Source organism: Corylus avellana, chromosome ca4 (genome assembly GCF_901000735.1).
Source record: "Corylus avellana chromosome ca4, CavTom2PMs-1.0".
Classification (NCBI taxonomy): domain Eukaryota; kingdom Viridiplantae; phylum Streptophyta; class Magnoliopsida; order Fagales; family Betulaceae; genus Corylus; species Corylus avellana.
This window is the reverse complement of record NC_081544.1, coordinates 20,862,247-20,932,390: the sequence shown is the minus strand read 5'-3', so window position 1 is coordinate 20,932,390 and position 70,144 is coordinate 20,862,247. Positions and strand designations below refer to the sequence as shown.

General features: G+C 38.1%; 9 protein-coding genes, 1 long non-coding RNA gene and 1 pseudogene across 10 annotated transcripts in view; 4 read left to right on the top strand and 7 right to left on the bottom strand.

The window, feature by feature from the left end:
* The window catches only part of LOC132179392 (probable ribose-5-phosphate isomerase 2), a 1,586-nt gene extending 616 nt beyond the window's left edge, over window positions 1–970 (bottom strand). The window contains exon 1 of the mRNA XM_059592116.1: window positions 1–970. This exon is cut by the window's left edge and continues 616 nt beyond it. Coding sequence (XP_059448099.1) covers window positions 1–509 — 509 coding nt within the window. The 5' untranslated portion in view covers window positions 510–970.
* Window positions 971–7,063: 6,093 nt separating this feature from the next.
* Window positions 7,064–9,350, bottom strand: LOC132177553 (protein PIN-LIKES 2). The gene is made up of 2 exons (XM_059589922.1): window positions 9,094–9,350; window positions 7,064–8,604 (listed from the first exon to the last, which is right to left on the bottom strand). Exon 2 carries the CDS (start codon window positions 8,567–8,569, stop codon window positions 7,193–7,195), a length of 1,377 nt encoding a protein of 458 aa, XP_059445905.1. The 5' UTR covers window positions 8,570–8,604; window positions 9,094–9,350; the 3' UTR covers window positions 7,064–7,192.
* Window positions 9,351–13,269: 3,919 nt separating this feature from the next.
* Window positions 13,270–14,166, bottom strand: LOC132178204 (uncharacterized). The gene is made up of 2 exons (XM_059590651.1): window positions 13,554–14,166; window positions 13,270–13,427 (listed from the first exon to the last, which is right to left on the bottom strand). Exons 1-2 carry the CDS (start codon window positions 14,164–14,166, stop codon window positions 13,270–13,272), a joined length of 771 nt encoding a protein of 256 aa, XP_059446634.1.
* A 9,673-nt stretch (window positions 14,167–23,839) lies between these two features.
* On the bottom strand, window positions 23,840–24,271 carry LOC132178202 (uncharacterized). The gene has a single exon (XM_059590650.1). It carries the CDS (start codon window positions 24,269–24,271, stop codon window positions 23,840–23,842), a length of 432 nt encoding a protein of 143 aa, XP_059446633.1.
* A 2,180-nt stretch (window positions 24,272–26,451) lies between these two features.
* LOC132178201 (uncharacterized) lies at window positions 26,452–26,892 on the bottom strand. Its single transcript, XM_059590649.1, has one exon. The coding sequence runs from the start codon at window positions 26,890–26,892 to the stop codon at window positions 26,452–26,454; it is 441 nt and encodes a 146-aa protein (XP_059446632.1).
* A 1,140-nt stretch (window positions 26,893–28,032) lies between these two features.
* Window positions 28,033–42,063, bottom strand: LOC132176978 (ABC transporter G family member 7). The gene is made up of 12 exons (XM_059589155.1): window positions 41,633–42,063; window positions 41,167–41,357; window positions 40,935–41,085; window positions 40,443–40,575; window positions 39,568–39,769; window positions 38,433–38,697; window positions 34,529–34,660; window positions 34,045–34,265; window positions 32,827–33,039; window positions 32,606–32,690; window positions 28,548–28,848; window positions 28,033–28,476 (listed from the first exon to the last, which is right to left on the bottom strand). The coding sequence occupies exons 1-12, from the start codon at window positions 41,915–41,917 to the stop codon at window positions 28,466–28,468; spliced, it is 2,190 nt and encodes a 729-aa protein (XP_059445138.1). The 5' UTR covers window positions 41,918–42,063; the 3' UTR covers window positions 28,033–28,465.
* A 1,779-nt stretch (window positions 42,064–43,842) lies between these two features.
* On the top strand, window positions 43,843–49,355 carry LOC132179047 (uncharacterized). The gene is made up of 4 exons (XM_059591668.1): window positions 43,843–44,167; window positions 44,288–44,664; window positions 46,044–46,086; window positions 48,598–49,355. The coding sequence occupies exons 1-4, from the start codon at window positions 44,050–44,052 to the stop codon at window positions 49,020–49,022; spliced, it is 963 nt and encodes a 320-aa protein (XP_059447651.1). The 5' UTR covers window positions 43,843–44,049; the 3' UTR covers window positions 49,023–49,355.
* A 2,101-nt stretch (window positions 49,356–51,456) lies between these two features.
* On the top strand, window positions 51,457–57,575 carry LOC132178949 (beta-glucuronosyltransferase GlcAT14A). The gene is made up of 4 exons (XM_059591535.1): window positions 51,457–52,360; window positions 56,219–56,294; window positions 56,390–56,505; window positions 56,591–57,575. Exons 1-4 carry the CDS (start codon window positions 51,874–51,876, stop codon window positions 57,103–57,105), a joined length of 1,194 nt encoding a protein of 397 aa, XP_059447518.1. The 5' UTR covers window positions 51,457–51,873; the 3' UTR covers window positions 57,106–57,575.
* On the top strand, window positions 52,369–53,159 carry LOC132178950 (uncharacterized). The gene is made up of 2 exons (XR_009439877.1): window positions 52,369–52,596; window positions 52,695–53,159. It is a non-coding gene; the product is annotated as an uncharacterized LOC132178950 (long non-coding RNA).
* A 1,121-nt stretch (window positions 57,576–58,696) lies between the features above and the next one.
* Window positions 58,697–60,531, top strand: LOC132179116 (pentatricopeptide repeat-containing protein At1g71060, mitochondrial). Its single transcript, XM_059591759.1, has one exon. The coding sequence runs from the start codon at window positions 58,865–58,867 to the stop codon at window positions 60,416–60,418; it is 1,554 nt and encodes a 517-aa protein (XP_059447742.1). The 5' UTR covers window positions 58,697–58,864; the 3' UTR covers window positions 60,419–60,531.
* An 84-nt stretch (window positions 60,532–60,615) lies between these two features.
* LOC132178200 (putative fasciclin-like arabinogalactan protein 20) lies at window positions 60,616–66,631 on the bottom strand (annotated as a pseudogene).
* Window positions 66,632–70,144: the final 3,513 nt, after the last annotated feature.

Here is a 70,144-nt window from a genome sequence, read left to right as displayed (position 1 = left end):
CCCAGATGCTTGACGAGCTTTGACTCGTCCACAATGACGACGAACTTCCGGCAAGAGCTCTCGACCATCTTCTCTCGCAGGAGCGACCCACCTCGGCCCTTGACGAGGTTGAGGAAGGGGTCGACCTCGTCCGCTCCATCGATGGCGAGGTCGACAACGGGGTGGGCGTCGAGATCGGTGAGAGGGATGCCGAGGGAGAGGGCCTGCTCGTGGGTCTTTGTGGAGGTGGGGATGCCGACAATGTTGTGGAGCTTGCCCTGGCGCAGAAGCTCGCCGATGCGGTCCACGGCGTGCTTTGCCGTGGAACCGGTACCGAGGCCGAGCACCATGCCGGACTCGACGTACTCGACTGCCTTGTAGGCGGCGATCTTCTTGAGCTCGTCCTGGGTCAGAATGACCGGAGACAGAGAGGCAGGAGATGACGAGGAAGGCACCAGAATCCCTGTCTCCATTGGAGATTTCTCTGACCCAACAAAATGGGGATAAGGAATAGCCATTCCCTTGAACATCTTTACCCAAAGAAAGAAAAAAAAAAAAAAACAAAACAAAACAAAATCTGGGATTGGGATTGGGATTTTAGGCTATTCAAGTCCAAAGAATGCTTTCATTGTTCTCTTCTATATAGGAAACCCAGAAACTTGAATGGGTTGGAAATGTTCGATAGGAAAAAAATACAAAAAAGTAAGGTATGGGTTATCCTTGGAACGTGTGGTGATGAGAATAACGACGAAGACGAATAAGAAGTGAGAGAAAGAGAGAGAGAGAGAGAGAGAGAGAGCGATAGGGTTAAGTGAGGAGGAGGCGCACACACCTAGGGCTTGTTTGGCTGCCTTTATAAATCAAAAGGAGAGGTGGGGAAGATGGTGAAGAAAATCGGGGGAAAAGGGTTTCAATATATATTGCACCCGAGTGACGAAGGGAGGCAGGAAAGCGCTGAAATCTGGCGTATTTGGCGCGGTGGGGGAAAGAGATGCCTCCAAGCTAGGAACAGATGCCGTGGCCCCTGGGGTTTATTTCATTGTTAAAATATTTTCTTATTTTTCTCTTATTTACTTTCTTCTTCTTCTTCTTCTTCTTCTTCTTCTTTTTTAAAAAAAAATATTTTCATGTGATTTAATAACTTTATCTGCATAATCTTTAAGAGAGGGAGGGGAGATTCAATCTAGTGACCTCTGCATCATAAAGCGTGGTCCCCAACCAATTAAGTTACCCCTTAAAGACAAAATGAGGATGTTTTGATCCTATATTTAAAAAATTAAAATTAAAAAAAAAAAAAATACTTCATATCGTGATACATTACCACTTTTATACGTAACCCATTTAATTTAAAATACCTCATTCTCACTTTTGTACCCTTTTAAACTAGAATAATACCGTGGTGATCTTATGCACGCACTGTGCCTCACGCACGCTGTGAACAATAACAAAAAGTTATTGTTCCACCATTATTTTAATATTATTTTAGTTACTGTTTATACCAGAATGAGACACTGTATACTCACGCTGGCGTACGTAATATGATCACGCGTACCCGTGAGATGCACAAGTTCAATAAAAAAAAAAAAAGTATTTTATTTAATATCATAAAAATAAAAAATAAAAAAAGTCAATAATAATAATATGCATTCTTTTTTATTTTGTTAGATTTTATCTATTTTTACAAGCTCCACTAGTTCAAGGAATCAAGAGTTCCCAAATCAATTCGAACACAAACCACAATTCTCTCTCAAACGTGACAAAGGTGGGACCACATTATCACGTGCAAAACAACTTTTATTTATTTATTTATTTTAATGTGTGCTGCGAAGCAATTATTATATTGTTTGTCCATATCTTTTCGTTCAACTTATTGATAGGCAATTTTGCGAAAGATAAAGAAAGAAATGATTTATGTCAATAATTGGCTCATATTTTTTTATATTTTTTTATAAATTTAATAGATTAACCATTAGATTTATGAGATCTATTATTGATTTATGTAAGGTTTACATAAGTCCACAATTTAATACTTAATTTGTAAGATGATATAAAAAAAAATTTAAAAAGAAAAAGAAAAGAATGTCTAGATGTTTTTATGGTGTTCTCTTAGTATTCTCTTAACTCTACGTGAATATATTTTTTAAAAACAAAGGGAGAGAAATAAGAAAAGTTTCTTTTTTAATTTAAAAAAAAATAATATCCACATCATATTAGAATAATACTAAGAAAATACCATAAGAACGCTTAGCAATTCCCAACAAAAATATGGGCAAAATATAATTACTAATCATGAAAATTCTGCTGAATCATGATATCTTTATTTCCAACCCTTCCTTTTTGTAGTGGGAGAAAAAAAAAATCCCAATGTTCTGATTTGGTATCATTTCCCCTTTTCACAAAAAGTAATCAAACTACTCAATGCAATAAAAAGGTCAAACAAAATGAAAATTTCTAAAAATAAAATAAACAACACACTAAAACATACAATTAGACTAATTAATTTCTGAGAGAGTGCTTCCTAGAGTTTCAGAGACAGGTTTCAAGGAAAAAAAAAAAAATTGGGTGCTGAGAATGAAAGAGAAGAGAGAAGAAGAGAAAGTGGGAGAGAAAGAGAAGAAAAGGAAAAAATATTTTGGATGCTGAGAATGGTGTTTCGATGGAGTCTCGGAGATGAACCAGAGAAAAGAAAAAATATGGCATAATAGCTAAATTTAATTAAAAAGTTAAATTACAATGACTGTTGGAGATGCTTTAATCTCTTTAGCACTCTTTACTCTAAAAAGCTAAAAGAGATTTAAGTAAAGAGTTAAAGGTTTGTTTGGTAATAGCCTAATAGGGAGTAGCTATAGTAAAAGTCTTTGTGATGTAAGACTTAACACCGAAAATAACTATTTCTATAGGGATAGGGAAGGAATAGCTAGAAGAATGACTATTCCTTTAAATTGAGGAATAGTTTTCCTTAAGAAACAAAATGGGTCTTCCAAAAATATCTTTTTTAAAAAAATAAAAATTCTTCAAACTTAAAATTTATATAAAAAAAATCAAAATATTCTAGGAGTGGCCAGCCACCTTAGCAGATATCAAAGGTGGTGTGGTTGCCCCTTGTGCCACTATGGGTGGTCGTGCTAGCACAGTCCATGGCTAATGGATAGTTGCAGCCGCCCCTAAGCGTCATCAATGGTGGTATCATCCATTCACGGTATTCTGTTAGGTTGACTAGTTACCAAAGAATGTTCTGAAATATATATATAAAAGTATTTTAGAAATTTTGATTTAATTTCATTTAGAAAATTACTTTTTGTCACCAAATTAAAAAAATATGAATGGTCACTTCATTTCAACTCATTGTATTCCCAATAATAACCCTTCCTATTCCTAAAGAAATAGCCATATTTATGTACCAAACCCGCCCTTCAATTTATATTTATTTATTTATTGACTTAAAATGAGGGGAAAAATACAAAATTAGTCATTGTGGTTTACTTAATTTACAATTTGCTTCATGTAATATCAAAATGAAATCAAAAGTTCGTGAGGTATGCCAATTGCCAATAAAACAATTTAGTTTCTACAGTCAAATTTTGTTTACTAACTTAACAAATTGTGTTAGTGTGAAACTGACCTAAAGGGGATAAATATCATAATTTTATTGGCTCTAACGTTTTATACTATCAAAATCTGTTAAGTCAATTGACGGAATTAGACTGTACAAACTATTTTTTTTTTTTTGACATACCTCATAGGCCTTTAAGTTCATTTTGATACCATATAGAGTTAATTGTAAATCAAGTAAACCACATAAATCAATTATATATATATATTTTTTATTTTAAAAAAAAAATAAATAATTTACAATTTTTCCTAAAATGAATGACTAGGGAGCGATGTCGGGGAATATACGCAAAATTTAAATTAAATGCGTGTATCTTATATGCTTTTTGGGCAAATGATATAAATATAACATAATTGAAAATTTGACTAAAACTAAATAGGTTCAAGGCATGCTTTAAAGGGTGGGGGCGGCTAATATCGTCCATCCATCATACTCATGGTCCTCAGTGGTCTATCACTTTTGGTCGTCTTTAGGAAGGCGGTGGGAAACAAGGCGTGGAGCTTGCTTTTTATCACGATTCTCCGCATATTCCTAACCACTGGATTACATTGCCTTAGAATTTTAGCGTGGAATCTCGTTGACTTTATATAATATTAAAATATTTTAAGACTTTTTTCAGTACTTTATTTATTTATATATATATTGAATTTATTTATTGGAAGGCACAATAGAATAGAGGTACAGGATCATGCCGTTTTGACAACGACTATGGACTCGCACACCAATTTTCTTTTAGTTTTGTGTGAGATGTTCGGTTGGAGTAATCAAATCAATCTATCGTCGACTTTTGTCCTCTTGAGCTTCTCAATATTTTTCCAGCACATCTTCTTGGGAACCTTCAATTCTTAGATGTTGTCTCTATTAGCAGCATGCTGTCTGTATTTTGTTTGTATTTTAAAAACTGAATTTATATTAGCACACAAGTTACGGGTGGCAATTACAGTGGATTTAGGCTGTAGATTATATAAGCCAATCTTAATTAATTTTTTTATTTAATCAGATCAAAGCCCTTAATTTTAAGTCATTAATTTTATGTTGAATTCGCGAGTCATGTCAAATATTATCAACCCCTAATGTCATGTGTCGAGTTTGAGTTGTATCAAAATATAAGTATAAAGTTATATAAGTGAACTCTAAACCGACCCTTATAATTAGACGTGTCAAACCCTTTAATCTTTACTCGTTAATTTCGTGTTGAATTCTTATCTCTTGTCGAAAATTGAGAATCCTAGTTTACATTAAAAATTCAAGAATATTCATATTCAAATCCAAATCCAGGATAAGCTACAGGAAATAAGGACTTTCAATTTGACCGCCTAATTCTAACACGATTTCCATGTTCTCTGATCCAAACAAGAGTTCTGATCAATCTTCTGCTTAGGAGCAAGGAATTAGGTCCAATGTTTGACCAGGAATTGGCCCCTTGGACCAACAACTTTTGACCATATATAAACCTTGTAGTTTCAAAGTAATAAACATGGATCCTTCTTTGAATCCACACATGAAAACCAAATTGAAGAGCTCATTTTCCATAAAGAAGATCCGCTCTATTTGATTGGCCAATGAATATCTATGTAGAAACTGGATCCTCTTGTATATCTTAACTTTTCATACAAAATACAGTAAATTAATCTCATTTCATGCTTACATGTTGGTTGACAGCAAATACGCCTCTTCACCTGCAACACCTGCTATGAAACGGAAAACACAGAAACTGAACAACTCCATGGTACATGTTACAAGCAAGAAGATGGCAGTAATCCAATGGAACATGGCCACTTCTCTTTTGCAAAAGATTTTCAAACAAACCTCAAGCATTTAAGAGCCGTTACAGCAGGCAATAGTATGCAGGAAGAGGGTAGATAAATGATGTTAGAATAAGATCACACTTCCTGCTGTGCACAAAAACAAAGGTGTGAAGGTGTAGTTTTAAATTTCTATGAACAAAGGTGCTCAGGAAAAGAAAAAATTGCTACTGAAAAGTAAATTCAGTTTAATGCCAAAGCCACAATCTCAATCACTAGCAAAAGAAGCACCAAATAACCTTTCCATGAATACATAAATCACAGTTTGGGTGTGGGAATCATTTCTAACCTCAGCAAGTATACCTCATAAAATAAGCATAACATTAGGCATGTGACAATCAACATGAAATTCTAATAACATATCCATGATACCAGCAATGGATCTACAACAAAATTATTAATTAATTAACAAATGCTAACAAATAAACGTGAGGTGGCTCTTTTAGCACCCTCAAATATATTGCCCTCGCATACCCTTCCTGAATTCCCTAGGTAAGACAAACATAGAAGTTTTCCAAGGTCAAATGCAGGGCCGGCTCAAAGAAAAAGGTTCTTTATATTTAATTTGCCCAAAAAAGAAAAAAAGGTGAAAGGTACTGAAAATCGAAGAAGGCAACATGTGTGAATGAAAGGGTGAAAGGCCGTTAGGAAAAATAAAATGAGAGGAGACAAGGTGATAAGGTGACATATCATGAGGACTTGGAAAAAAAAAAAAAAAGAGAGAGAAGGTGACATGATAGGTTTGAAAACCTAAAACATTCTCAACCAAAGCATATGCCAAGGTGCTTTCTTTTTATATTTCTTTTTTTCCTCTTCTTTGCATTCATCATTCTTAGAGGTACTGGCGAAAGCCAACAGTAAATCTGAATTCCAAGCCAACCCAAGATTTCTGATTGATCGATATTCGGTGTCATTCGGCTTGGCTCGGAATCTATTTTCCGACTCCAACCAAAAGAAGTCAGTAACCAACCCTACTTAGAAAAGCGGTCCCATCACCTCATTTTTCTAATTTTTTGTCAAGCTTATTTTTGCCTACCAGCTAAATTATCAAGTCTTAACCACAGAAAACAGTTTATAGAAATAGAATCAATCAACTAACTCATTTCCGTAACTTTGATCTCACTCTATCGAATGAGTCACAGTCTCGAAGAATTGTGCATTTAGTAACTTTGGTTGCAGCATTCAGTGTCCATATAACTAAAAGCCATATTTTACTGCTTTTGGAAAGATTAATTGTCTAGGACTTCTCTATCATATTTCCAAAAGACTAAATATTTATATCAAGCATAGTAGCTTTAGATTACTTTGATTGAACTTTTCTGTACTTCCCTTTTCCAGTATTTTAACAGGATTCATTTAGGCAATGTCAACTAATTGGGAATGATTGCTTAATGATATTCCCTTTTCTGAATGAGTCACTTTTACAGGGGGAAAAAAATAATATAAATGATCTATTACTATAGTCAATGGCTTTACCCGAGAAAGCTTTCAGAGCTATACACAATGCCTAATAAAAAATAAAATGACTAACTTGGGTGCTAACAAAGCTTTTACAGAACAAGAACCATATTTAATCATTCAACAAAATCAACTTTCATAAAAGAACCATCCTTGAATGGCGAGAAGCATCACTTACCTCCATCACCAGCACCAAGTAGAGCACATAGAGCAAATAAACATGTAAATCTTATTTAAGTAATATACCGTAATTGACAGAGTGAGCAGTAATCTGATGATATTTAAACACTAACCACTAATTGAAGGGCCTTTGAGGTAGTAAAATATTAGCCAAACCTCAAACATATGGGATTATTTTGAAGTAGATAACAATATACACAGAAAGGGAGAAGAGGGCGAACACATGCTGCCAAAAAAGAAGTGCTGAAGCCTCGCTAACTGCATATCCCCTCAAGCTGGCAATTGCGCCCAATAAAATGGCACTTGGTGTTGTGTATTGCATCAAAAGCACAAATCTGTACATTGCATCACCGTGGACCAGAAAATTCAGTTTATCAGACAATGCTACTACACCAATTCCAAGCACAGGAAGCACCAAGAGCCTCGCTATGCTTATACCAACTGTAGTTCGAAGCCCAAGTTTAGAGTCATTTGGCCCCTCAGCAAGCATACCCCCAAGAATAAGCATCACAGAAGGGACCGTTGCACCACCTAAAATCTCTAAACTGTCTGTAACAAAAGATAGTGGAGCATCATATCCAAAGAGGAAAGCTTTTAATTGAGGCACCGTCCCAATGATGATAGCTAACAAAGAAGCAATAGTTGGAGGTTGAAGAATGTGCTGTATTGGAGTTTGTTCAGCCACAATTCTCATCCTCCTGACGACTTTAGGCTCAGCCAAACATCTAATGGACCTAGGACTGTTTGCACCGCCTTCTCCTGTAGTCTCAACGTCAGGAAAAGAAGTCTGAGAAACATTTGATATGTTTTGGAAAATTCTAGCAATAAAGGGTGTTTTGGAATGCTCAGTTTCTTTATCTTCAATACCAGGCCATTCAGCTTCTACAAGGAGAGGCCTACTGGCATCATTAACTGTTTGCTCTTCTTCAATCTCACCCCCTTCTTCAACAATCTCACCCTCATCTTCAACAATCTCATAATATTCCAATGGAGGCTCCATCATGTGATACACGAGGGTATAAACAAGAATCACAGAAACCCATGAAGAAAAAGAGACATAAGCCACCCCTCTTGAATGACAATGGGATCCAAATGGGTTATCCGCAGTATGACAGACTGATCCAACAATGGCAAGAGGGAGATTTCCAGTATTACCAAATGCAGTCATGATAATGGTGAATCTTCTAAACTGAGGAGGTGGGCGGCAAATAACCACGACTAAGAACCCAAGGACACAACCAATAGCTGTACTGACTAACACATTAACCGGTATAAACCACCAATCAGCAAAGTTCTCAAGTGTAATGCTTTCACCGAGTTCGGTAAAGATTAGGCAGGGTAAGAACAGAGCAAAAACAAGCTTGCTGAGGAGCCTAAATGTCGCTCTAGGAATTATTTGAGTTTTTGGGTGTGCAAGAACCAGACCTATAACCGTGAGGGAAAGGAGTTTCATCAAAGGGATTATTGCACTAAGCAAATCTTCACCACTAGACTTCATTTTGTCGTGATAGAGCTCATTTAAGTAACGCATCATTTTGCCTTTTTGTGCTAAAAAGCCAGCAATTCTTTCTGCAAAAATCAAACAAATTCACAAAAACTTGAATGAAATCAGTAGTTTCGGTTCGTATGGCACCAACAACAGCATAACGTAAACGCCACAAAATTTTGGAGTGCCCCAAAATGAAATTAACATATTAGTAAGAAATGTAAACAAAATCAGTGACAATACCACGTGGGTCACATAGATTATCACAAACCAAAACCCACAAATTCGAATTTGACAAATTATCAAAAATTGCAGATTAATCGATAAACACATTATTGACAAGATCATCACAAAGAACCCATATCAAAGAAATACACCATGGGTTTTCATAAACCCTAGTCAAATTTAGTGAAAGCCGAGATGGGATTCTCCAGATCAGAAAAAGAAAAGGGTATCTCAGATTTATCCTATACTCTAAGAAAATCAACGAGAATAATGGGTTCTTGAAGTTTTCCACAGTAACATCATACCCAATTTGCAGAAGTGAAAGGAGAGAAAGAAACAGAACTTACAGATCATAAAAGAGTGAATCTTCGAGAGGCCTAAAGATTCTGGCCGAGGCTTTGAGTTGCAGAGAAAAGATGAACGGGGTTTGGATAACCACCTCTATTCAGGGGGGCCAGGGACACGGTAAAGCTCAATGCCTAATTGCCACGTTAATACGACGGCATGACACTCGAGTCTACATGAGGTCATCTCAATTTCAAGCCACACGAAGACTCGTTACATATACCAAATTACCAATTTTGTAAATTACATAGTTTAGATAAACTAAACTAATTCAATTATTTTAAATTGGCTCAAAATTAGAGTGAATTTGTTCTATAACTTGTCAAAAACTTCTTGGATGTATAGTTTTTAAATAAAAACTTCTACGAGGGGATGATCATCGTCCATGGTATTTCTGAGCAAACGGCACAAAATTTGGCTTCTTCTTCATAAATGCTTCATTTGCAAATGCAATGGCCCAATCCCTTCGTAAGGATTTGAGTTGTCTTTTATATATATATAAATTGGCAGAATTGAGTTTTGTCTTATATAAATAAATTAGTATTAATCACTAGAAATTGTAAATTTGGTTTTTCAATTGCCAAAGTCAGGGTATTTTTAGAAGATTTTGGTCAAATTTTATTTTTTATCGGCTCTAATGGTACAGGCTAACGGATAAGCATTTTTGTTACAAAATGGTAATTTGATGTATCTAAGTGTTACACCTGTCTATTGGGCTTTTTTGAAAATGGTTGGCAGTTCAAGAGGCTTTTTTGTATTTATCCCTTAGAAATTAGTTTTTAGTTTTTTATATATAATTTGAAGAATTTTTTAAATTTTATGAAGGATATTTTTGCTATTGGGGAGGCATTTACATATCCGGATCCCCTCGAATTCTTAGAGAATTTGAATTTCTCAAATTTCTAAATTTAGCCGTCCATTATATCTAAGGGTTAAAAAAATGCCACTTTTTTTGATCTTATTAATAAACAAAATAACTCGTTTTCTTTCCAAAATAATAATAAATAAAAAAAGGCACAAAAACAACTCACAGCTCTTCTTCCCTTACCTTCTTCCTGATGTCAAAGTGAAAAACAAAAAAAAATAATGATAATAACATATGTTCGGAAATTATTCAACATAAGAAATTCGGGAAGAAAAAAAATATGGAAAAGAGTAGTACACAATCCTATTATTGGAAAGAGTATTACATACGTACGTTTGGAGAGCATTCTCACGAACGTCAAACCCTTTATGTAGAGGAAAATCTGGAAATGAGTATTACACAATCCATTTCTTGAAAAAGCTAAATATACGTACTTTTTTCTTTTTCCAGAATTTCTTTTGAAAAAAATGGTTGGGTGTTCTGCGTTGCGCGTGAGGAAGAAGAAGGTAGAGGAATAAGAACATTTGTGCGTTGTTTTGTATTATTATTTTTTTTTTTGATAAACGTGTGACTTTCATTACTAATCAAATAGCAAAAGCAGGTTCCTCAAGAACCAGAAGGTTCTGAATACATAAGGGAGGGTCAACAACCCACATAGCATCCATTACATTTGTCGTTGCCATTTTCGCTAGCTCGTGAGCTGGTCAGTTTGCCTCCCTACTGCTATAAGCAATTTTCCATCGAGAGAACTCTTGTAGGTGAAGACTAAGGTCTTGGATAAGAGGATGTCACAGACTCCAGCTCCTCTCCCCATTCTGTATCGCATCAACAACCACCTTTGCATCACCCACAAACAACACCCTGTCAAAACCCCAAGTGCGGCAAATTTGAGTGGCTGTAATTGCTACCATAGCTTCCGCATCTGCAGCACTCAGATATCCTCTCCGTGTGAGACATTTCGCCATGATCATCTTCCATGTATGGTCCCACAGCAGCACACCCAAACCAACCCTTCCTCTTTCCTAGTCAAGAGAAGCATCCCAATTCACAAGAATCCAGCCATTTAGAGGTGTCAACATCGAATCCGGCATGGGCAAGACCCTAGTCGGAATCAGTTTCACATGGGCTTATTGGTAATCTAGGAGTGCCCCCTTTGTACATATAAGCAGCTCTTTTGGAGAGGAAAAAGACCCACCATGTACAACCTCATTCCTTTGTAGCCATATCCTTCTTGCCATACCAACAAACATTCTCATCTCTTCACTATGACACAGGCTGAACATTCCTTCCACAACCTATACAAAATGAGGGCCACTGAGAGAACTTTTTTGGAATTTACGATCCCCTTCACACCACACATCCATGGTTGATGGGCAATGCCATAGAATATGGAAAGCCATCTCAACCTCTAGTCCACAGATGGGACACGTCGGATCATCGATAACCTTCCTCCTGTGCAGATTTTCTCTTGTAGGTAGTATATCATGGCAAGCCTTCCAGAGAAAGTTTTTCTCTACATTTGGCACCTGCATTTTCCATATCTTCTTCCACACATCACCACTTGAATTCAAGGTTGAACATTCGGCTCGACCCTCTTCCTTCTTCTCCTTTTGCAAGTGATAAGCGGTGCGAACCAAAAATTCACCCTTTACCGTACCCCTCCACAACAGACCATCCGTCTGATTTGTGCTACTAAGAGGTATGGATAGAATTATTTTCACTTCAGCTAGTGAAAAAATCTGTTTTATGAGATTGACATTCCATCACCTTGTATTGCTATCCACAAGTTCATTCACCTTAGCCGATGGTGCAAGCACCGCCAGTTGTGATTGAATCTTGTAGGTGTTCGGGTCAGGCAACCACTTATCATGCCAAATATGTCTTTTCTCACCATTCCCCACCCTCCACACAAGGCCCTCCCGAACAATATCACAAGCACTTTGGATGCTTCTCCAAGCAAAAGATGGCATTTTTCCCTTTGAAGCTTCAAGAATGGAACAATCTGGGAAGTACTTTGCTTTCATAATTTTTGCAATGAGGCTGTCTGGCATTTTCCACATTCTCCACACCTGTTTCGCCAAGAGGGCCTTGTTGAAACAATTGAAATCTCTAAACCCCATGCCTCCACGCCCTTTCAAGACCCCCATTCTACTCCAACTCATCCAAGCAATTTTTTTCTCCTTCTCCTTATGGCCCCACCAAAACTTTTGCACGAGAGAATTTATTTCCAACCATAAGGCCTTTGGAAATAGGAACACGCTCATGCAATAAGTAGGTATCGCTTGAATGACCGCCTTCAATAGAACTTCTTTTCCAGCTTGAGATAGGAACTGTAGTTTCCAGTCTTGGAGTCGCTTCCATATCCATTCAATGATACTTCGAAAAGCCGTTGTTCTCGACTTCCCCACAAGTGCCGAGAGCCCCAGATATGTGTCATATTGTTGAGTGGTTGGTATTCTAGATATCTCCAAAATCTGTCGTTGATCCTCCATTGGAGTATTTTTACTGAAAAAAATGGAAGTCTTGCTTGTATTCATTTTTTGTCCGGATGCCCCTTCATACATCTTCAATATATCCGTCATGGCACTCCAGTGTGATTGATTATCCCTACAAAACAATAAACTATCATCTGCGAAAAACAGGTGGCTAATATGGGGGCCTCTTTTGGAAGTAGGAACGCTCGACAACCTCCCCTTACAATTGGCATTAGTCAGCATGGAACTTAAAGCCTCAGCATAGATCAGGAAAAGATACGGTAAGATAGGATCTCCCTATCTGAGACCCCTGGATGGAGTGATTTTGCCCCATGGAGTTCCATTTACTAAGACCGCATATTGAGTCAATGTTACGCACATCATAATCAGGCAAATCCACCGATCATCAAAACCCATGCCTTCATGATTGCTTTCAAAAATCTCTATTCTACCCGGTCATATGCCTTGCTCATATCAAGCTTTACCGCCATGAACCCCTTTTTCCCCCTCATACCGGAATGCATAGTGTGGAGAGTCTCATAAGCCGCTAAAATGTTATCTAAAATTAACCTCCCCGGGATAAAAACGCTTTGTGTTGGGGAAATAATAAATGGTAAAACCTTCTTCAATCTATTGGCAAGGACCTTGGAGAATACTTTATACAACACATTACATAAGCTTATCGGACGGAATTCAATGACACGTGAAAGGGTTTTAGTCTTAGGAATAAGGACTAAATGCGTCAAATTCAAAGTAGTAGGCATCACTCCCAAATTTAAAATCTCAATTACAGTTTTACATACCTCTTCCCCAATAGTTGCCCAATTTTTTTGAAAAAATTATGTCGTGAATCCATTCGGGCCCGGAGCTTTAAGAGGAGCCATTTGTAAAATTGCCGCACTTACTTCTTCGTTGGTAAACCCCTTCAATAATTCAGCATTCATCTCCCCCGAGACTCCCAAGGTGTCTAAGGCATGGTTCCATGTCCTTCTCTGGCCTGCTTTAAACAAGTCAGAGAAATAGTTAACAAAAGTCATGGCCACTGTTTCTGATGTCTACCATTTCTGCCCCTCCACATCCATAATCGTGTATATGAAATTTTTCTGTCGCTTAGTGTTTGCACATGCGTGATAGTATTTAGTATTCCGGTCCCCATTTTTTAGCCACACCTTCTTTGCCCGCTTCCTCCATCTAACGTCATCTTTGTCCAAAAGTAGTTGTAACTCCTTTTGAACATGTTTTTCCTCTTCACACAAAGCCAACCCTTCCCTCCCTTGCAACTCCAAGAGCTTGGATTTAAGCTTCGAGAATTTTGGGTCCTTTTTATTTTTTTGCCATTGAACTAATGGTCTCCTGCAACCCATTAATTTCACGCCCAACTTGTCCCAGTGGCTGCCACCCGAACTTGGTTGTTCCCATATTTGCTTAATCACAACTGGGTATTCCTCTTCAAGAGTCCAACTTGCCTCATGCCGGAATTTTTGTCCATACCTCCTATCTCTCGCCGTACTTGTAGGATGTAAAATAATAGAGGAATGGTCAAACCCTATAGCAATTTCCACTTGCACCTCGGCTGTTGGAAACATATCCCTCCATGCTTGGTTTGCCACACCCCTATCAAGCCTTTCCTTTATAAAATTCTCCCATTCCCTACAGTTTCTCCAAGTAAACTTTGGGCCATAAAATCCCAAATCAGTAAGCTTGCAATCCTCCAAGGCTTGTTGGAAGTTCTGCATTTGATGTTTATGTCTCACATTGCCTCCCCACTTCTCCGAAGATGTCTATATCTCATTGAAGTCACCTATGCAAGCCCATAGCAATGGCTTAAATTGCGCTAAGATTTTTAGTAGACTCCATGTTGTGTGACGTTTAGTCAGTACCAGATGTCCATAAAAGCCTATAAGCTTCCATGGTGGGGTATCCATGGGAACTTTGATTATAGTGTTTATATGATGTTGATTGATGTGTCAATTTATATTAACTCGTAAGTGCAGGAATCAATTGTAGTTAATGGATTACAAGTGCGAGGCCGATCTCACAGAGAATTGTATTATTGAAATAGCAATTTATATTTAAACTAATTAAATCCTAACATAGTTCCAAAAGAGTTTTAAATTTTGATTTTTGAAAATTAGAAGACTAAACATAAACTACATAAACTAAGTAAATCAATAGATAAAGTCACTAAGGATGCGGAATCTACACTCACAAAATCATAACAACATATTATATATTTATCAATATTAATCCAAAGTTTTCACAATTTAAATCTTATGTATGTTTTACTATGCTTCAAAGAATTAATCAAAAACATCGTATGTATCCATTTATTGACCAAATCACAAAATGAATCCAAATTTAATTGAAACACCAAATGTATCCGTAGAACAAATCACAAAGGATATCCAATTTTTATGAGTTAAAAACCAAGTAATCAATTATGTGAAATTATCCTAAATCATCAAGTGTATCCTTGAATCACAACAAGATATCCAAGAATCATGCTACATATTAAAAAGAAGTAAAACAATTGAAATAATAAACCAATAAAATCGGAATAATAAAAACTTACAATAAAGCGATGTTGTTCTTCATCGGTGAGGCTTCATCCCCAACCTTAGTTGAGCATTTAGCTCCACATGACTATGAAACTAAAATCTAAACCTAAAAAAAAAAAACTAAACTAACAGAAAAGCTGTGGATTATATTTTGTCTCCAAAATTGTATCCCAAAACTAGTCTCTAGAATTGTATATATTTTCTTGAATGCAAAGAAGTCTATTTATAGGCTTAGGAAAATCCTAGAAGCCCTATTAAACCTAGATAATTTGGAGGTCTGTCTCCCAGTCAAAATAGAAGTCTGAAATCGGAATAGGATTCGTCCAGATTTGCGTCCTTTTAGTGCGGGGTGATTTTGGCATAGTAACCGTCCGAATTAGGAAAATCCTATTTCAAATAGAATTGTATTATTTTGAGTTAGCTTTCCAATGCTTCTTGAATCACTTCAATCCAATATTTGAGAGGGAAATTTATGGTCAAAATACTGAGACATGTGCAGAATCTGAATTTGAATCCAATCCGAAATCTTATCCAATATGAAATTTAATCCAATCTGATCTTTAATCCGATTTAACCTTTTTCTTGGATTTGTTAAACTTAATCACATCATTTAGGTTTTCTCAAAGTATGCTTTCTTCCAAACTTTGCATTTTTTCCTTTAAAACTGTAGTTTTTCTTCAACGACCTACAAAATACTAAAAACATAAAACTAACACAAAATATTAAATAATGACACATCTAAAGGATTAACTAATGTAAATAAAGGGGTCCAAATATGCAATATTTGGCACTTATCAGACTAAAATTCTGGATCTCCACTTTCGTCTCCGAATCCCATAACAACTTCAACCCTCCGCTTCTTCCAATACAGTCAACCACAAATAAACCATGGTATCCCAATTTGCATCTAATTACTTCCATTTTATTCTGACAAAGCTTGGTTTCCATAAGGAAAACTAAGTTGGGTTTCTTTTCCCTCACAAAACGACTCAGGTCTCTAACTGTCAATGGGGTGCCAAGCCCTTGGCAGTTCCAATTGAGGGTCGTCATTGCGGTCAGCGGGGCTGTTTCCTAGCCTCCGCCACTCCCAATCCATTGGAATGTCTCAATTTGCCACTTAACTTTTTCTCCTTTATCCATACCTGATCCTCACTGCTGAAACCACGTTGTTTCTTGTTTTCCTACATAGGCGCTTGTGATTCAACATCCTCAACAAATTTTCTTTTCCACGATATCAGTGCTTTTTCTGGCCCTTTGTATCTTGGGCCACCTTCATCGTTCTGGCTATGTCAGCTAGGCTTGGGCCTGGGTATCCAGCTCCCCTCGGGCTTGAAGTATGACCCGTGTTTCCACTAACTTCTTGAAGGTTCCCTACCAAAGAGCCGTTACCCGCACCTTCTGTTTCTTTCCTTTTTCATAACATTTGACTCCCATCTGTTTCTCCAGCATTAATACCCAGATATCGCTCTTGTTGGGAACTCTTACAATCACGCCTAATAGCTGGAGTATCCTGGTGGGATTCATCCGTTGCACTCTTGCCCTTTACGCCTCATTGAATTTCTCCTTAATACTCGCCCTCTTTCCTTCTAGGTGATCGGGATTGATTGGCCGGAAATGATTCTCCTGGAAAATCCCCCTCTTTCCTTCTAGGTGATTGGGATTGACTGGTTAGAAAGGTTTCTCTGGTAGCATCATATGCTGTTTCGTCCCTTTTCCGGTCATATTCTCGAGTGTAACTCCTCCCATACCTCCTTTCCCGCTCACCTGTTGGAGATTGGTCTGAATTGGCCTATCCTCACCTCTGCATCGTTTTGTTACGTTTAGACATTTGTGTTGGAGAAGGCACCCACAGTCCAGGCCCATACTGAGGTTTGGTCTCTGGGTGTCGTAGATCACTTTTCTTAGTACAGCCAGTTCTACCATGGCTTATAATTCCACAGTGAAAACAAAATTTCGGTAAGCGTTCATACTGAAACGGGATCCACTTCACTTTTCCTTCAATATTGAGTTTCCATCCCCTCGGAAGAGGCTTTGTTATATCTAAATGAATCTTGACTCGGAGAAATTCTCCCCAGTCCATCCCGTCGCCATCTATATCAACAGCCTTCACCACTCCAACCGTCTCTCCAATCTTTCTGCCAATTTCACGCCCCATGCAAGCCAGAGGTAGGTTGATCATCCGAACCCAGAAGGCGGCTCTGTCAAACAAGAACTTGGTTGGCTGAGCAATTCCTATTTAATCCTCTGTCAGGAACAAGCACCCTTCAAACACCCACGGTCTCCCCTCCAACACCATCTGCTTATCCCTTGGATTTTCAATTGCAATTAGAAACATGTTTTCTCCAAAGACCTTGAGGGTTGTTTGCTAGTTTCTACCATTGAGTCAACGTGGACTTTTGGGTCTCCTTGCTCTTCATTCTTTTCGCAATCAATTTTCCACAATACATGCTCGTCCCCGTTTTTCCCCTTCTTCTAGTTCAAAACTTTTGATTCCCACTTCCACCTCCTCATCCTCATTGAGGTTGAGGTTTTCCCACATCTTTGGTATTTCCTCCTCCATAGAATTGAGATTTCAAATTACAAAAAACAGCACTGTTGCCTTTCACAGACTCACCGCTACCTGGAAAGCATTGGTCCTTCTCCACTAGGGTTTTGCTAGAGAGAAAACATCATTGTTTTGTATTTTTATTTTGGGGAGAAAATGAGTTATTACATTTCCTTAATAAGACAAAAAAATGGCATTTTTTTTAATCCTTAGATAGAATAGACGACCAGATTTAGAAATTTGAGAAACTCGAATTCTCTAAGAATTCAAGGAGATCGGGATTCCATAATGGGATGGATCAATTTTTGTGAACATATGAAGAAGCTATTTACTCTCACCTTATAGATAAATAAAGTTTGGCAATTAGGCTTCATTAGGTCATTATGTGAAAATAGTGTTGAATGTAATAGTTTCTTTCTACACACAAAACACAATTTTTTTTCTATATGTTTGGGCATCTACATGAGATTCGTCAGACATATATTAAAAGCTTGTACTGAGAATAATAGAGGTATGTCATTCTTATATTTTATTTATACATGTTAAGGAGAAATAACACATCTTTATTGAAATATTCCAACACTTGGGCTAATAAAAACTTGTTCGAGAGCTTGTTAATAAATGCAAATGGAAAAGATATTTGGTATGATCATCACAACATTTTGTTACCACATACCAGCAAAAGAAGAAAGTTTGCTCCAAAAAGTCACCGTCGAAATTAGGCTGGATGTTAAAGAAGCTAGTAGCTTCATTCCAACACATGTGTTGAAGGTATTGTTTTGTTTAGGAAATGGTTTTGTAGTGAATTTTAGGAGTAAGTGATATGCAGAAACTACTTGATTTGGATGCCAATCCATGAAATCTTAGAGCCATTATAAAAGATTCTCTAACAAAGTCATAAACCCTAAGAGATGTGATGATCCATCATCTTTCCAGTGGCGGATCTAGAAGTTTGTCTTAGTTGGGGTGGTTCCCAAACTAATAAAATAAAATGATAATAATTTTTTTTTCTCTTTATATATTCTTTTTATTATAATATATAAAAATATGGTAAACACAATTCAAAATAAAAATTATAATACAATATATGTGTGACAAAAAGTATATATATCGGACTTCATAAATATATGTCATAATTTATACATTAATAATTTAACATTAAAGCACTAGTACAAAAGTATACAATACAAAGCGTCTAAAATTGCAACACTTTTTAGTGTGCACTACTAAGAGCCTATTTGTGATTATGTTTAAAAATATAATTTTTGTTTATAGAAAAAGCCTGAAAGAACTTTTTAGAAAATATACCATTTTCAAACTTTTCCTAAAATGCAATTTTGAAAGCTTTTAAACAAAAAAGTGTTTTTTAAATTTTGTTAGCAAACCAATACTTTGTTGTCCCCAAGAGGTAACTCAATCGGTTGGGATCACGCCTAATAAAGCGAAGGTCACTAGTTCGAATCCCCCTCCTCCTTCTTGTGTGGACATGTCAAAAAAAAAAAAAAAAAAAAACTTTGTTGTCTAAATAACTATTTAAGTATTAAAAATACTTTTAAAACTCTTTTAACGCAATCTTAAACAAATCTGACTATAAAGTAAAAGCAAAAAATTAAAACTATAATGCAGCTAAACATGCGTGGGATTGTTACTATTGTATATGCCTGAGGAAGTATAATTTTAACAAGAGTAAATATATTATAAGTCTTTGAGTCAACTAGCCAAAACTAAAACCTCACTATGTCTTTTTTTTTTTTTTTTTTTTTTTTTCTTTTCAAAAATTTACTCCCTAGGTCAATCGAAATGCCAATAAATTCCCTACCGTCAAAATTTTCTAACCGCCATTAGTCCTAATTAAAACACATCGTTTTGCCACGTCAACATATTAATTTTTTTTATTAATTTAATTTAAAAATTAAATCTAAAATACAAAAAAAATAAAAAAATCTAGAGAGAGAGAGAGAGAGCGTCGACGGGGGGTAAGGTGTGAAAAATTTCCAGAGAGAGGCCAAATCTGGATTTGGGGTCTCTATAGAACAAATTAATATTTTTTCCATCTTCTTAATTGGGTTTTCCATTTGGGGGTCTCTGGATTTGGTCTCATATGTTTGATTGATTTCTTCGGTCAAAGCGTACGTTTAGAACAATATTGACATTTCAAGAGAGAGAGGGTCGACGGTGGGTGGCAGTGGCCCGTGGGTGGGAATAGGATTCTCTCCATTTCAAAATCCCTCAATTTCCTCTATTTAGTGCATTTTGAAGGGTATTGCATTTAATGCACCACCATCATTAAAACTTTTGGACAACACAACCCTTCAAAATGCACTAAATGAAAAAAAATTGAAAAATTTTAAAATGGAGAAGATCCTTTTCCCCGTCGGTGGGGGAGATTTGGAGGGAGAGATTTGAGGATTTCTCTCTCCTTTTGTGGAGGAGAAACAAAAAGCAATCTCCTTATTTTGCTCATATATGATTTGGATTTCTTTGAAAGTTATCGAAAACCAAAAAAAAAAAAGGGACAGCAAAAATTATGATCTTGAGTTCTCAGGGAGATCACTAAATAAAAAGTTTTTGTACTTTTCCAACTCACTTAGTAACATATAAAAATATAAAATAAAAAGATTCAATTAAATATTATTAAAATTAAGTATATTTTTCAATGATGATAAAAGTGGTGTGACTAGTCACGTCGGTGTGTCACCTACAAATATGAAAGTGAAAATGAGAGTGTGGGTCCATTTATAATTAAACTTCCTTATTTTTATTATTATTTATATAAAAAAATTATTATAAAATAAATTTTTTTTTAAAAAAAAAGGGTTTAAACCCTAAATATATGGAAGATGTTGAAGAGACTGACACTCGTGCTGAGAAGTGTACAAAAATTGGAAAAAGTAGAAAATGCAAAAGTGAGTGAAATGACAAGACGGAGTGGTACTTGGGGGTTAGATAGTAAGATTCCCTGGTTCTTAGGAGACAGTAAGTGAGTGTGGCAGCTCAGGTACACCATTTTAACTCATCTTCAACACGAATCAATCAATACCTCCAAAACACACCTGAGCTTCTGCCAAAGAGTACACAATCATCTTTGTCAAGGGCTTCCAAATGAACTGATTTGGTTGGGATTGAAATTCAACAACCATTTACAGCAGGCGGAAATCCAACCAAAGCTGGAGGGAAATAAAAAATAGTTGGGAAGAAACTAGTCTACCTGCTTTCTAGTCAGCTTGTGAACAAAGATTCATAAATCTACATGACCTGAATATCAGACATCATATATGATTTCTTTTGGGATCAAGGCAAAGCAGCAAAATAGTAATATAGGAAAAAGATTTAAAAGGAAAAAGCCTCCTCTTGGGACCTGCAACTGCAATGCTAGCTCCATATTATAATTGGAAGTTTTTGTAAACCCTTTTTCAGACTTCTATGAATGACTATAAAAGAAACCCACTTGGAATGGAAGAACACTTGCGTCTACTGCAAATTTAAACTTTGCTTTTTTGCTCTATGACATATAATAAGGCATTTGGGAAAAATCATATTTATTACTTAAAAACATTCTTAATCATATTCAGAAAAAACTTCACTTTAAACCTCTTAACTACTGCGTGTTTTGAGAAGACTCTCTCAAAATTCAAAATCTCTCAATTTGAACCTTCAACTTTCAATTACAGTTAAGGATGGAGGAAGGGGGGGACTGGCAGGGGCCAGGGCCCCCCCCAAATGAAAATTTTTTTTTTTTTAAGGTAAAAATAATTTTTTTATGGTTAATTTTTTTTTTTTGCTAATGGGCTCCTGCCCATTAAATTTTTTCAGCCATGGCCCCTGTCCAGTCTCAAGGCTGATTCCGTCCCTGATTACAGTCAATTTAAACATTTTTGTTAGTTTTTAAACGTTAAAAATTATACGATAACTATTATATCCTTGACTTATTTTTATAAAATTTTAACTTTACCTTTAATTTCACAACAATTTCCGCGTGATTCAATTCCTTGTTTGTTTGTTAGTGCAACAGCTTGCACATTTCTTCCCGGTAGCGTCGCCATCTAATGCGTCCTTTGTGGAGGATATTTTGCCCGAATTTCAAATAAAATGTTTGATTTTTTTTTTTTTAAAAAAAATATAAAAATAAAAAATAAAAGATCATGTCCCTGGTCTGCTGAATCCTTGTTTGCTTCAGCCCCCTTCCTTTTCAAAAAAAAAAAAAAAAAAAAAAAAAAAAAAAGGTCCTCTCCATTTCACTTTTTCAATGTAATTAGAGCATTCACGTTCGGCTCGACAAAAGTTTAACTAAATTTAATCAAAATATCACCTTTTTTATTTTTTATTTATTTTAACTATCAACTTTTTTAAAGTACTTACATCTGACTCAACATTTTAAGATTTTATTTAAAATTTATTATTTTTTATTTTTTATGTAGTTCTACAAGAGAATAGAGAGAAGTTTAAATAATTTTTAATTAGAGCTAGAGATGATGAAATGATTTTTTTATTTTTTATTAATAAAATTATACATTGTACTGCTCAACAAAGTTGTTGAGCATTGTAGCATCTCAGCAAACTCTTGACTAGTTTGTTAAGCTGAATGAAAGAGTTATTTTAACCCAATTACTTAACTAAAAAAAAAAAAAAGAAAACTATTATGTTGAATCGAATGTAGATGCTTTTAAGAGAAAAACTTGGCCGAAAAATCCTCGAACAAATAATCCCTCGTAATTGCACTAAATAATCCTCTCAATTTCCACATTCTTCATTAGACCATAACACATTAAATTAAGATGATTGTTAAATTGCTCTATCAAATTTGATGAGCCGTCCAGCTGTATGACAAGATATTAGCAGAGTACGAAGCATAGGGAGTTGTCTGCTTCGAGTTGAAAGAGCTTTATACATATATTAATTTTGAAACAACGTAGAAATGATTAATAAGACGCCTGCCCCAAATCTCTCTCTCAGGCTGCATTTAGATTTGCATGTCGTGTTTCGCTCCTCCTCTACATATAAAAGCCCCCCATTGCCTCCCACTCATTCCTCGTACCTTCCCCCATCTTCTCCTTTCTCATGCCATGCAATAATATTTGTGAGAGATCGAGTTGAGGGTTTATGGAAGAAGGAGCTCTCTTTAGTCCAGTCCGAGGCAGTTTTAAGGGGCTGAAACTCAGCTGCTGACTCGTTGGCTCGACAACTCACCGATACGTGGAAGGTGTGTTTTTGATCCAACGATGCAGGAGCTGTGATCACTTGAAGCTCTCACGTCTTGGACTGAAGGGAGCTCCCTGCTCTCCAAAACCTTAAATCTTTTTTATTTTTATTTTTTTTGTTTATGTTAGAGATGTTATGACTGTTGATAATAGATTTATTTACTTTTAGGGATATTTTTCCAACTACTTTTTTTTTTTTTTTTTTTTTTATTTTTAATATTGTAGGTGATATAAATATATATCGTGTTTATCTTTTGGAAGCCAGACAAAATTAAATTATCATTTTGAAACGCAGGAATAAATAGAGTGTATTTCTACTAACCTTTTGTTTTGTCTTCCAGGTATTAATCGGTCTGCAGCAATTGAAGGAGTTGCATTGGTTTGGGAAAGAAGCAATTATGTTTGGACGGAAGAAAATTTTCTTCGATCTACTTTAATAAGTGTCAAGTGTTATTTCTTATTATTTTTTTTAATATGTTAGTAAGTGTTATTTCACTAATTTAGGAACTAATACATTAACTTTTTAAAAATTTATAAATGTTGAATGACGCTTGTCACTTATTAGAGTAGGTCGAAAAAAATTTATTCTAAACTAATTTGAAGGGAAGTCGTATTCTTTATGATTGCGCATAAAATGTGATCAAGCTTCAACTGGATCATTGAGATTGATGCTGCTGCAATAATTATTTCTACTTAATTTCTTGTTGGGAAAGGAAGCAATAATTCAAGAATTGTTATCACTAATGAGGTGAATTGATAGGAAGGTCTCCTTATGTATATGGAAGATAATATGTTAATATGTTTGTATTGTTAAAGTAATGATTAAGTGATTAAATTTATATTTTTTTATCAGTTTAATCGAAAATAATAATTAATGGTGTGATGTAATGGAATTGCATGGTGTGATGTAACCGCTATTATATCAACTTTCACACCATATTTTTGCATAATTACTCTTGCAAGTTCCTGTATATATAGATGAACTCAATCATTCAAGATGTGCCAAGAAATTAGAAATTATCCAATTTTATTGGCAGTGCAAGCACTAATTTTGGCTAAATAACTTAAAAAAAAAAAAAAAAAACATGGTTTATCCAATTAGGTGAATCTAAGCCAAGACAACCTTAGTAATCTGCATCAAATAAAACAAAACCAGAGCGGTCGATGTTGGCACACTCGAAATTAGCATAGCCAAAATTCCTAGAGCCAAGCTTGGCCTGGTGTTCATCAGCTGGATTTGCAACAAACCCATCATCTCGCATATAAACGAATCGTAGCTTGTGTAAATCTGCTTCTCCCAATCCATCCAATCGGACGGTGGCTCATAGTTCCTCTCCATCATCTTCATCTCATGCATTCGTTTCCGGAGAACAATCATGCTTCCGTCCACTAACCGGCTGCCGCCGCCGCAATGATTTTGGTCGCGAGCTTCTTTTCTCGACGCAAAAACTCTGGCGGATGCTCTCTTTGGATGACAGAGGCGGCCATTTTTTGGTCTGCGAGAAAGAAGGGGGGAAGAGAGAATTGAAGTGGATTCCATTAACGCTATAGATGTGAGAAATATGAGTGATATTATTTATAGACTTATACAATATGGTTATAGATATTAGAAAAGTGATGTCTGGCATGTGATTAACCAATGTCTTAAGAACACGTGTCTCAACTGGTCAAATGATGATTAAGAACAAATAATGGAGGAGCATGATCGGATGGTTTGCATGGTACATCTCAGCTCGAGAAAAAGTAATTAATACATCTAATAATCATTAAGGATTTTCTTTTTCTCAAGTCCATCTCTTACTTAATAAGTTATGGGAAAAAAAAGCTATTACTGTTGACTTTTTTTGAATTATTGCCTGCTTAATGGGTTTCAAGCAGGCCGATAAATATATATATTTATTTGTTCTTCAAAATAATTAACTATTGTTGAATTTTGTGTACATTATAAAAATAAAAAAAGGCTTTAAAAAATATACATTTTGATGCCGTGGACAGGTGGTTCATGGTTGTAGTCAACTATAATTATTTTATTTTATTTTATTTTTCAATTGTCAAACCATAACGAGGAAGCTAACTGCGAGATGTAAAGTTTTATTTAAAGCCCAAACTTGTTATCAAAGAGTTTTTGAGAATTCAATATACAATCAAGACGATCTGGCTTACATACTATTATTAAAATAACAACATGCATATTATAGTTTAAGTAACGGTCAAGATTGAATCTTTAAATATATTTCTTCATTTTCTCTTATATTAAAAGTTTTTCAAAGTAAGTCAACTTTTAGATTTTATCTTAACCGTTGCTTACACTACAGCATACATGATAACATATAAGCCAAATTCTCGCCGACATGGGGGATTTGCCACTTTTTAAATATATGAGGCAATATCCAAAAAATTGATTGGACTTTGCACTGCGGGCGGGGCCGCGGGGTAGTGTATTTTCACCCAGCAAGGAACAGTCCTAGCCCAATCCAACTCTTGTTTTGGGTCTTCCGAGCCCATTGCACGTAATCCAATCCAAAGAAAATGTTCCTAGAAGTTCTACAACTCCTAGAAACGTTTAAGAATGTTTGTAGGTGTCAAGGTTATAATCTTGATACAAAATCATCAATGTTTAATATTCCTCTCATAAAATCATAAATACTTTCATTTGAAATCATCACATAATTTTACATGTGAGAACAATATTCTTTTGAACAACAAACTAACATGTATGGGAAGATTCATGTAATTAAGAGAAAAAGGTTGAGAAGGGACAATCTTTGAGGCTCTTCTTTCTCCGGATTTAATCTTGATCGTTGTTTAAACTACAGCATACGTGCTGGCTGGATCCCCCATGGGAGTTTCAACTTGGTGAAAAAGACCCTCCGTCAATTTTTTTTTTTTTTGACCATTCTTTATTTTTTGTTTTTATTTTTTTATATTTTAAAAAATATTTTTTATTTTGTATTAACCGTTTTAAAAAGTTTGAAAAAACTTCACTTTAAACCCCTGAACTACCGCGTATTTTGAGAAGACTCCCAAAAATTCAAAAAACTCTCAATTTACATTCCTGAATTTTCAATTTGAATCAATTTACTCATCGTTGTTAGATTTTAAACGTTAAAAGTGATAAAATGACGTTTATACCCCTAACTTTCTTTTTTTAATAAAATTTCAAATTATTATTTTTTAAAAAAAAAAGAAAAAAGTTAACGACTTTAAATAAACCTAAAGGAAAATTAAAAAATAAAATAAACGAAAATCGAAGGGTAATTCAGTCTTTTTAGGCATTTCCGTTAGAAGATAACGGCTAAAACTAATGGAGGATGGCAAATTGATTGAAATTGAAAGTTTAAGGGTATAAATTGAGAGTTTTTAAATTTTTGGAAGTCTTTTCAAAACGCACAGTAGTTTAGAGGTTTAAAGTAAAGTTTTCCCAAAAAGTTTTTTTTACACTTTACCCTAGGGGCAATCTGGGGACATCATCCCCTAAAAATCCAAGTGTCACATGCATGTGGATGATTTTCCGTAAAGAAAGACAAAAAACACTAAATGATAGGCAAATTTGTTAACTGTCGAAACTTGAGTAATTGTTTGTTACTTTTTAAACATTAGAGACAATATCAAAAAAATGATCAACTTCGAAAGGTAAAATATATTTTTCCCTAAATAAATGAATTACCGTTAAAAGAGTGAAATATATGTGTACAAATGTCACAAAATTTGGCAAATTAGCTAAGGAGTAATCCCAGCTAACTCCACCAAATGAAACACAATGAGCACCATTGAAGTTGGTACGCTGAGCATAATAAGAGCCACCATTCCCAAAGCCAAGCTAGGCCTTGTATTCATCACCTGGGATTGCAACAACTGCATTGCTTCACAAACATGCGAACCATAATTAGCGTAATATTGCTTCTCCCATTCCATCCAATGAGAAGGCGGCTCGTGGCTCATCTTCTCCATCCTCATCTCGTGAATTCTTTGTCGGAGAACGACCATGTTTTCGTCGACGACCTTCCCGTCGTAATCGTGGCCGTATGCATCCTTGTTCGATGCATAAACCATGGCGGTTCTGTTAGGCCTATGGAGTTGCTTGAACCCAAACCCGATTATCTTCGGCCGGTGCAATGAGTTGCAAAGCACAAGGGAATGTAGAGAAGTAATTACTTGCATTTTCTTGGGCGTTGGAGCTTTGAGGTGGCTGATTTGGTGGAAGGAAATTGGGTGTGGTTTGTATTTTATATAGGAAGCGAATTGCACGTGAGAGGGTGAGACTGGGCCGTACCGCGTGGGAAAATGGCAATGATATGTCTGCGCGTGATTCTAGAAAGGTAAGAGTTGGTCGATCTGGAAGGGTGGCGTGTGCGGTGTGGCCTTCTCCTTCTCTAGATAAGAAGTTTCTCTTGACAAAGAAAGGGCGGCGGCTTACCGCACAGAAAAGAAGAAAAAAAAAAGAGAGAAAAAGAAATGCTTATTCATATTTTAGAGGGAGAGATCGAATAGTGATTTTCAAATTAATAGAAATGGTTTGAATTGGTTTTTGTGGGGGAGTTCGTGGGATGCGACTGCATATGAAGGTCAACTAAATTTCAATGTGTTTTTATTTTTTTGTAAGAGAAATTACAATGTGGTTGATGGGTCTTTTGATACCTATTCAGAGTGGTATAGCATTCCATTGCACTGCAATGGTCTTCTCCTATTGCACTGCAACAGGGTAGGGTATGCAAGTGCATGCGCAGGCTCCACTTGCTTGGACAAGTGTCCGGCCCTACCTGCTCGGGCTGCCATGGTACTTGCTCGAGCAAATAGGGCCCGCCATGCATGATGCATCCAAGCATGTGATGAATAGTTTTAATTCAATTAAGTTGTGTGATTCTCGTTTTTCAAATCAAGTGTACAGTTCACAGCCAAATCTACCAAAGATGAGGGAAAAAGCAACTTTACATACCTTCATAGCTTTGCTAGTCATAGGTGATGATGCGGGATGAAAAATAAAGAATTAGGTATTTTAGTTTTATTTAAATTATTAGTTATATTTGTAATTCAATAATGGGCTTGGGATGGTTGTGTTGTAGAAGAGAAGATTCTGCAATGATGGGATTTTTTTTGCATTTATGTGTGGTATGGGTTTTGTGTTGCTGTGTAGCATATTGTCGATTGCTTGAGAAAACAATCGATCCTTGAGCTGACCCAACACAAAAGGAAAACAACAGTAAAATAAATAACAAAATAAAATAAAGATAGATTTCATGTTGGACAGAGTGTCACCAGCCAACAATGGAGTTTGACAGTCTTACCGCCAAAGACAAGAGGAGTCACACCTCAAACAGAGAAATCTCATCTCTTACAAAAGTATCTCACTCGAAAATTATCCTTCTTTCTTGAATTAAAAAACTGTTACAAAAGAACATTTAAATAGACTAACAAAAAGCTTAACCCTAATCCTACTGACTTTGGGCCAAGCCCATTATTGAATTACGAATAAAACTAATACTCTAAATAAAACTTGTATTTTTCATCCTGCATCAATAGCTCTCAGCAAAAGAGGCTCCAACCAACAGATCCAGTTACAATGTCCAAAAATGAAAATTCTCTCAACCGTATCGCTACAAGCAGTAAGAAATTTCTAAGCTAATGAGTTATGCATATACATAATCATGACATGAATGTTGACAAAAGTCCTATAAAACAACTCATTAGCTCAGAAAAATGCAAGATGCTCTCCTTTATTGCAAAGACATCTTCCTTATTTAGCACCTGTATGAGATATATCAGTGAATAGTGGTAAATCTGATAACAACATTATTAATGCCCAAGTAGTTACAAACCTTCTAGGATAAATGGTCGGACTTGGTCAATTGGAGGTGATTCAAGCTGCAGGTTTGACTCAACTTGGTTGAGCAGAGGAGGTTCAAGTGGGCTGTCTTTTTCAAATAGGTCAGAATTAAAAGGCTCAAGCTGCTGCTCTGGTTGGATTTGCTTAGGAGGTGGTGGTTCAAGCCGCTGGTATTTGGGCTTGTTTTTCACAAGGAGAAGGTAAGTGGTATAATACCAAAACAACAGTATCCTACTCTGAGCAATTATTGTCTCCCTAATGTGACTACCTCCAAAGGAGAGCCGCTCAAGTGCCTGCAAAAAATGCAAAGAAAAAGATTCTGATACATGCTTTGTATGACAAATTTATCAAGAAAAAACCCTAGTATATTAAGACGTGTCTTTATTAGCCAATTCATTATCTTCTGCCAGCATAGCTATGTCATTTATTAAATGCAATCGAGTGATTAAATGGATATTTCCAAATTGGTCTTTGAATCAAAATTAAGTGCCGACTATATGAGGATGAAGTGGTGGCCATTAAATCAATTCCGCTCAGTAGTACTAATCAAGCGGATATGATGATTTGAAGGGGTACGTCAAATGGGCTCTTTTCAGTCAAGAGTGCCTATCACTTGGCCAAAGAAATGGAGGATAGACAAAAGCCAGAATGTTCTACGGGCATGCATAAGAGTGAGGTGTGGAAACTAATTTGGAAACTGCAAATTCCAAATGTGGAGAAGAATTTCATTTGGCGAGCTTGTCACGACATTCTACCCACTCGGGATAATCTGTTGCGACGTAAAGTTGTGCAGGATCCATTATGCCCGGTCTGTGGATTAGAGGCAGAGACACCCATCCATATATTGTGGACTTGCCCATCCGCAATGGATGTATGGGGAGCTAGCTGTAAAAAATTCCAAAAGAGTTCCTTGAAGGGGCCAGGTTTTATTAATGTGGTGGAGAAGGTGCTGCAAACTGGGAATGAGGAAGAAATTAAAGTTTTCGTTGGCATATGACTGCCAACTGTGGCTTAGAAGGAATGAGGTGCTCCACAGGGGGCAGTTTAGTCACCCAAATACGTTGATACAAGGGTGAATACAGCAGTCTTGGAGTATGGTCAGGCCTTACGCAGTGAGACTAATGAGCAGCAACAACAGGGAAGTCGGGATGAGGAAAAATGGAAAGCAACTCCAGTGGGTAGGTTGAAGGCCAATTGGGATGCAGCTTTGAATCTTAAAAGTGGAAGAATGGGCATGGAGTGGTTGTCCGTGACCATGAAGGGCGTGTAACGACTGCCCAGAGTTGTTTTCGCCAAGGAGTTGTCGATCCTACAGTTGCAGAGGCTATGGCTGTTGGCAATGCATTGTGTTTTTGTCTGGAGTTGGGCGTGCAGACCATAAGCATTGAAGGCGACGCAAAAAACGCGGTGGAGGTAGTGCCTTCACAGGAAGAAAACTGGAGCAGATTTGGTCATTTAGTGGCAGATGCTAAAACTATGTTCAACAGGTTGGCTAACTGGGAGATTAATTTTGTGGGATGACAAGCCAATTATGCAGCTCATCATCTCGCAAAATTGGCGGCACGAATGGGAATTGCAAGGCAGTGGTTGGGAGAAATCCTTGATTATATCTCGGAGATTATCCGGGGTGAGCAATCTGTAATACCTTTTTGATTGATTAATGGAGAAGTGAATGTTTCTTTCACAAAGAAAAAAAAAAATGGTGCTGACTATATGGGCCCCCCATAAAAGCACAGAATTTAAACGAGAAAATACTAATTATAAAATGAAACAAAAAAGACTTCAACAAAATTCAAGCCAATATAGATTTTACTGGAATAATTCTACCTGCATGTCGAAAACCTGTGTAGAGAGACCAAAAGGCGCAGTTTATTAAAAATCACAAAAAGCCCAATCCAAATAGACAGAAAGTATGCAAGATGTACACCTAACTAGGAATTCAGCTTAGGCATTTGAAAAAAACTATAGGAGATCTCTTGTAGTTTTTTCAATGGTCCATATTTAATTTCACTCTCTTTTTCTCATGGAAAGCTTAGAATTAAAACTAAGCCGTTGAAAAAAATACATGAGATCTCCTGTAATTTTTATTTTTATATTTTTTTATATTTTTTTTACAGCACCAAAGCTAAATCCGATAAAGAGTCATGAAGAAAAAAATCCTTAAATTCTTCTATCGCCTGTTAGTGGGCTTCAATACTCCGATCATTTCTCTCCCGCCAAAGACAACACATGAGGGAAGATGGAATTATCTTCCACATTTCAGTATTTGGAAGCCTGCCAAATTGCCTTTTCAAGTAGGAAAAAAGTTCTACTACTTGACTAGGCATAGCCCAAGCCAACCCAATAAGGCTAAAGATGTTCCAAAGAGAACAACTAGCCATCTCACAATAGAGTAAAAAGTGGTCCATTGACTCCTGCTCTTCTTATCCATACAATACCAATCAACCACCATGATATGCTGCTTTCTCAGATTATCCATAGAATCTTCTCTAAGGCAGCCGACCACGCAAAGAACACTACTCTCAAAGGAGCTTTACTCCACCAAATATTCCATCAAGGGAAAGGTGAACTATCATGGGGAGCAAGGATACCGTAGTAGGATCTAACATCGAACAATCCTTTCTTGGAAGGTCTCCAAAACACTTGTCTTTAGCACCCCATCTCAATCTAAAGGAATACAGGAAATCGAAGAACGAGGTAAATACATCTACCTCCCAATCGTGAGCTGGTCTGAGAAAGTTTACATTCCATTGATGAGAGTCGCTAGAGAACTCCAAATGATCTACCATAGAAGCATCATTACTACAGGCCAAACTGAACAATTCTGAATAAGCTGCCTTGACAACTAAATCCTCGTACCGCACGGCATGCTAGAATCTAATTTTGGAATCATGAACAACCGCACTTCTAGTGTGACTAAAAAACTCCCCTCCCCCTACTAATATTCTTCCATAGCCCCACCACATACGACCTATGAACCTCATTAGAACACCACCCTCCCTATGAGTTGCCATATTTAGGATCCACTACCACCCTCCCCAAACGAGCTTGGTTGAACAAAAGTAAATAATGAACTCATGGCCAATGCCACTCCACAAAAAGCCCTGCTGCAACTTTTCTATGCGATTGGCAACATCAACGGGAGGGAAAAAAAAAGACATGAAGTTAAGTAGGCAAATTGGATAATGTACTTTTAATCAAGGTAACCCTCCCAGATTTTGACAAATTAGTCCTCTTCCGACGACACTCTATCTTTTCAATTATGCCATCACAAATAGACTTGGCCTTGAACAAAGCTCCCAACGGAAGGCCTAAATATTTCATAGGTAAAGAAGAAACCTTGCAAGCCAGACCTTCAACATTATTGACATTGCCAATGGGAACCAACTTTGATTTAGCCCGATTAATCCTCAAATCTGAAACCGCTTCGAAGCATGAGAACAGCACAAGTTACGAAGATGATTTGAATTTGCTCTACTAAAAATGAAAGAATCGTCCAGGAACAAAACGTAGGAAATGTTGAAGACACCAACATTCCTCGACCTTACCAAAAAGCTTAATAAAAGACCCCCGTTCGCTAAAGCAGAAATCATTCTATTTAGGACCTCCCTAACAATAACAATCAGGAAGGGAAAACATATCTATAAAATACTTGTATCAAAAAGAGTGACTAAATAAGCATCATTGTCTTATACAACTTCAGGTTAAGTTTAAATAGAAAAAAAAAAAAAAAAAACATAATTAAACCTATTATTTCAACACCCATGCTTGAATGTCCTAAGATTCAGCACCAAGATCTTGATCTACAGCTATCCATGACATCTGTGTCCATTCCCAGGTGACACTTTCTTTTTTTTTTCTTAAAAAAAAAAATTATCTGATCTCGCATATGTGCTATGGTTATTCAATAATAAATTTAGTTGTACACTAAAGAGCACCACTCTTTTAAATATATGGCATGCATTGTTAGATGGTGTTCTGTTCTCTTATGGACAGGACATCCCATTTCATTACGAGTTACAACTGAAAACAATTCATTTGCTCCCTTACCTGTTCCCCAGTTTGAATATCGAAAGAATTCTGATGATCGAATTGAAGACCACTAAATTCATTGATGCAAAGCCCTTGAAAGGCCCTGAAAGTTCACAATGAGTGTAATAGTCCTCAGTAAGAAAATATTAACAAAATCAACCTAATCACTTAGTATAAATGTAGAAACTTGGTAAACAGCATTTTCCTTTTTCCTTATTGGCAAATAATGATATCTTTACCATCTTATAAGAGAAACACGAGGGATCCAACGGAAGATGATTGGTGTGTTGTCAGCATTGACGTAATAGCCTCCAAATACAAGAAAAACTGTCATAAGAGAAGGCCCCACAGCCATTGCTGCTTCAGTGGTGGGAACCATTGCCCCAACGGTAAGCCCCATGGCAGATGCGGTAAAGGATTCCACAGTCACGATTCCACAGAATTTTCCAAACCTATATTGTCAGAGTTCCAAGCCAGTAACTTAGTAGTTGTGATGAATTATTCTCCGACCAACTCAAATTATTAAATATCCTTTCTCACAGAGTTCATAGCTCAAAGTGATGAAAAAATAATAATAAAAGTAAGCACAACCATAGAATGATCTATGTAAAGCAGTCTTAATAAGAAACACAGATACTTCCAGCAATTCAGCAAACACTTCAATGGATAATTTCAAGGATTTATAAACTATAATTCTAATAAGTTTCCACTGACACTGTTGATTTCATGAATGCATTGCAACATTGGATTTCAGGCAGATATGCAGGTTTCTGAAGAGCAAATGAATAATGATGATCCACCTGGAAGGGCCATTAATATGCACCTTTCTTGGTTTTTTTTGGTGGTGGGGCTGGGGGTGGGGGTGGATTTGTAAGCAAATTTAGTCTTTCCAGAGGTTTTTCAATCTTTTCCACCTAGTAGTTGCGTAAGGATTTTGCAAGGAAGAGCCACTAGCTTATTAACACAATCTAATTTTCAATCTATTCCATTATAATGTTGGAGGAACTATTCTTATACTATTTTCCACAATCTAATCAATCTAGCCTATTATAATGTTGGAGGGACTCTTCTTTATACTACTTTCAACATTCTCTCAGAGAAATCATTGGTTCTTCTTTGGGAGCTGTTATAGCTTCCATGAAAGCAGGAAATGTTTCTGTCTCCAGTTATTCTGATAATTTGACAGAACCATTTCACAATTTATTTCATTAAAAAAAAAAAAAACGTTTACACATATTATTCTATAAAGTAATATGGACATTGTAGAATTGCACCATGTATCAGAAAAGTAAAAATGTAGACTTTTTTTTTTTTGAGAAGTAAATGAATACCTTTTTGATAAGTAAAAAGGTAGACTTATAATTCTCCAATTGATATGCACCCTCTAAGTTCATAAATAATAGGGAGATTGCAGAGCTGCATCTTATTTCAGTTGGCAGACTTATTATCATACTCACCTGGACAGTGTTGGATGAAGATGAGCCATGGGATACAAAACAGCACCAAACATTAATGGAAATGCTGCCCCAACAGGAATCTCGGCCAACAATTTAGAAAGCAGATAGGGTCCTAACTTATAAGACCCCTTTGCACGCTCTCTGCCTACAATTGCACGTTCCTTTGGAAACACACCCACAGTCTTTGTAAGAGCAGCCATTGCAGTGTTTATTGCAGTAACCTGAGTATAGCATGTCACATAAACAGACCAGAAGTAGGTAAGATTCCTACAAAATATGAAGCAATAAGGAGCACTACAATTGAAAAAAAAAAAAAATCCAAGACTATGCCAAATCCACTCATCAGTGCAGCTACTAAAAAACACGGTGACCACCTATGGCATGAATCACTAAATCATTGAATAGTTTCCACAATGTAAGCTTGCAGCAAAATCACTTATAAAAGCGAGCCAGGGATTCCAAGGGAATCAAGAACATTCCACACCTGAAGCAATCCCATTCTGTCTTGTATCGATGTCTGAGATCTTCCCATTCTCCAGAAAACTGACCCAAATATTATAGCCGATGCAATCGACATCCTTGCCCGAACTTTATTTGTTGGTCCATCACGAGAAGCCTAGTCAGCCATGGAAAAGCATCAATCAATTAGAACAGGGAGATCAAGTTTCATTCACATAGCAACCTAATTCCTTATATGAACCAACTATAATATCCATATGCATCTCTTTAATTGTTGCTCCAATGCCAAAATCTTATTAATTGAGGATAGAAACAATGAATTCAACTTGTCAGGGACTTTTCACAGATTGGTAAAAGGTAGAGGTCTATACAATGCCATTATTGTAATTCATGCTCTCCTGAATCTTTTTAAATAGCTGCATGAACATGTCTCCTCAATTCACTACTCATGGGCAGAAGTAAAATGTTATCCAAGATCCTTATTGTATGCCACTTTTGTTAGAGCAATACATAGATAACCATACACAATACATTGTTGACGTTGAGTGCCTTAAAAGGCACCCCGTATGTGGGTCCCATTCCTATTACTTTTCTGGTTTTGGTTTTGGTTTTTGGAACTTCTTTGACCAGCTAGCATTAACGGACTTTCATGACTTTAAAAGAAGAGTTTCGGCTTCCCTTGCTTTAAGTGCCATATGAATGAAAAAAGTGAGAGCCCTTCTTCTTTTCACCTTGGTTTTGAGGCGCCACATAGAGGTTTTGTGGCGCCACATAGAGGGACACAAAGAGAGCCTCTTTTTTGTTTGACGCCTAGCTGCATAGTAAGGGAGAAAGTGAGAGAAAAAGAGAGAAACATGCCAGTTGTTCGTCCCGGCAAACAAGAAGTTTGTAGTTTTGTTTTCTCCTTCGTGGAATAATCTCTTTTGTGTAATAGTGATATTTGAATATATTGGTGATTTGGGTTTTGAGTGTTTTTTCTCTTCACTATTTTTGTACTCTATCTTTGGTTAGTGAATTTCTTCATGGCTGCCTCCTCTTGTAAATGTACCTCACATCGAGAGAACCCCGCAAATTTTGGTGTGATTGTTTTGTCTTATTTATCGTAATTGATCTTTTGCACAACAAGTGATATCAAAGCAAAGATTTGGTATTCAGATTGACAATTACAGTAAATATGGCGCGCACTAAGTATGAAGTGGAGAAGTTTGATGGCAAGAAAAACTTCTCTCTTTGGCAGAGAAGGATGAAAGATCTTTTGATTCAACAATGAGTTTACAAGGCGTTATTGAGAAATGCAAAGAATTGAAAGAAGATGGACGATGATGAGTGAGAAGGGATGGACGCCAAGGCTATGCACTTGATCTATCTTAATTTGTTAGATGAAGCTATTCATAATATGATTGATGAATAAAGAAGGTCGAGACAATTTGGCATAAATTAGAGAATTTGTATTATGGCAAAAAATTTGATGAATAAGTTGTATGTGAAGATGCAGTTATATGGTTTACAAATGGAGGCAAATACAAATTGCTTGAGCGCCTCAACAAGTTTAACATGTTGAATACACAGTTGTTGAACTTCAGAGTGAATTGAAGAAGATAAAGTGATACTTTTGTTCGCATTGTTTCCCCTTCGTATGATCACCTAATTACAATATTATTGTATGGGAAAAGAAATTTACAAATTGGAAGAGGTGACTAGAGCTCTTTTGTCACATGAAACGAGAAGAAATGTGTCAACGATAAGATTGATGGGCTTGTGGCGAGGTCTGAGCCAAAGCACGGAAGAAATGAATATAAGGGGAATAATGGCAAAAGTAGGCAGTCTCGGTCTATAAGTCATGGTCGGCAAAAGATGAAGAATCTCGGTCAAATGCAAAAGATGTAGAGTGTTATTATTGTCACAAAACGGCCACTACATAAAACTTTTTACAGGGTATTGAAATGGAATTTGGAGGATAAAAAGAATTAGAAAGACTTCGTAGATTTAGTTGGTGTTGCCAATGATGAGTTCGATGACCGTTAGTTTAGCTTTCTTCAAGTACAATTCTCTTATTGATTCTTGGATTTTGGATTCCGCTTGCTCATATCTTATATGTTCAAATAGATTCTCTTATAGTTTCGGGAACATAGCTACAAATGGAGTTGCAACATCCATTTTGACATAATCAAAGTTTGATGATATGATTTAGTGGCAATATCTTCAAATTGTGCATACTATTTTGTCAGCTTCATTGATGATTTTAAAGAAAGGCCTGGGTTTATTTTAAAAAGCATAAGTCAGAGGTTTTCACCATCTTCAAGCAATGGAAAGCATAGACGAAAAATCAAACTGAAAGAAAAGTGAAGTATTTTAGATCCAATAATTGATTGGAGTATAAGGATACTGAATTTTGGAATTCTGCAAAATAGGAGGCATTACTCATCAATTCACAATTAAAGGGTCTTCATAATAGAACAAAGTTGTTGAAAGGGTGAATTAAACATTGCTGAAAAATGCGAAATACATGAGGTTAAATGCATAATTGCCAAAACAAATTTTAGCTGATGCAGTTAATTATGCATGCTTTATCACAAGCTGGTCTCCTTTTGCAATGATTGATTTTAAGGTTCTAGATGAAGTATGGACAAATAAACTGGTTGATTATTTACTTTTGAAAATATTTGATTGTCTTGCATATGTTCACGTGCAAAGTGGAGAATGGTTGAAACTAGATCCAAAATCAAGAAAGTGTATATTTCTTAGATTGGAGACTGGTGTTAAAAGCTATAGGCTATGAGATCCGGTTTGAAAAAAGAAAATTGTTAGCAGAGATGTGGTGTTTAATGAGGCCTATCTACTAAGAAAAGGCGAAGATGAAGCATCAACTGACACCGAGAAAGGAAAACAAGTCGTGGAAGTGAAGTTTGATCATCAGAGTTGACCTATGGATAAAAGTGATGATGAATAGTTTTTTTAGAGACAGATAGCACCAAGAAGAGCCTTAGTCTTTAGCAAAATACAGAGACAAATGTGATCGAAAAAAACTGAGAGGTATGGATTTGAGGATGTTGTTTCTTTTGCTCTAGTAGCTGGTAGTAGTGATCCATCATGTGTTGAGAATGCTATGCCGAACGAGGTACAATCACTCCAGAAAAGTAAAACTTGGGAGTTTGTAGAATTGCCCGAAGGTAAAAAGGTTATATGGTGCAAATAGGTCTACAAGAAGACAAAGTTAGCTTAGACAGCTTTGTGGCCAACAGAATTGCTAGAGAAGCGTGGTGTTATGAATAAACCATGTCCTATGCTCAAGTTCAAGAAATGCTTGAACTAGAGTGGTACTTGTAGATTGTGATTGACCTTAGGGCTTTGGCGAAAACATCTTGAGGAAATTTGTATTATTAGACTTGATAGGTTCCAAGTCAATGTGGAAATTTGTTGACGTTGAGTGACTTAAAAGCCATCAAGTACATGGGTCCCATTCCTATTACTTTAAGGTTTTGTTTTCGGAGCTTCTTTAACTGACTTGCAGTAACCCTTGTTTTAAGCACTGCGCGAAAGAAAAGCATGAGAGCCATTTATTCTTTCCACCTTGATTTTGAGGCGCCGCATAGAGGGAACCTCTTTTTTATTTGGCGCCTAGCCACACAATGTGAAAAGATAAAAAGGAGGCGCACAATGAGAGAAATAGAGTCATTGTTTGTCTTAGCAAAAAAGAAGTTTGTAGATTTGTTCTCTTGTGGGGAAAAAACTTTTTGTGCGATAGTGATATTTTAGCGTATTAGGGCTTTGGTTTTGAGTGTTCTTTTCTATTCACTATTTTTCTACTCCATCTTTGGCTAGTGAATTCCTTTGTGATTACCTCCACGAGTGGATATATCCCACTTTAAGAGAACCACATAAATTCTGGTGTTCTTGTGTGTGACATAGATATTAGTGACAAGACTAACCTGCATCCATGCACGTTTAAGAAGCAACCAGAATTGCCTCCACCAACCACCCTTCTTCTTGATTATAGTTTTCTTGCTGTTTTTGGAGATCTCCCTTTTGGTAATTGGAGTTGCATAAAGAATTGTTGATGATTGTTGTGAGAATGACTCAACAAGACCATCTATCCTTTTTTGAGAAGAAGAGACAATTTCAGCAGAACTGTAGTCAATGGATATGAGATCAGCAAGGAATTCAGCGGGATTAACGTGATCTGGGCAATGGTACCTGTTGAATCAACTATCAAATGGTCATACTTTCAGAAGTAAACAGTCATTAATTTACAGATACACAAACTTTAAGTTGACCAAATGCCATTGGGATGCACCATTTGAAACAAAATCTCTTCTTTCCCTTTTTTCTTTTCCCCTCTTTTTCTTTTTTGACTGTAAAAACTGGAGTTGCAAAGGAAAACATGTATAGTGCATATAGTTTTTGAAAATATAATTGAACCTTATGGTCAATTAATATTGATCAAAAGACAAAAGTCTTTAGAATGTGAAACCAAAATCTCGAAAGGCTATGTGATGACCTCTATATTAAACCAACCAAAAAATGAATGGACTAACAGTGCATAACCAGAAAACAGAAGATTAGTCATCAGTCATGCACAGTTAAGTCACTCCAAAAGACATTTGAAACTACCATTCAATGACTAATTTTAACTTTAATAGTAGAGTACCAAAATGATAAACTGAACAGTGGAAAGGAAGGGACATTTAAAGACACAGATACACTATAACCTAAAGCTAAAGTAGACATGAAATGTGCCACAGGTTAGTAATTTTTCCAAGGTAAAAAGTGGAGAGTTTATGCGTGTCATGCCAGAGATGGGTCCATGACATCTAACAATGATATGAACTTATGGACTAGGAGATAGCTTACATGTCTATCATTTTTATTTATGGACAATACTTATGCAACATCATTGCAAAATTGGGGTTAAAACTTCATGTGGACAAGGAATAACTAAGTGAATCTCAACTCAAAATCCAAATGGACCACATGAAAAAGTAAAAAACAACAAAAAAATAAGTGGTAAGCAGGTAGAGGTAGCATTGGAACAATGTATAAAGTAAACAAGGTTCAGCTAACAACCCAAATTTGGAGAAGTACGCCAGTGGTTCTTCGCGTGCAGGACCAGCATAGACAAGTGCACCCTCTGTTAGCAACACAATGTCGTCGAATTTAACATACACAGACCCCCTAGGCTGATGTATGGAACAGATTACAGTATGTCCATCCTGTGCGAGTTGTCGGAGCGTTTCCATTACTTTCTCGGCCTGGAAGGCATCCAGTCCTGAAGAGACCACAAGTTATTTTGAGAATAAGAACAGCAGATTTTTTTTCTTCTTAATTTTAACAGGAACTAATAAGCTAGCTTTTAATTTATGACAGACATAAAAGTAAAATTGCTTGAACATCGTGATAATTTGGACCTTTTCGATGTAATGTGTGTAAACCAAAGACCATTAACATTTATCTAAGAGATCATGAATAAGGCTGTTAATATTGGTCAGCATAATGAATAAAACTCAGATTGCATAACTCTCTAATTTGCATTATACTATTCATGAGTGACACGTCTATTATTCTTCTAGATAGAGAAGAAAAAAACCAGGTTTGTTATGCAGAGATATTTTTATTTATCTTCATGTCTTGGAGTCGGAAAATTTTGTGAATTACTAAACGAACCATTGTTCAAAGACAAATACAAATATGATTATTAGTTTGATATTTTGTAAATTATAAAATTACTATGTCATCTAACATGAATCATATGCAAGGTAATATCTTAGAACAAAAACAAAGAGCCATTGAGGCATATTGCATGAGCAGAATTAAACAGTTCTTCTTTTTCTTCCTAGTTGAGTGTCTCTCATGTATACTCCATTTGTACTTAGGTTGCACCCCTTTGCGCTTTCTAATAAGATTGAATTACTTATCAAAAAAGAATTAAACATTATTCTTACCAGTTGTTGGCTCATCAGCAAATATGACTGATGGGCTTGCAATCAGTTCACAAGCCAGAGATAAGCGTTTCTTTTCACCCCCACTGATTCCACGGATTTTTGCATCACCAACGCGGGAATCAGCACAACTAACCTTTTGAAGAAAGGGAATAAAGCAGTCATTAAAAAGTAATTATAATTATGTAGTCTCACAAATTTCAGATTCATATTTAATAGAAGTAGATGCTTTCACTTCCAATTACTTTCAATGGAAAGCAGAAACTGCTTAGAAAAAAATGCACTAAACCCTTTATAGCATGATTTTCTAATCCAAAACATGACTATTTATCATTCAATTAGCACATCCACCCCAACACCCGATTTACTTCTGCAATGCAAAGCTTCCTAGTAGACTTGAGGTATGCACATAAAGTCATAAACCGTCCAATCAGTTCACTTCTCAGACCAACTATTACTTAAAAATAATTCATCAGTTAAGCCAGAGAATCTTACCAAGCCTAGTTTGAATAGAAGATTGTTCACATATTCATCTCTCTCTTCCACGGAAGGTATCTCAGGAAGCTGAAGCTCGGCAGCAAGGGACAGCGTTTCCCGCACGGTTAGCTGCGAGAAAAAAAGATCCTCCTGCCTTACATAAGCAAACCTGCAATCACAAATATCAATGAAAAGCATTTCCAAGCAACTTTACGAGTCCAAAAACCACAATTGCCCAAATATGCATTACTTATAAGCTTTGTTTGAACTAGACTTTCCATTGATCTCCAGAAGGCCTGACAAATGCACCCGAGGCGACGCCGTCAGCTGACCCCCCAGAACGTTGAGCAAAGTCGTTTTTCCTGACCCTGACGGCCCCATTATCGCTAGCAGTCTTCCCGGTTTCGCCTCTCCACTCACGTTATTAAGCAGAAATCGCACCTAAGCATCGAAATCTCCGTCACATGATTGGTTAATTGTTCAAGTAATTGATTATGCTGTAGCTCAAACTTTAGCTGGTGCAATTATAAATCCGCTATGACCAATAACGAAGCATAAATTGGAAACCATAACATTGAGTTATACTTAGGCTAAACGGAGCAACACTAGGCTAAGCTAAGCTTCAATGTGCTTTTTTCAGTCACATTTTCTCAGCAACCAAATAGTGTTCCAACAAAATTAAAAGAGAACTATAATAAAAAGAAAAAGGAGGTTACTGATTTGGAGGATTTGTCGGAGAGGGAGCAGGTGATGTTGCGCCAACGAATTGTCACCGGGAAAACTTTCCCGGCGAACGGGGATTCACCGGCGTCTTCATCTCCGGAGAAATCTTCCGTGTCGTCGTGGTCATCGGGCTCGACTTCCGGAAAGAGAGCTGGGCCGGGGCCGGAGAAGAGGCGGACCAGGAGGGCCGCGGCCACGGCCATCAGAACCTGGCCCACACCGTTCCCGCCTAGCCCAGCCACCGCCTGGCCCACCCTCTTCCCGCCAAAAGCCACCATTACCTCCTCCTTCTTCTTCTTCCTGAGCTAAAATCGGCTGGAGCTGAGGCCTTGAGCTAGCTCGCTCGCTCTTAGCTTCGTTGCTCAACAGTAACTAATCTAAAATTTTCAGGAAATTGTATGCCGACGGTGTCGTTTAATGGCGTAATCGCTTTCCAGCCTCCAAAATTCCAACTCCCAACGGCTGTGAAGTGAGGTAAAACGGATTAGCTACGCACGAGAGACGCGTGTCCCTCGCTTTGAGGATAAGATGGGCTTAGCCTGAACAACAAGCCCATTTTATTAGTATGCCACGTATACATGAAATAAAAATATCTAAAGAGAACAGACCACAGGGTCAATATTGGATTTTGCCCACAAATTAATTTGTACAGAAATTTCCTCCGATTCCGAGGAAATATTCTCCAAATGAAACGGAACGAAATATTTTTGAAGGTACGTAAAATAGTGTCTACTGTTTATAAATATTTAAAGTATATATTAAATTTTTAATTTTATTAATAACTGTTTATTAATTTATATTAAATTTAATATGCCTTTTAAATATTTACAGATACTTGACATTATTTTACATGAGTCAGAAGATATTTCCTTTCGACCAGCTTAGAGGAAATTTTTCTCCAGTTAATTTTTACCTTCAATTTTTTTTTAATTAATTTTAAAATTTGAACCTCTTCAAAACTATCTTTCTAGTTCCACCGGGTCAAAAAATTCTTTGTGATAGCATCATAGCAAGAAGGACAAAACGTAGAACCATTCTTACGAATCTTACCCACCCATACCAACTTAAAGAAGATATGATTGCAATTGCACTCCAAGCCAACAAAAATCACGATGTTTATCCAGTGAATTAGGAATTTCTTCGTTTTAAATAAACTAAAAAATATCCAATTCGCTATATATTAAAGGGATATTAGAACCCTCCCCATGTAGCCTTTTTCTTTATTCAATTTTATATATATATAAAAAAAAAAGCAATATTAGAAAACTTTATTGTGATTTTCTCATTTTTGCTTTGGTTCTGGTTCATTTGGATAGAAGCTGAAGTGAATGATTAAAATTATAGATGGATGAGATAGACACATAACCAAAAACAATTGAAAGACGTCTATAGAAAATGAAATTTGTTGATGAATTTAAACGTTCATATCGAATAATATTTAGCGGATATTAATGTCATAAATAGATCTTAAATATTTGATTTTTATGTAAGCATCTTTGACTTGTATCCTCTAGCTTTAGCTATGATTTTTTCAGAGCTTTTTACTTTGTGATGTAAGAACGTTTTTGCTCGTGATCATTTTTTAATGAAACTGGAATGATTTTTCCTTTAAAAAAAAAAAAAAAAATTACGACATGAATCCCTTAATGTTAAAGCACAGTAAGACTCTTTTATTGCCCATCTTGTCAATTTTCTATAACCCAAATGCAATATTTTATTATTATTGGAGGACCGTTATTGTACACCAATGTAATAATGTTTGGCAAATAACATCATTCACTTTTTATATTACATAATTTACTTTTTACTACTATTTAAATAAATAAAAATCACTATAAAACAAAATTTTTCATTTTTCAATATCCCTTTTTTACTTTTCTTATTATTATTTTTTAATTTTTTAAAAAAGCTAACAAACAAGGCCTAAGTCTTCCGCTCAGCTGGTAAGTTTCATTGACCGTGGTCCGTGGGCTTAGAGTTGTGTAGAAGATGGGCCGATTTAGCCGCTGAGGAGCCCTGCCGCCAAGATATTTATTGTGGGCGATGCTCCTTTTTTTTAAAAATAGCATTGTTGAAGAAAGCAAAAACAGAGGTGGAACAAACCACGTGCGGGTGAGTTTCTGGTTTCGTGGTCCCCACACTCAACAAATTTACAAAATAAAAAACAACGTGGCGCAAAAGACAGGGTCCAAGTATGGTAAACACATGGTCTTTCACACACACAATAATCCTCCACGTCTCTATGTTTTGGAATCCCCTTCGTCTTCGTTCCGCCCTCTGCTCCTCCTTTCTACTTAAACCCTACGCGGATCTTGCCATGTAATCGCAGGAGTGGGTCCCATCCGGGCTTTCTTCTTCTCTCTTCTTCTCTATTCCCTTGCCTCTCTCGGGCTCCCGAGCTTTCTCGACAATGGCGAACAACTCCAAAGACGAGCCCAAGACCGCTCCTCAGGCCGATCGCTGGTACAACCTAACCTTAGGCCCCTCCTTCAAAAGCGATTCCTCCAACAAATTCTGCACCCTCCGATGTAAGATTTTCAATCTCTAACTTTCTGTTCGGTTCCCGAGAAAGTAAATAAGAAAAAAAAAGTGATTTATTTTTCTTTTAATCTTTTTTGTTTTGTTTTTTTTTCTTTTTCTTTTTGCAGATGAATTTAAACCGGCTTCGATCGACAAGACGAAAGCGGGATCGCTACACAAGACCAAGGAAAATAGGGTTTCTGTGGAGTTCCACAACAATCAATTGGGCAAACCAAAAGTGACATTTGAGGGAAGCAGCGAGGAGTACAAGGAAAGCGACGCAGTTCTGTTCTTCGATGGAGAGACTTTCCGGCTGGAGCGGCTTCATCGGGCGGTTAAGCAGCTCCGGCACCTTCGCAAGCCCGGTGAGTCCACTGCTGCCACCTCTGTGGTCTCCGCCGCGCAATCGGTGCCTGCCCCCGAGCTGCGGTTGTCCCCGGTTGGGAAGGGTGCAAAGCCGGCAAATTTAGGTAGAAGCACGTTTCCAGCCATGCCGCCGGTGCCGGTGAGTGTGTGTACTTGAAAGATGATTGGAGCATACGCATTTTGCATTACATAAATCATCATCTGGTAATCTGCGTTTGAATTGACGTCCACAATGTGAGTGAATCCAAATCTATAATTGCAAAAAAAACATGCTATGTTTTTGAATTCCTTCCGAATTTATTATGTTCATTTGGAGTTTATTGTCGTTTTCGGTTGTGTATTACAAAATGTTACATGTGATTTGGAAGCTCATGTAGGAAGCAGATAGTCGTGTTTTTTATTTTGCAATTTGTACCTACTGGTATATATCCTGCACCGCATCTTTGTTGCGCTTAGTTGATGGGCACACCTATTCAAGAACTTTAATTTTGTGAGTTGTTAGTATGAAAATGAAAAAGAAGTCAAGAAATTTTGTGGATTGATCTGCTGCATGTTGTAATTGATGAATCGTGTTGAATTGGTGGTTGTGAAATTTCTCTATGGAGCAATTATGTTTATTGAGAGTTTGAATGATTTAGGATTAAGGCCTTGTTGGGTAGAATTGTATATCCAGAACACATGCATTTTGTATAATCTGAGGGAAACAGTACGTGTTATCTATTACAACTCTCTGAATGAAACATATGGCATATTAAACCCTGCACTTGTACACTGGGGCTTAATAGCACATATGTTATCAAAAATGCCTTTTCAGTGGCAATGAAGTTCTTATCCAACTTTCTCATTAAGGGAGAAGAGAAATATGGTACCTAGAACATGAAAGGGGAAAACAAGAAAATAATTGTTCTCCTCTCTTTCTTGTCGGTTGAAAATGATTTACTTTACTGTAATAAAATAATACTACTGGAGAAAGTAGAGCCAGTAAATCTAAGACTAATCTCTTAGAGTAGTTAAACAAATCAACGAAAGTGAACACAAGCTCAACTATGGGATCTAAGTCATTTAAACCAAGAACTCCTACCTACTAACTCATATTTCAGAATTTAAAGAAGAAGGAAAAAAAAAAAAAAAAACTTCAGCTCCTGAAACATTAATTAGTGGTAACTGCAAAAGCTCGAGACAAAAATGCATTGTCATCGTATTTATTCATACATCTTTGGATATTTGTAGATATTATTTGAAATATGTATGTATGGATTGGAACTTTCATGAATCAACTAAGGTCCTTAGTTGCTCCTAAGCTTTCTAAAAGATTTGTAAGCATCCATTAGTTTTTTTTTTTCATTGATACTGCAAGTATTCTTCAGTGTTAATCAAACCTTAGTGAAGCGATGAAGTTTTTGTTCATCTAGTTTCTCATCATTAGTTCTGAAAAGAAATTAAAAGCAATCATAATTTTTCATACACTTTCCCTCCCTGGCTGACGTTTTTAGCTTTATCTGCTCTTGATTTGTGCAGGTTGAGATGGAACGAATTGATATTGGCAAGCCTGAGAATCCAGGTCTCTGTTATATGCTTATATATGTATATATATGCTTTGAGTATATATTTTCCACTTTACTTATCAAAAAAAATATATATATTTTCCTCTTTTTTTTGACATGGAGTATATGAAGGAAAAGGGCAAAACCCTTATACACAAAAAGTACACACGAGTAACAATTACCCAATAGGTACCTACAATCCAAAAAATTAACTAGATCTACAAGATTCAATGAAAAGTTAGGAACATAGGCTACAACCCAATCCAAAAGAGATCTAAAAAAAAGGAGGGTTTTAAACATAGCACGTTTGAATTGCTATAGGGTGTTTTAAATTTTGAAAAATATAAGGTGTGTTTGGTAAAGTCTTTAAAAAATGTTTAATTTTTTGTTTTGAAAAGAGTTTTTAAAAATGTGTAAATTGAGAAGTGTTTCTGGTGAGGGCCACATTTGAAAAATGTTATATGCGGGGTTCATAGAAGAAAATTAGTCTGGTAAAGTTAAAAGTGTTTATATGTAAAAACAAAAATCTGAGGAGTGTTTTCTAAAAAAAAAAAAACTAAAAAAGCAAAAAATTTAGAGGTGGCCATGCGCCACCCTTTCTCCTCATTTGGGCGACCACCCCCTTTGTCCTATTAAGGAGTGGCAGCATAAGGGGGTGGTTGAGCTTTGTTAGGGGTGGCCGCGCAACCACCCCCATTCTCCAGTTAGGCGGCTACCCCTTGTTGAGGGTTACACAACCAACTTTTTCTTTTTTGTTTTTTTTTTTAAATTACTTTTTTTTCTCGTTGGTAACAAGTCAATTTTCCAATTTTGACTTAACTAGATCCAAAATCACATGCAATGACCTATTTGGTCTAATTTTCACGAAATCACGTACACGCAATGACCTAATCTCAATTTAGTCATTGTGTTTCCAATTTTGAAAATTAGGTCTCTAGGTTTTCCTCTGTTTTAAATAGATTCCTCTGTCAACCTATTGTCCAATTGATTAATAATATGCCATGCCAGAGCAATTAATTAATGCTGCGTGACTTTTGTTTGATATGTCATGTACCATATGTACATGTCACATGGCACATTTTCAACTTTAATACAAATATACCTTGAATATAAAATTTAAAAAATCAAAAACAAAAATGTAAAGAAAAAGAGAGAGAGAGGGAGGTGGCCGGCCACCCTAAGTGGTGAGGGGGGTCACCTTTCACCAAATGAGGAGATGCTGCCCCTCCTATGAAGGGAAACCTTTCCTCATAAAGGGTTTGCTGCCCCGTCATTGAAGGATGGCCGTCCCTCACACCTCTCTATGAGTGGCAGCTCCTCACACAAAAAGGGTTGCGAGGGAAGGCTGCCCCTCATAGAAAGGGGGTGTCCACTCAGAAAAGGGACGCCCCTTGGTGAGGGGACGTTGCTCTTCATGGGAGAGGAGCTGCCAACCCTCATCTAGTATTTTTTTAGCCTTTTTTTTTTTTTTTTTAAATTTTTATTTTATTTTATTAAGTGTTTGTTTCATGAAAGCCTACTGACTAAATTTGATTCCCCCCCCCTTTTTTATGTGAAGTAAGTTTATTCACTGGCCTGCCACTTAAACCTTAGGCTTATATGTTGTACCATCTCTTATTTGGAGTAGCATTTTGTTGTAATATTTTAGTGGTCTGTCTTGTCACAGAATGCTAGATGTAGTGCTCTCTACAGGCTTAAAGTTTTACAGGACCACCTTGTTGTCACTTGCATTTACCAAAATGCAGATGAAATAATGTACTTAAATCTTTGTGTTTTTGTGTTACCAAATTAAAAATTAGCTTCTTTAAGGCCAAAAAGTAAAGGATAAAAGCTTTGCGGGTACGTACCTATTATAACTTTTCTTTACTGATTCAGTGCCTTCAATTTGAGAGATCTTCGAATCGTTCTATCAGACCTCTTTCAAATTCGTTGATTAAATCCTGCTCTCTGTTTCTTTGTTCTTAGGTACTCTGATTTTTTTTTTCTTGTTTTGGGTTGAGATACAATTTTCTCTCCCTTGACTAAAATTTTTCAGATGAAAAAAGTTCATTCTTCTGGTGCTTGATTTTCGCTAGTCTCAGTAGTAAGTTGGTAATTAGGTGCATAAATCGTTAGGCTTTTTGTGTAACGAGGACACTGTTAAACAGCTACATATTAGGTACTATAAGGATCTGTAAGGAATTCTCAGGCTTATTGGTTCATATTTCTATCCTCCATGCTAGTTTAACCTACAAGCAATTCTCAGCCTTATCGGCTTGTAATTTATGTCCTCCATACTAGTTTAACCCCTCTCCTTCCCACTCTCTGAAATCTATTGAATTTTTTTTCTTTCTCCTGTGTGAAATCTTGTGAAATCAAACAAGGAGAATAGTGTATGTTGAGGATGCTTTTGTTGATCAATTTATGCAATACCTTACGGTCAAACTTTCTGGTGTTCAATGAGAAATGTAGGTGCTTGCTGTTAATTCTTTCCCCTTTTTCTGAGTACTCTCACAAACTAAATGTAAATAATATTCATGTTATGGCAGGTGTGAAACCTTCCGGAAAAGGGGCTTTTGATTATCCATATGATCCGCCAAACTTCTCTGTGGCCTCACCAGGCCCCAAGAACGATGAAAATGAAGAACATCAAGATATAGATATTGATGACCTTTTTGGTAGTCGAACACCTGAAGACGAAATTGCCACTGAAGAAAAAGACAATGCTGGAGTTGATATAAATGTACCACATCAAAATGACACTGATGAAGAGATTGCTGATGTAGATGATAGTGGCGATGAAGTGGAAAGGGGACCCAATGCTGCAGAAGCACTTAGAGCCCAGGTGAATGCTGAGGAGAGGGATGAGCAGACTTCTAGTTCTAGCAGCTCAAGCGGAAGCGGTAGCAGCAGTAGCAGTAGCAGCAGTAGTGACAGTGATGGCAGCGATGAAGACTCAGTCAACTCTATCTGAGATTGGCAAACTGCCCTAAACCTGCAGAAAAAAAGCAGTTGGAGACAGACAGAAAATACAGAGTGGATATGTGCCAACAGAAGTATGGCTTGCAAATTTAAAACAAGCCATCCTGGTTTTGGGGGAGAGATCTTGTGCTTCTTTTTGTTATAGGGTTACATGTTTGATCATTTATGGGAGATCTTATTAAGTTATCCCACTTGTGTCAACACCTCTTTTTGCAAATGTAATGAGTAAATTTCTTATGAAGAGCATGAAACTTTCCAAATTTGATAATACTTTGAGATACAATATTTACATTATCTTCCACCTAAATGGTGACATTAGTTAGCTGTTTTTTTCCCCTTTGTTTTATTGTATTTTTTTCAAACAGGTAATAGATTGAGTTCAGACATCCTAAGAATTTATTCCGTGCACTCCATTCTCTCTCCCCCATTTTCTTATTCTTTCTAGATGTTCTTCTATTTAATGATTTTCAAAGAACATATACCATGCTCTCTCCCCCCATTTTCGTAGGAATAGGATACTTTTCATTCCATAATGGACTGGAGAATATCCAGTTTATGACTAAAAATAATATTTCAGTTTAAAAAAAAATTAAAAAAAATAAAGGGTTAAATACTAAATACTCCATGGGGTTTCATAACTTTATTTTTTCTCCTTAGGGTTTCATTTTTATCACAGGAGATCTCTGTGGTTTTGATAATAGACCAAATTAGTCATTCTGTCATTTCACCGTTAGTTGACTTAATGGAATTCGAACCAATCAAATGTTGACGCGTGGCACCCACTTAATTTTTTTTTTAAAAAATAAAAATAAAAATTTGGGGGCCACCCCCATCTGGCCGGATGGGGGTGGCCGAAACCACCCCAATGGTGGTTGGGGGTGGTTTCAGCTACCCTCTTGGCTCCAACGGGGTAGCCGAGCCACCCCCTTGGTGTCCAATGAAGTATTTAGTATTTAACCCAAAAATAAATTAATAAAATAATAAAGGGTAGTTGTCGACCCATTTTGGCGGGATGGGACCACCCATTTTAGATGGCCACCCCAATGGCGGGCTAGGGGTGGCCGGACCTCCCCATGGCCCTTGGGAGTGGTCCGGCCACCCCCCAAACCCAAATCTTAAAAAATAAAAAATAAAAAAATTCTTTTGGCCCTTGGAGGTGGCCTGGCCACCTCTAAGGGCCATGGGGTGGCTTTAGCCACTCCTAGCCCCAACTGGGGTGGTTCAGCCACCCCTAATGGCGTGGTTAGCAGCCACTCCTAACCCCAACTGGAGTGGTTCAGCCACCTTCAATGGCGTGGTCAGTCACCTTTTAATTTTTTTTTATAATTTTATATATATATATATATATATATATAATATTTTATTATTTTTTTTATTAATGAGACTGATATCTTATTTATGGCTTCATGATCTCTTTAAAGAGATTTTGACCATTAATTGGATCTTCTCCAACTCATTTTGAACTGAAAAATATTCTGTTCCATTTTTGTATTCTTTCTAGATGTTCTTCTATTTAATGATTTTCAAAGAACATCCCATGCTTCTTACAAAGAAAAAAAACATGTTCCACACGTGATGATTGTCAACAAGTCATCGTCGGCATAAAAGAACCCATGAGATCGTTATTTTTCCAGGTGAGAATTCCCGTGTTTCTGGTTGATTTCAACAATTAGTATTATAATCTTAAGAATTGTGGATTACTATAGATAACTAATGCATTATTCCTTTCGGTAGGTATGAATGCATGATAATGATGTGATTGACTATTTCGCATGTGATGGCTACCTTATATCTAAAAATCAAGAATATAAAGATTTCCATATTAGATTTAAGTCTTGCTGATATCATCTATTAGTTTACAACGCATAAATTTTATCCAATCTTATAAATACATTTGAGCATAGTTTTGTTGAACGGTAAAAGATGACGTGCAAAGTTAGCATCAGATTTGATCTTCTTGCTTGATTGGTAAGTGTAACTGTCCACCTATATAATTGGTTTTAATGTTTAAGAATTCCATTTGATTAAATATTAAAAAAAAACAGAACAAGAGACATAAATCCCTATGGTCATCGTATCGTTGCCCGAGGCCATCGCAGCTCGACACGTCACTTTCGCCCCTCTATTTTTAAAAACTGTCTCGCCTATTTCCACCACCAAACTTGCTATTTCCATCAACTTACCACCTCTGGAAATAGCAATTCCCATTGCTCCGACACACACAGCTCGGCCGTCTCCACCCACCTTCCCCAAAAGCGCGTGTACCACAATCCTGTCGTCCAAGTAATGTCCTAGAACTACAATCACGGCGCGTTTTATTCACGTTCTTTGAGAAAGGTGGAGAGCAGTAGACTTGAACTGTTTACACAAGTAAAGTATAATCTACGTCTTCATAATTTTTTGGCTTTTTCAGAGATGAGGCAAAATATTAGTATGAAAAGAAGAGAGAAGGAACTCCATTTTCTTCGAGCACAACAAATCTGACCTGACAATCGAAACCCTAGCGTCGCTACACAGTGCATGAATCTATACGAAAAAGGTTGACATAAAAAGAGAGTGACAGAGAAAGTAAAAATATTTTGGGAGAGAAAATTTGACAGTATGTGATCTAATATTTTCCTGAGCACCCATGTTCGGCATCCTCCCAAACCGGAGAGTGAAATCCACAGAAATCAAGATCCCCAGTGACCCAGTTCCCCAAACTCCCTGAAAACCCAAAATCAGGCAAACCCACATCTCAAAATCCTTGTTTTGATAACTCCCACAAAAGGACCACCCGAGTTGAAATAGAAAAAACACATAAACACAAACCTAAAACCGACAACAACAATAACGAGAGCATTATGGGAGCTGAGAAGAAATGGCTGTTCACCCTCTTCATAGCCGCATTGCTGTCGCTTCTGCTCCTCTTGTTGCTCACATCCCTATCCTCCTTTAGCTCACCCAAGCCCTTCCCCTCCATCATCCACCACGGCGCGCACTACCCACCAGCATTCGCCTACTACATCTACGGCGGTCGCGGAGATGCCGACCGGATCCTCCGCCTCCTGCTCGCTGTCTATCACCCGCGCAATCGCTACCTTCTGCACCTCGCGGCGGAGGCATCAGACGATGAGAGGAACCGCCTGGCCGCCTCGGTCAGGGCAGTGCCGGCGATTGAGGCCTTTGGGAATGTGGATGTGATGGGCAAGCCCGATCGCCTTACCTATATGGGCTCCTCTAATATCGCCACCACGCTGCGCGCCGCGGCGATACTGTTGAGAATGGATGGTGGGTGGAATTGGTTTGTTACTTTGAGCGCGCTGGACTACCCGTTGCTCACTCAGGATGGTATGCTGATTCTGTAACTGAGTTTGTGTGTTTATTTGCTTTCATTCTCTTGGATTGGTTATAGTGTTTTTATGGTAAGTGACTAATAGGGGTGGTATAGGAGTCCGATTTAGTGGACGATTCTACTTTTAGGAACATTTGGTGTGGCAAATTTTTGTTTTTTGTTTGACAAAGTTTCAGCACAATAAGAGACAAATCTTGATTCTCAACTTTCATGAAAGATGAGTTTGGTCTAGGTAGGACTCTATTTACTGGTCTGGTACAATTTTTTTGAACTTAGTATGATCATGGTTAGTCTAATAATATTGGGGTTTCTTTGTGATTGTTGTTGAAGTCTCTGTCACTCTGTTCCGTGAGGTAAATGCATCAAAAAGGGACAAATTTTAGCAGACGGTGCTGCTATAGCAATAAAAAGGATGCAGCAAGAGAACGGATGCGCTAACGTGCAACGGCTTTCTAAAGCTCAATCCACCACAGTTAAGTTCTTTATTAATATCAATGGGGAGCTGTGTGGTTTCTTTTTTTGGGGAGAAAGGCCTGAGGCAGGGTGACCAGATGTCCTCCTAACAAAATCAACTCCCATCAATCAGTTTGTCCCATCAAATCAACAGCCCCTTGTTGGCTGTTGGCCTGACCAGATGAATAATCATTTGCTTTCGGAAGAAATTGAAGAATTTCTTCGGAATCCTACAAGATCCATTCATTCTTTTTTCTCTGACAGATGGTCAGAACTTCATCTGGATTGAAATTCTTTTTAGAGGTACACTAGAGATCAGAAATTGTTGAAGAAAGAACAAGATGTTTTTCTTGTTCCTTCCAGGCTCGGAAACTAAAGAAATAGTTACAATTTATACTGGTATACTTATTTTCGAATGCAATCCATTCGTATTTCATTCTTTTTTGCAAGGACATGCTAAGAGTATCAAATTGAGACCATAGGAATCATGTAATGGAGATTGAAGCACCAGTTTTGATATTTTGCAAGTCATGTTCTTGAAACTCAGGTTGTTTACAATTTAGAGTATATTTATGGTATTTCTGGAACTTGAAAATCAAGTGGTTAAAAGCTTGAGAATGTTTCTTGAACTTCAGAGTCAGTAGTGCTCAGGTTGGAAGACGCATGAGATTCTAAATTCAGGTTTCTCTGCGCATTCTTGGAGTTCAAAATGCTTCACCTAACCATTTGCTGCTGGGAACATTGTTTTCCAGAAAATTTAGTGTGTGATCATACTACCAGTAGTCCAGTAGATCCCATTATTACTCTGTAGTTAGTGTGTTTATGAGTATGCTAGGATGAGTCACGAGTGACCTCATGCGAAGCCATCTTGTTGCACCCCTCCTTTTCTGCAATGTGGTCAACTGTTTCAGGGCATGGTGTTTATTCTTACTTGCCCAAGAAAGCTTCTTCATTAGGGCAGAATCTCTGCGATTCAGTTCTTTGTAGCACTGGGTTTTATCAGGAAATTGGATATTTGGTTTATGGTCAATCCTGTGGCAGTCCAACCATTCGGCATTTTGAAGTCTAGCAACAATTATGTTGAGATAGTGAGATACCATATGTTCTTTACAGATGGTCTTATAGGTTTTCTTTGACTATCTATGGTGCTATTTATTTATTTATATAATCAACTAGTTTCTTATTGTGCTAAAACTGTTAAGGTTGATGCCTTGATTTTTCTTATTTATGTTGTACTTGAAATTGTTGAATGTGAGGTGGTCTTGGGGTTCTGATGCCAATTTGAGATGGATTACTGTATATGTGTTTTCATCCTAATGCTGTTTACAAGTTCCTTGGGTTTCTTGTGTAATTTCGCTTAGCCCCATAGATTTCTTTTGTAATGTAGCTTAGTTTGCTTAAGAACTTTTTGGGTTCTCTATGCTCTCAATTTTAATTAAAAAAAAACCATTACCTGGGTTAAGCTTAGTTTAGACTTGGTACTCTGGGATGTTGTTTCTGCAGATAATATAAAATGTGCATGTTTCTGAGCTGGATCTTAGAGGCCCAAGCTAACATAAGCTCCAGTGTCCCATAAACAGCCAAATCTTGTTTTTCCTTGTTGCACCCAAGATATTATTATGGTACATTCCTTTTCCCATGTAACATAATGTGAAAAAATAGTTATGAGAACTGCCTTGAGATTAAAGACAGTATCTTCTACTAGAAGGAATGTCTATATCTTTTCATATAATGAGTTTTAGAGTAAGAGTGAAATTTCTAATGTGCTTTTTAGGAATGTCTATACCTTCTCCTATAATGAGATTTAGAGTTGGAGTGAAATTTCTGATGTGTCTTTGCAGTGGCTGGGCTTTCTTGTATTTTCTGCATTACAAGGTAATCTAGGTCACAGGTGGTGAAGAGGCTTGCCTTTAGTTTTTAGCAGCTAACAAGTAGCATATCAGTCTATAAAATTGTTTTGTTTTACAGGGACTAGGGCAATATTGAACTTTGAAGTTTCTAAACCAATCTTTTGTCTCTCAAGAGTGCGGTTAAAGAACCTAGGCAAAGGAGGTCCCTCAGTGAAGCCACAACTAAAAAATAGCATGTCGATAGAAGTTTTAGATACTATTTTTTAGCTAGAATTGAAATATATCAACTAGGAGATAAGATATTTGTATATTTTATTTTTGTCAACATTGGTCCTATATGGTTTGGGTAAAATTGCTCACTTCTCCTGAAATTAAAATGATTTTTTGGGGATACTGTGAATCCTGAAAATGATGAAATAAAAATAACTTAAATGATGAAAGCCATATATTAGTGTTAGAAGAGTTATTAGGACTTATCAAAAAAAAAAGAGTTATTGGGTTTGTGAGAACCGTTCATGCAAACTACAACAATTAGTACCAGTTCTTTTTTGCAACAAGTTTCTTCTGCAGTGAAACTTGTAATAAAAAACGGTATATCGATCTGCTGTCTTAAGACTTTCTTGTCAATATATCTGTCTGGAAACTGTAAATCAATCTGTGGTCTTGACACATTATTGTCCAAATCTTTGTTGTGACTGCAATAGTAAATGATCCTGTTTGCAAATTTTTATTCCAAGTGAATCCCCTCCTTCCAACCAGAAGAAAAGGGTATTAAAAGAGCACATTATCTATAGTATGATATCGTAGGAAAATGATGGAGCTGAAAATTTGGACATGGAGAACAGAGCACAGAACAAACTGCTGCAATAGTGATAGTGATAAAAGATGAGAAAAGCCTAAATTGAGATCCCAAAGCCCTCAATATATATCTATATTAATAGCCTGGCAATGTCTTTCGTAAAACCATGGGGATGGTTGTTGTCCATTCTTAAAGAGAACATAATAATGTTGGAATTTTCAAGCCACCGACTTGACACCCAGTTCTTAGTGCATATCTCAAGCCTAGGCATTAATACAGTATAGCATGTAGCAGCGGCTTCCTAGATGCTGATTTAAGTGAAGAGGTCTCTTAGGCAATTCTTCAAAGCATATTAGTCCAATTGAGACAAACATTCATCTTTTTTTTTTGTTTGGTGGATGGGATGATCTATTTGTCTTTGAGATTGGAAGTGGTTTCTTCTACCCTGATACTGGCCTAGCCAGCTCATGACATATTGACTTCAATTACAGCTTTAAACCTCAGATTTCGATCACTGGTATCATGTCTGGGTCTTTGTCCTCCTTTTTCTTATTTAAATATACCCATCAAGCCTAATGTGATAAATGTAATAAATTTCTCTGAACTGTCCCGGGACTCTCTCTCTCTCTCTCTCTCATTACATGTCCCGAGAATTTTCAAAATTTATTTTGTGAATTTAAGTTGTGTTGTTTTTGTTTGTCTTCATGGTTGATTCTTACTTTCTGATGTTTGTTTCTGTTATCTACTTTCAGACCTGTCCCATGTGTTCTCCTCTGTTAGTAGAGGCCTCAATTTCATTGATCATACCAGCGAACTTGGATGGAAAGAGTAGGCAAACCCTTTTCGCTAATTTTGGCATCTTCTTTGAAGGGACTTACTTTAATTCAATCTAAATATTGTTGGTCCAATATCTTTTTATGCAGATCTCAAAGGGTTCAACCTATTGTAGTTGATCCGGCTATATACTTAGCCAGGAGAAGTCAAATTTTTCATGCTACAGAGAAGCGGCAAACACCTGATGCTTTCAAAGTATTCACAGGTAAAGTCTATTCTCTACAATACCAAAGTTACATTTATAGGTATACTTGTGGGAGTGCTATATATTCAACAATATTACTTTGCAGGTTCCCCATGGGTCGTCTTGAGCCGGCCCTTTCTGGAATTTTGTGTACTTGGTTGGGATAACCTACCTCGAACCCTTCTGATGTATTTTACCAACGTAGTTTTGTCCCAAGAAGGATATTTTCACACTGTCATATGCAATTCACCAGAGTTTATGAACACGACTGTGAACAGTGATTTGAGATATATGATCTGGGATAATCCCCCCAAGATGGAACCCCACTTCCTCAATATCTCTGATTTTGATCAAATGGTCCAAAGTGGAGCTGCTTTTGCAAGACAATTCCACAGAGATGACCCTGTGCTGAACATGGTTGATGAAAAAATTCTCATGCGAGGGCAAAACCGGGCTGCCCCAGGAGCATGGTGCTCTGGGAGGCAAAGCTGGTTGATGGATCCTTGCTCCCAATGGGGTGATGTCAATATCTTCAAGCCTGGGCCTCAAGCAAAGAAGTTTGAAGAGTCCATGACGAGTCTTGTTGATGACTGGAATTCACAGTCGGACCAGTGCAAATGAAGGTACTTGAGAGTTATAGAGAGAGGTTTTGAGGTAAGGTGCAATTTGTTTGCATCTGAATTCGTGATTGGTCTCAGGGACTGCCATCAGTTGAGATACATTCTTGAGACACTCAGCCTAATTTGTTGGAGGTTCTACATCCAGAGCCAGAGGCTTACTAGTGTTTATAACAGGGCATAGTTGAAGGGAAGCAAGTGAATTCACTTGAGGTTTTAGGCAGTGTTGTTGTAGCTTGGGGGTTATTATTTATTATAGAGCCACCAAGTCTTTCAATCAATAAGAGGATCTCCCTCTTTGTGCTGCCGTTTGCATTTTGTTGTATGTTCTACCCGTCATCACATTGTATTAGCCACTTTTTTGAATGCTGTGAGTAGAAGTTCATTCTTTAAATTCTAATTTATTGTATTGTTTTATGTTGTGAGCGTTGAGTTACACATTGAGAAAATATATATAAAAAAAATGAGTACTTAATATACTTAAGTGGACTTTAGTCCATTAGCTTAGGTTTTTGGGTTAAAGTTGTGTTCAACTATGCATTTTAATGTAATCTAGTCTCTTTCTCTCTCTCTCTCTCACCCTCACTGTAAGTACTATTTTTTTTTTTTTTTTTTTTTTAATTTAAAAAAAAATAAGAAAAGTTGAGGGATGGCCGACCACCATCTCACCTTTTGAGGAAGTGGTTGGCTGTCCCAAAAGGGTGCTTGTGGGTAGGCCGACCACACTCTCACCCCAAGGAGTGGTTGGCCACCCCAATGGTAGTTGGGGCAATTACACTTTCAAACAATGAGGGATGGTTGACAACCAAAAAAATAAAAGAAGTTAGGGTGTCGGTGGCCATTCCCAAGCTAGCTATGTGGGAGGCCGATCGGCTCCTTAACTTTTGAGAGGATGGTCAGCCATTGTAAGCCACCCCTTAAGGTGGCTAACCATCCTTTTAAAGGGTGAGGGGGTAGTTGGCTATAACTTTAAGGGGTAGTCGACCACTCCTAAGCCAATTATGAGGGTGGCTAATCACCCTTTGAGGGTGCGGGGACCACCTCAACTACTCCCTTAGGGTTGGCTAACCATGCCTCAAAGGTGGAGGATGTTTGACCCACACCAAGCATCTCCTTTGGGTGGCCGGCCACCTTAAGAAGCGGGTCGGTCACCTTTTAACTTATCTTGCTTGTTTTTGATATTATGAGGACTTATATTAAGAAATTGCATAGGACCTCAATCACTCTCGAGTTAAACACAAAGCGACCTTTAAGCTTTTAAATTTTTAATCAACTATGAAAAACGAGCTGCATAAATAACTATTGCAGTAAATGGCATCATACTATCTCCTAAATGGAATTCTTGCCATCAGCTGGATTATGGAAGGAGATGCCATTTGTTTGGTGAACCAAGTGATCTCACAATTTTGCTTTATACTTGAAATCTTCAGTCAGCCCAATGACTTAAATGGCTAAAGGGAGGGACATCAGTTGCTGGTTCAGACCTGATATAGAAATTAAGAGCAACCTTTTATGAGAACTTGTTAAATAATGATATGTTTAAAGCGACTATAAATTTGAAAGAGCTTTTTTAAACCTTCGGTATAACAAGAATATATTACAGAGAAATTGGGCGTTTATTTAGCACAGTAACCGAAAGGTACGAAAGCATTCATCTCAGACAGCCCTGCGCTTGCCATATAGTTTCCCCGCCTAAACAATTTCTCTGGCAATCTCATCTTTCTCCTCTTGGTTGGATTCAGTCAAATCTCGTTGTTTCTCAAATGGGTCTCACGCGATTTCTCAATTTCCTACAAAAAGCATCCAAAACACCCACCAATCACTTCCCTAATATTTCTTGTTCACCAACAACTCAAACTGTTCCTCTTAGATCGTATGCCTCTACTTCTCTCGTCGCAATAAAAAACCCATTTGAGGCCAATGACAAGATGCTAGATGTTGTTGTAAGCGACGGAGTTCTTGAAGACGCTGAAAGGATTTGTAAAATACTATCAAAAAGCTCTGGCTCTTCTGTAGAGGCCTCCCTCGCTCGGGCTTCGATTGAGGTGTCTCCAGTGCTGGTTGCGGAGGTCTTGAAGAAGCTGGGCAATGCGGGTGCTGTTGCACTATCTTTCTTCAAGTGGGCTGAGAAGCAAAAGGGGTTTAAGCATAGTACGGAGAGTTATAATGCTTTGATTGAGGCTCTGGGTAAGATAAAACAGTTCAAGCTGATATGGGATTTGGTGAGTGACATGAAGCGTAAAGGGCAGTTGAATAAAGAGACTTTTGCATTGATTGTGCGGAGATATGCGAGAGCGAGGAAGGTTAAAGAAGCCATAGAGGCCTTTGAGAAGATGGAGAAGTTTGGAGTGAAGTTGGAAGCGTCGGATTACAATCGATTGATTGATACTTTGAGCAAGTCAAGACATGCAGGTAAAGCCCAAGAGGTGTTTGATAAAATGAAGAAGAGAAGGTTCACCCCGGATATCAAGTCGTACACAATTTTGTTGGAGGGATGGGGTCAAGAACAGAATTTGTTGAGGTTGAATGAGGTTTATAGGGAGATGAGGGAAGAAGGGTTCGAGCCGGATGTGGTGACTTATGGTATAATTATCAACGCCCATTGCAAGGCTAGGAAGTATGATGAAGCAATTGAGTTGTTTCGTGAAATGGAAGCAAAAAACTGCAAGCCAAGTCCTCATGTATTTTGTACATTGATTAATGGATTGGGTTCCGAGAGGAGATTAAGTGAAGCAATCGAGTTTTTTGAACGATCTAAGGCTTGTGGTTTTGCACCGGAGGCACCCACTTACAATGCTCTCGTGGGGGCTTACTGTTGGTCGGTGCGGATGTATGATGCGTATAGGGTGGTTGATGAGATGAGAAAATCTGGAGTTGGTCCAAATTCTCGAACATATGATATAGTTTTACATCACTTGATAAAGGCTCGCAGAACCAAAGAAGCCTTCACAATTTTCCAGAGAATGAGTAGCGAACCTGGCTGTGAATCAACCGTGAGTACATATGAGATCATTGTTAGGATGTTCTGTAAGGAGGAGCGAGTGGATATGGCAATAAGGGTTTGGGATCAGATGAAGACCAAGGGAGTCCTACCTGGAATGCATATGTTCTCTACATTGATCAACAGCTTGTGCCGTGAGAACAAATTAGATGATGCTTGCAAATACTTTGATGAGATGTTAGATGCCGGCATTCGGCCTCCAGCACAGATGTTTAGTAATCTGAAACAAGCTCTTCTTGACGAGGGGAAGAAGGATACTGTTCTAATTTTGTCTCAGAAGATTGATAAACTACGGAAAACGGCGTTTGTTGGGTGAGGCGTGTTTTTAATCAATTTTTGTTCAAATTTAGTTTTTAATCTTGCCCATTTGAACCAAAACTCTGGCTCCGCGGGGGGTTGAGCTAGTAATTAAGTGGATTAATTTCAGTAGTCTCCTATTTATCGTGTACTGTACTACTTCAAGCTATCAAAATTTTGGATCAAATAGGTGTCTGTTCAGTTAAAATCTCTTCAACCAAAGAGAAACTGAAAGGAAAAGTAAAAGAAATTCACAAGAAATGAAACCGAGCTTGATTTCTAAGAGCACATTTTTATGCTCTTCTCAACAGCATTGCTTGATTTACATCAGATATACAGAGAAGAGGCCCAATCTGGGAAAACCAAACAGCTCATCGATACAAGAAGCAACACAGGAAGTAATAGACTACTACTCCATGTACCTTGGACTGAAATAGTGAGGACTTACGGTACCCATACCAATCTGTACAAAAGCAGATCGAATCCAGAATGAAATAGAGAAGGCAAAGCTATCAATTAAGAAAACTATGAAGTAATGAAATTAAAAGTAGAAAAGTTGTAGTGTCCTGTGGCATTCTCCTCAAAACCATTACCAGATGAAGATGAAAATTTCCATTGTACTTCTGTTTGCACTGGCGCCTCGTGTGTATAATCGGCTATCGGCTCTATTTGCAGTGGCTCAGCATTTTGTAGGCTTTGGGGAACAAAGAAATTAACCACTGCAGCATTTGGTATGGAGGCTGCACATTCAAAAGAAACACGAAAAAGGGGGTCAAAGAACTCATCGATCCCAAAGATTATCAAAGACCCATTGGCGTATATGGGCAACTAGTTGACCGTGACGTTGTTTAAGGAGACGCATTGATCATCGGACGGCGATGTGGTGGCGAAGAGCATGATAGATTGCCACGAAGGACCCAACGCTCTCACCATCCTAATCCACGTTATCTGGCAGTAGAAGGGGAAGACGTGCCAATCATACAGGATTCGGTCATGGAGTAAAGCTAAAGGAGACGTGGGGCAACGTGGGGGCAGCATGATAGTAAAAGGGGAAGTGGTTATGGCACATTGCAGCATGGTAGTGGAATGGGAAGCGGTTATGTCATGTGAGTAATTGTTATGTTACGTGGGTAGATAAGTATTATGTTCAGGTGGTTATGTTTTAGTGGGTATCTACTATGTTATGTGGGTAGTCATGTGTGAGTAGAAGTCGTGTGTGAATCTAGTATAAGACAATGATCATAGAATCTATGGGTTATTGAATTGTAATCAAACATTTGTCTTTGTGGCTTGTCTCCAACCCTTAATTGGAGTTCATTATCTATCATATATCTATCTATTTTTGTTCAAATTATCATGGAGTCCTATCAATTTGGTATCAGAGCATGGCTACCAACAAGGATTGCATCGAGAAAATGGAGATAGAAATACATGAGCTAAAAGAAGGAATTGCGAAGCTGGGTATGGAGTCACAATCTATTTTTCGTGAGCTTAGGGAATTATTCTCCAAGTCTCTCGAGAAGGGCGAGTCATCTAGAATAAAAGATCAAGGATCATTTCAAGGGCATGGGGATCATTCTACTGAGCATTCAAATGGTTCTAAGGGATCAAATGGTTTCACTAAACTGGATTTTCCCGGTTATTCTGGTGACGATCCTACAGTTTGGATAAACCGGGTAGTCCAATACTTCGACTATAAGCAAATTCCGGAGGAGCAACGGGTGTCGTTGGCCACCTTTCATCTAGAAAGTGAGGCCAATCAATGGTGGCAATGGTTGAAGAAGCTGTATCAGGAGGAACGGTTGGCCATTACTTGAGAGGTATTTGAACGGGAGTTGATGATCCGTTTCGGTCCTATTGAAATTGAGGACTATGATGAAGCACTTACCAAAATCCAGCAAGTTGGGACATTGCGGGAATTCCAACAAGAGTTTGAATGTCTAGCAAATCAGGTGGATTGTCTCTGCAATTCGAATGTTTAAACCCAAGACCCTTCGTGATGCCATTGAGGTGGCAGCATGAGGGATGAAAATCTCTCAAAATCACGGAAGACAACGCGAAGTGAAGGGCCCAAGTCCCACTACACTAACTTCATGCAACAATCTTATGGGCAAGTAACAACCACGACTGGGCCATCTGCGGCAATACCAGCAACACGAGCATATTCGTTTGGAAGTGCAAAGAAATTGTCATAGGAGGAGATGCAAAAACGTCGAGAGAAGGGCTTATGTTTTTCTTGCAATGAGAAATTCAAGCCGGGACACCGGTGTCAAAAACCTGAAGCTTTTTCCTTGAAGCTTACACCACGGAAGATGCAATGGATGATGATGGAGACTCGTTTGAAGGAGCAATAGACGGCAAACCGGTTGCGGAGGAGGAAGAACCGTTCATCTCTCTCCATGCCATTGTCGGTTGTAATGGACCCAAAACCATGCGTATCAAAGCTGTCATTGGTAGAAGGACATTGATCATCTTGATTGACAGTGGGTCTACCCAGAATTTCATGGATCATAAGGTTGCTCAAGCACTACAACTTCCTATAACACCAGTGGAAGAATTTGCTATCAAGGTAGCAAATGGTGAAAGGCTACAGTGCCAAGAGAGGTATGAGAATGTGCTAATTTCCATACAAGGGTTTCAATTTTTCACTACATTATATTCCTTACCATTGCATGGGTTAGATGTTGTATTGGGTATTCAGTGGTTGGAAATTCTTGGGCCCGTGCTATGTAACTGGAAAACAATGACGATGAGTTTTCAATGGGATGGTCAGTCCATTGAAAACTTTCAAAAAAATGAGATAGAGTGGCAAGTGACGGAGATGCTAACCACGAGGCTCATCCGGCCTAGCACAAGTCCTTTTTCATCGCCAATTTTATTGGTTAAAAAAAAGGACGGGTCGTGGAGGTCTTGTACGGACTACCGGGCATTAAATGCGGTAACCATTAAAGATCGATTTCCAATTCCTACAGTGGATGACATGTTAGATGAACTCCATGGTGCAGTCCATTTCACTAAGTTGGACTTACGAGCAGGCTACCACCAAATCCGAGTTCAACCGGAAGATATACATAGGACAACCTTTTGAACCCATAGTAGTCACTATGAGTATGTGGTGATGCCATTTGGCCTATGCAATGCACCATCCATATTCCAGGCAGCCATGAATGAGGTATTTCGACCTTATTTACGGAAATTTCTTTTGGTGTTCTTTGACGACATACTCATATATAGCAAATCTTGGAATGAGCATGTAGATCATCTGCGTAAAATTTTTGAGATATTAAGTACTCAAAAATTCTTTGTGAAGCCCTCCAAATGTATATTTAGGGCTTTTGAAGTGGATAATTTAGGGCATATTATTTCTCAGGAAGGGGTGAGGGTTGATAATCGCAAGATTGATGCTATGCAATCTTGGTTGCCACCGAAAACAGTCACGGAACTGCGTGGTTTTTTAGGCCTTACGGGCTATTGTCGCAAGTTTGTGTGAAATTATGGAGTTATTGCTGCCCATTAACAGACTTGTTGAAGAAGGGAAATTTTGGGTGGAACCCGAAGGCCAATGTTGCATTTGAGACCTTAAAAAGGGCCATGGTGACAACGCCAGTCTTGGCGCTACCTGATTTTACTAACAAATTTACTGTACAGACAAATGCATCAGACTACGGAATTGGAGCAATCTTGAGCCAAAATGGGCGACCCATTGCATATTTGAGCAAGGCTCTGGGACCCTCTAAATGAGCATGGTCAATCTACTCCAAAGAGATGCTAGCTATCATGGAGGCAATCCGAGCGTGGCGACCATATTTGCTGGGCAACAAATTCCAGATACAAACGGACCAAAAAAGTCTCAAGTTCCTCTTAGAACAGCACATCGTCACCCCCGAGTAGTAGAAATGGGTGTCCAAGTTGGTGGGTTTCGATTATGAAATCATTAATTGGCCTTGCCGCTCCAACACAGCAGCTGACGCTATGTCGTAGATGCCACATAGCCCACTCCTAATTTCCATAACCACTCCAACTATTGACGGCATTTAAGGTACACATTTCAGCTTATAGGAGGAATTAAAACAGATCAATGTGGTTGATCCTTATCTGATTACACTTCACCAAAAGCTACAAGCGCAACCAGAGTTAATGACTAACTATAAGGTACGAGATGGGTTACTATTTTTTAAAGGCCGCATTGTCATTCCTCCTAAGTCACTCCTCAAGCATGAGATTCTTCATGAGTTTCATGCTTCCAAGTTGGCAGGCCATTCAGGCATCTTGCGAACTCTAAAAAGATTAGCCCAGAATTTTTTTTGGGAAGCCATGAAGACAAACGTCCAGGCTTTTGTCTCTGAATGTGATGTTTGCCAAAGAAATAAAATTGAAGCTCGTTCCCCAGCTAGGCTTCTTCAGCCTCTGCCAATTCCTAATCAAGTTTGGGAGGATGTCAATTTAGATTTTATAGATGGGCTGCCTCTGTCGGCAGGTAAAAATTCCATCTTGGTTCTTGTTGTCTGCTTAACAAAGTATAGGCATTTATTTGCATTAAGTCATCCATACTCAGCTAAGAAAGTTGCAGAAATTTTTGTTTCTGGGGTGATGAAACTCCATGGCGTACCTCGTTCTATCGTGAGTGACAGATACCCAATTTTTCTTAGCTCATTTTGGAAGGAGTTTTTCAAACTTCAAGATACATCATTGAAAATGAGCTAAGCTTATCACCCATAAACTGATGGACAAATTGAAGTGGTCAACCGCTGCATCGAACAATACTTAAGATGTTTCACCAGCCAGCGTCCCAAGATGTGGGAATCATTTATCGCATAGGCTGAATATTGGTATAATACCAACTTTCATGCATCAACAGGGACAACCCCTTTCCAAGCATTGTATGGCCGAGCACCACCTCGTTTGGTCAATTATTTGGTGGGGACATCCCTAGTTAGCGAAGTGGATCACAATTTGCAGAATCGTGATGAGTTACTACGAGACTTGAAGTCTCATCTGCACAATTCCAACAACCGCATGAAGCAATATGCTGATGCCAAGCGTTGCAAAGTGAGATTTCATGTGGGTGATTGGGTATACTTGAAACTACAGCCCTATTGTCAACAAAGTGTATTCCGTAGAGCTCATCAAAAACTTGCCAACAAGTTTTTCGGTCCATTCCAAGTGATAGGGGAAGTTGGCTTGGTTGCATATAGGCTAGCCCTGCTTGAGGAGTCCAAAGTCCATACTGTGTTTCATGTTTCTCTCTTCAAGAAGAAGATATGTGACGTTTCTAACATCTAAACCACACTATCTCCCTTCTCTGAAGACACACATCTAATTATCGAGCCTCTACACATACTTAATTATAGCTGGGTCAAAAAAGGAACTAAGTGTTTTACTGAAATTTTGGTCCAATGGAAGCATCTTGCTCCAAAAGATGCCACATGGGAAGACACGGAGCAACTCCAATAGCAGTTCTCATCTATTAACCTTGTGGACAAGGCTAATCTTCAAGGGGGGGCGAATGATAGATTGCCACAAAGGACCCAACCCTCTCACCATCCTAATCCACGTTATCTGGCATTAAAAGGGGAAGACGTGCCAATCATACAGGATTCGGTCATGGAGTAAAGTTAAAGGAGACTTGGGGCAGCATGACAGTAAAAGGGGGTTATGGCATGTTGCAGCATGGTAGTGGAATGGGAAGTGGTTATGTCATATGGGTAATTGTTATGTAACGTGGGTAGATAAGTATTATGTTTAGGTGGTTATGTTTTAGTGGGTATCTATTATGTTATGTGGGTAGTCGTGTGTGAGTCTAGTATAAGACAATGATTGTAGAATCTATGGGTTATTGAATTGTAATCAGACATTTGTCTTTGTGGTTTGTCTCCAACCCTTAATTGGAATTCATTATCTATCATATATCTATCTATTTCTATTCAAATTATTGTGGAGTCCTATCAGAGCGAGTGAGTAGGGTCGAGGTCTTGGCGCCGAAGGGGAGGAACTTGAAGTTGTGGAAGGAGAAATGGAGGGGGAGGAGGTGGTACTGGAGCAGAGACAGAGAAGGTGGAGATGAGAGAGTGAAGGCAGCGTTGGAGGGAGCGAAGACGGTGAGAGAGGGCAATCCTTCTATAGACTGGGGGGTCAGGCCAGTTCGGGAGGCAAGCTCTAGAGTTAGAGCTATGGAGGAGTAGCCGGAAAGGGAGAGGATTCCAGCGGACTTGAGGATGGGATTGAAGGTGAGAGAGAATTGTGTGAGGAGGACGAGGAGGAGGAGGAGGAGAGAGACAATGAGGAGTCAGCCGTGAGGAAGCCATTGGCGGAGCTTTCTCTAAAGTTTTTATGTGAAAGTGCAAGCGTGGTCTTAAGAGGGAGAGTTTTTGGCGGGAATGGTTGACATGTGGCAGAATGGGTAATTGGGTGTTAGTTAAGGTGGGCTTGTTAGACAGAAATTAGGATACTCTCCAGTTCAAATGAACGGAAAACTATCCAGTTAGTTATAGTGGATGGATATTTTTGTCCTTTTAAAAAGTTTAGGTAGTTATGCCGAAAGGATGAGAATCAATGCCCTTCGCGATTATGATGTGTTTTTTTAATTTTATTTTAATTTTATTTATTTTTTTCATTTGGGGTTTTGGTTTAACAATCAAAATGGGCTTCGACATGTCAAAATGAGAGAATAAGAGATGTATTTTGCTTTTTAGAAGGGTAATTTAGTCTCTTGAAATTTAAGCATTGACAAGGCTGTGGAAAGGGCTAATTTGACTGAATTTAGCCTCACCCCTTCGTCATACTGTTTTAGGCCACTTTGAGACCCTAATGCCTCGATATTATTGGAGTGTGAGGAAATTTTCTCCTAGCTAAAATTGGGGCCACAGAATGATCGATTCAATTATTCTTGGATCCCCACTCCTTAATCACAATAGCGTGAGAAATACTCTACAAAAAAAAGAAAGAAAAAAAAGAGAGGAGAAGACTCGATTGTGAGGTACACACTATTGAACTGTAACGGAATTCTTGACCCCCCCTTCAACTAAACATTGACTTAAGTAATTTCCCTTTGGCACACCCAACAAAGTCCTATTTGCGTTGCACTTTTCATTTTTGCAAGTTTCCTTGACCTAGAGTTTGGTGTTTAACCAAATATTTGTTTAGTTGGCACCCTACGTGGGAATTGAATCCATATCCACATCGTAAAACCTTAGGGGATAACCTTTAACCTACGGAGGACTCCAGGACATATCCTTAGGGGATAACTTTTAACCTATGAAGGACTCCAAGGCAAAGCCTTAGAGCATATCCTCGAACCAAGAAAAGACCTATGATAAAACCATAGGGAATAACCTTTAACCTACGAATGATCCTAATATGCAAGGCAAAACCTAAGGGTGTAACCTCAAATAGACAAATGATCTCAGGGTAAAACCTTAAGAGATAACCTTTAACGTACGGAAGACCCCAAGGCAAAACCTTAGGGGAAAAGCTCGAACCCATAAAGGACACAAGGGTAAACCCTTAGGGAATAACCTTTAACCTACGGAGAACCCAATGCAAAATCTTAGGGATGAGCTCTAACCAAACAAAGCACCCCATGGTAAAACCTTAGGGAATAACCTTTAACCTATAGAGGAGTTCAGGGTAATGGCTTATAAACTCTAACCAGCGAAGGATCCTGTGGTTTTATGTTAGGGAATAACCTTTAACCTATGGAGGACCCTAGGGTATAGCATTAGGGGATAACCTCGACCAAGGAAGTACCCTATGGTAAAACTTTAGAAGATAACCTTTAACCTACGGAAGACCAAAATAATTTTTATATGTGGCTCACACCACTAACACATTTTTCTAAACAAACTATATAATTTTTCTCAAAACTTAAAACACTTCTAAAAAAAAAAAAAAAAAAAAAGCCTAGGTGGTGCAGCTACCACTTGATGGCGGCAACCACTCTATTTGGTGGCCCCACGGTGGTAGCCAAACCGATTTAATTGATCCGTAGTGGTTGCCAGTCAGATTTGGAAACAGGTTGGCAACCACCATAGCCACTAGATCACTGTTGTGGTTGCCATTTTTTTAATTATTTATTTATTTTTTCTTTTCTTTTATAAATGTATTTCTCAAATTTTAAATTTTACAAAACACTCTTTACAAATTTCACCAAACTAATTTTCAACTTTTCTCAAATGTGGCCCCTCTCCTAACCAAATTAATTCTCAACTTAGGCTCCGCTTACTTCGATGTAAAATGGTTTCCTTCGTAAAATATTTTCAGGAAAGCCATTTTTCCTTGAAAATATTTTCCGTCGAAAACATTTTACGGCGTTTACCTTGCACACGGAAAATAATTTTTTTTTAATATCTTTTTTTATATATATTTTTCCCAATAAGGTTGGGACCTGCATGGGACTTGCTTGAGACCCTGCAGGGACTTGCCCGAGACCCCACCGGAACTTAACCAGGACTTGTCCAGACCTGGCCGAGACCTACTCGGGACTTGACCGGGACTCACCTGGGATCCCGCAGGGACTCGCCTATGACTTGACCAAGACTCGCCTGGGACTTGCCTAGGACCCCGCCGGGACCCACCTAGGACTTGACCGGGACTTGACTGGGACCTGACGGGGACTTGCTCGGGATCTGCCCGGGACTTGACCAGGACGCCGCTGGGACTTGACCGGGACCCTTCCGGGACTTGATCGGAACCCCCCCAGGACCCGCCGGAACTTGACCGGGACCTGCCCAGGACTTGCTCGGGACCTTGCTGGGACCTGCTTGGGACCTCGATGGGACTTGACTGGGACCCACCCGGGCAAGTCCCGGGAGGATCTTGGGCAGGTCCGGTCAAGTCTCGGTCGGGTCTCGGCAGGGTCCCAGGCAAGTCCTAGGCGGGTCTCGGTCAAGTCCCAGTTAGGTCCTAGGCAGGTTCGGTCAAGTCCCGAGCGGGTCTCGGTCAAGTCCGGGGCAGGTCCTAGGCGGGTTCCGATCAAGTCCCAGGCGGGTCCCGCCAGGGTCCCGGGAGGGTCCTGGTCAGGTCTCGGGCGGGCCTGGTCAAGTCTCAGGCAGGTACCTGGCGATTCCCTAGTAGGTTCTAGGCGGGTCCCGGTCAAGTCCCGAGCGGGTCCCGGATAGGTCTCGGGCAAGTCCCGGTTAGGTCCCAGTCAAGTCCGGAGCGGGTCCCGCTGGGGTTCCGGGCGTGTCCCGGTCAGGTCCCGGTCAAGTCCCGGGTAGGTCCTGGGCGGGTCTTAGTCAAGTCCCGGTCAGGTCTCGGGCGGGTCCCAGGCAAGTCCTGATTAGGTCCAGGGCAAGTCCCAGTTAGGTCCTAGTCAAGTCCCTGGCGGGTCCCGCTGGGGTCCCGGGCAAGTCCCGGGCAAGTCCCGAGCAGGTCCCAGTCAAGTCTTGGACGGGTCCCGGTTAAGTCCTGGTTAAGTCTCGGGCGGGTCCCGGGCAAGTCCTGGGCAGGTCCTGGGCGGGTCCCAAACGGGTCCTTGTCAAATTCTGAGAGGGTCTCGGTCAGGTCCTGGGCGGGTCCCGGGCAAGTCCCGGTTAGGTCCCGGTCGGGTCCCGGTCAAATCCTGGCAAGGTTCTGGGCGGGTCTTGGCAAGGTCCATCGATTTAAGAATGAGATGCTCATAGTTGGAAAATGGTTTACGGTTTTCAAAACCGTAAACTATTTTCCGAAAATTAAAGAATTTTCAGTCAAAAGGAAAATATTTTCCGTTGACCACTATTTTACGTCGAAATAAACACCGTAAAATACG

Bases quoted from the DNA above. Each gene is read 5' to 3' on its own strand.
- LOC132176978 (XM_059589155.1), bottom strand. From the start codon at position 41,917: ATGGTGGCTTTTGGCGGGAAGAGGGTGGGCCAGGCGGTGGCTGGGCTA. The intron at 38,698-39,567 runs GTTGTTAGCTGA...TTGATTCAACAG, and splicing joins GCGTACTTCTCCAAATTTGG to GTACCATTGCCCAGATCACG. The intron at 33,040-34,044 runs GTGAGTATGATA...CTGACAATATAG, and splicing joins CTTCATCCAACACTGTCCAG to GTTTGGAAAATTCTGTGGAA.
- LOC132178949 (XM_059591535.1), top strand. From the start codon at position 51,874: ATGGGAGCTGAGAAGAAATGGCTGTTCACCCTCTTCATAGCCGCATTG. The intron at 56,295-56,389 runs GTAGGCAAACCC...CTTTTTATGCAG, and splicing joins AGCGAACTTGGATGGAAAGA to ATCTCAAAGGGTTCAACCTA. The intron at 56,506-56,590 runs GTAAAGTCTATT...ATTACTTTGCAG, and splicing joins TGCTTTCAAAGTATTCACAG to GTTCCCCATGGGTCGTCTTG.
- LOC132179047 (XM_059591668.1), top strand. From the start codon at position 44,050: ATGGCGAACAACTCCAAAGACGAGCCCAAGACCGCTCCTCAGGCCGAT. The intron at 44,665-46,043 runs GTGAGTGTGTGT...TGATTTGTGCAG, and splicing joins CAGCCATGCCGCCGGTGCCG to GTTGAGATGGAACGAATTGA. The intron at 46,087-48,597 runs GTCTCTGTTATA...ATGTTATGGCAG, and splicing joins TGGCAAGCCTGAGAATCCAG to GTGTGAAACCTTCCGGAAAA.
- LOC132178201 (XM_059590649.1), bottom strand. From the start codon at position 26,892: ATGCAAGTAATTACTTCTCTACATTCCCTTGTGCTTTGCAACTCATTG.
- LOC132177553 (XM_059589922.1), bottom strand. From the start codon at position 8,569: ATGATGCGTTACTTAAATGAGCTCTATCACGACAAAATGAAGTCTAGT.
- LOC132179116 (XM_059591759.1), top strand. From the start codon at position 58,865: ATGGGTCTCACGCGATTTCTCAATTTCCTACAAAAAGCATCCAAAACA.
- LOC132178202 (XM_059590650.1), bottom strand. From the start codon at position 24,271: ATGGAATCCACTTCAATTCTCTCTTCCCCCCTTCTTTCTCGCAGACCA.
- LOC132178204 (XM_059590651.1), bottom strand. From the start codon at position 14,166: ATGCAGAACTTCCAACAAGCCTTGGAGGATTGCAAGCTTACTGATTTG. The intron at 13,428-13,553 runs GTGCAAACACTA...TGTTTAAAGCAG, and splicing joins TACTAAATACTATCACGCAT to GCCAGAGAAGGACATGGAAC.